Source organism: Castanea sativa, chromosome 3 (assembly GCF_040712315.1).
Source record: "Castanea sativa cultivar Marrone di Chiusa Pesio chromosome 3, ASM4071231v1".
Classification (NCBI taxonomy): Eukaryota; Viridiplantae; Streptophyta; class Magnoliopsida; order Fagales; family Fagaceae; genus Castanea; species Castanea sativa.
Window position 1 is genome coordinate 40404096 of NC_134015.1, and position 72089 is coordinate 40476184.

Below are 72089 nucleotides of genomic sequence, written 5' to 3' on the forward strand. Positions count from 1 at the left end.
TTTGTGGATCTGTTGTTTGGGTTTGTAGATCTGCTCTTTGGGTTGTAACTCTGTTGATTTTGTTCTTCAGGAATCAAACTTTAGTGTTTAATCTGTGTATTTCGGTCGAAATCAAAGCCGACCGCCGCCCGTCCGCCGCCCGATCCGACCCGACCGGTGGCTGTTCGCGGTCGGCGACGGGTCTGAAAATTCTCCACCCGATTTGATCGGGTCGGTTGCGGGTTGGGCACAAACCCGACCCGGACCGACCCGTGGACAGCCCTAGCTGTTGGCATGAAGCAAAAGACTTTGAGGAGCAGGGAATTTTCAAACAATGTTAAATGTTATTTATACTTAGGGTGCAAATTGGATATTTAATATTTTTGAAAAGTTTTAATAGCAGTAGGCACTAGACCAAACCTTAGAGGCAATTTTTCATTTTACCAATTTTTAAAAAATTAATACGGTTATGTCAGGCAAAAAAAAGAAAATGTTATTATTATTATTATTATTATTATTATTATTCAAAGGCTTTGTTGGCAATTGGCACTGCACCCGTTCATTGCTAATTCTTCTATTAGGCCACTTAAAAAATTATCTAAGAATCATAATTTTGGTTTTATCCTACAATACCATACTTACATAACAACTTAAAGGAAATTGCATCTCATACATGTATGACGTTTTTTAGAAAGTGGTCTATATCTTGATAAAAAATAATATGGTAGGCAAGTGTGAGCGAAGTCTAACATTAAATAATAATGACAAGATTAAGTAACTAATATAACATAATTTTCCTAAACTTATAGGATTAAGTGATGTCCCTATATATTATATTAAACTATTAACTACTCAATTAGAATTTAGAAACTATTATCTCTCTACAATAAGTGGTATAAAATTCAACACAAATGTGCATTACACAAGGCTAGCCCATAACGCCCACACAGAGATGATCTTGAAACAGTGACGGAGTTAGGAATTTATCTTTGGGGGGGCCATACATAAAATTAGACAACTAATTTTTCATGTGTGAATGAAACCTAGAATAGTAATGTATAATACAATTAAATAATCAATATACATTTCAAGAATGTGTCAATAGTCCTAAACTTACCTATGAACCTAGATTTATCAAAATAAATTATCACCCATTAAATAAAATGATTGAGATTTAAAAAAATACTAATAATTTAAAGATTGCTAAATAAAAGACAAACAATCATTCAAATTTCGCCCCAAAAAAAAATCTAATAAACAACAACTAAATATATGTTATATTATTTTATCAATAAATTAAATGTTATATAGTAGTATATTTTAATCAAGTACATTTATAATGTCATATGAATATACATAGGGCTAAGTTCAAGTTACGCCTGGTGTAACTTTAAGTAATATTACACCACTCAATATTTTTTAATTGGATGCGAATTTTGACAATTCCACCGTTAGATTATCTTATCTTCATATATTCTCCATACTTGCAAAATTTCAAGATAATAAAAAATCAATAGTCATGTCATCTGTCAATTGTTTAAATTCAAGTTTTTGTAGTTTAAAATAATGCATAAAAAATGAGTTTATGAATCGAATGGTAAATAACATCCAATTGACATGAAAATTGGCATGAATGTTTTGAACATATAGAACATGTAATTCAGCGGTGAGATTTTCAATAACAAGTTTGGGGAACTTTGTTTGTCTTGTCTAGTTTGCCATTATTATTCACACATGGAAGCTTTGTTAGTGTTTACATTGTAAATCACAGAACTGCAGTAGTTTAGCCTAAAGGAGAGAAGAATTGGAAAGAAAAAAGAAGAAGAAAGGCAAATGAAAATAGAGAGAGTGAGAGAGAGAGAGTCACCTGTGTGAGCACTGATCAAAATGTTCTGCAATTGTGTGGTGGACTTGTTGGTGCGGCGAATCAACAAAACTTTTGACCTTCCAATTTATAGATGCTAAATGTCTAATTATTGTAATTTTTTCACACACACACACACACACACACACACACACACACACACATATATATATATATATATATATATTTATCACTAATTGAATTGTATACACACACACACACACACACACACACACATATATATATATTTATCACTAATTGAATTGTATTCTATTTAAGTGAAAGTTATATTTATTTTTAGACTTTCTTAAATCTATATATGCATATTATCAGGTATGGGGGGCCAAAATGATAAGGGTTCTTTAAAAAGTTTTAAATTAGTTAGGATAATTCCAAATATATATATATATATATATATATATCCTTTTTTTTTTTCAAAAATTTTGTGGGGGCCAAGGCCCTCATCGGGCTCAATGTGGCTTTGCCACTATCTTGAAAAATGTTCAGCAAAAAGCTATTGTTAATGGTGCTATATTAGAAAGAATGTGTGTGCGAGGTTCACATGGACATAGATATGCGAGTTGGCTCCCATGAAATACAAGTGTAAATTTGAGATGTAGTTCCCATAGATGACATATGAGAGTCCCATAAATGACATGTTGGTCAAGGGAAAAGTCCATAAGCAAGGGAAAGAAAATAAGACTTGTTTGTAACCCACAGAGGTCTTAAAACTCACAAAGAGACAATGACTTACATTTAAGGGAAAATTGTTGGGTTGTATGCAACTATGTGTGAATTTCCATATTGAATAATAATGAGAAGAACTAAGTGATAATATAACATAGTTAGATCCAAATTCCTAGACTTGAACTTTTGAGTTAATTGTTGGTGTCCTTGTATGCTATATTAACCTCTCAATTAGAATCTCCTCAAGCTCTTATCTCTCCCTAACAATATTAAAATAAAGAACATCTTTAAAACCATTCACCATCAAACTAATAGTTCCTCTATTAACCCTATACTTTGTGTCCCCTATATACAACATAGCATCTCTCCTTTTCCAAGTATGTAAATAGTTATCATATAGTTGCTTTCACCAAAATAGTTAATAATCTTCATTCCTCGTACAGTCACGTCGCTCCACTCCATAATTTTGATTACCCCATGACGTCTACCCTCTAAACTATCATGATATCCTTCTTTAAAACCTCCATCAATGACGATCTAAAACATTTAGTCACTAAATCATATATATGTGTGTGTTGTTTGGCAATCGAGATGCAAGAAATAGTTTCTTTGTCATCTTTTAATTAAATTTTAATATGCGTTTTGATTTGAAGATAGGCAATGAGATTATTAATTTTTAAAATATTTACTTTCTAGGATAAATGAATTCCACAACAAGTGTAAATAGAATTGTTTAAGTAAGAAATTTCATAAATACAATTGTAAATTACAGTTTTGAGGTTCTATTTTCGTTTTATAATTAAACATATGAATAGAGATAATTATTCCATTATACGTACATCTTCTATTTTTGGTTATGCAGATTCCTATTTTTAATGTAATTTCCATTTAATGTACAATAATATTTTATTTATTTATTATACATTATACAAAATTAATGAGAAATTTATATTATTAATTTTAATTGCATTGAACTTTTTCGTTTGTTAAAGTTCAAGATATTAGGTGATTTTATAGTAAATATGTAATATAGCCCCCTCTTAGAAATGGCTAACATAGCATTAGCATCCGGTCTCTTTTAAAAAATGCTACTTTTAACACATAATACAACTTTTACTACTTTTAACACACCATTTCACAATTCATCCTACATTTTATCCTTTTTTTTTCATTTAATCCATTAAAAATAATATAAATCAGTCAAGAGAGAGGAGAGAGAAATGAGTAAAAAACTAGTAGTAGTTGCTACTCAAGCAAGTGCTAAAGCAATTTTTCTTTACAAGTAGCACACCGGATGGAGGCCACTTTTTTGGTATTTGGTGTGTTTTAGCACATTGGATGCTAGTGCTCGATCCAAACCTACTCTTCATCTTGATCTGTGTGAGGTCATTGCTAGTTACAGGATTCCTTTACAATAAAGCATTAGTCATTGTAGCTTCCATTCATCCATACACTTTAGTGGATCCAGAAATTATGGTAGTCGTTAAAACGCATGAATGGAGGTGTAACGTTTATTGAGAGTTATGGTAGTCAGTTGTTTTGTGAAACGTTTATTGACAGCTAATTTTGATGCACCATACTTGATCTTGTAGGACACTTGTTCATTAAGTTGTCGATAGGCTTTAACTCTCTTTAAATCTCAAAATTACTGTAATTGATACCCTCACTCTGTCTGCACTTAAACATTAAAGAAAAACCGCTACCTCATCCATCACATGGTAATCATGTTACGTTCTAGTTTTAGCCCTTCATGATCTATCACACGTGTCTCATTTCTCTGGTGCCAATTGCCATTTCATTATAATACTAACATACATCATATTAAGTTAAGTATTTAGATATCTGATACCATGTGTTAGTTTAGAAACATATAACTGTTATTGGAAGAAAATATGATTTAATGGGCCTGAAAAAATAAGGTCAAATTTTCCAAATCAATCACTCTATGGTTTGAATAGGTTAGTTTAGCACTTACATTTTTTTCCCCTTATGATAGGTGTAGGGGATGGGAGAGATGGGGAGTTAAAGCTAATTGCTAATTGCTTTAAACAAATATAAAAACATTGTATTTCATGTATTAACCTACCTTAATTGTAATTTTTAAACAAATGGTTGGAACTCAGTTTGCTTGGAATGTGAACCTCTCTTTATACTCATAATTTTGAAGATTATTAACAATTAATTACACTTGTTCGTGTCTTGTTACCTACCTTACATGATCAAATAGAACACTTGTTGGTTGTGTTATTATTAGGTGTTAATACTTTTTTTTGAATCTTGAAATTACATAACTAACACCTCCCACTCTTGATGATTTTAAACGTTAAAAAGAAACTGCTACACTATCCAGCACGTATCAGTCATGTAATTTTCTTGCAATTTTAGTCCATCATGATCAATCACAAGTGTCTCATCTCTCTAGTGCCAATTATTATTTCATCACAATACTAACATTTGTCATATTAAATTGAGCATTTGGATATTTGATTCCATGTAATAAGTCAAACTTTATGAAGATAAAATATCATTAGATGCATTTTGGATAAGAGCTTGTTCTAGAAAATAATGATTTTACTGTAGTCCTACTACCCCGCCCGTAGCACTTACATATCGGGTCGTTTTCTCTGAGACCGCTAGATAATAGGGGAAGGAGGTTAGAGGTTAGGATGGATCTACAAAGGATGTAATTGGCACATAACGGTCGCTTAAACCTTAACAGTTATACATTGGTTTGGGTAGATGATTTTTTCGCAACCATATCAGATATAAAAAAAAAAATAGATATTCCTTCAAAAAATGAAACCAACACACACGTGGTACACACCCTACTTTGAAGGATTATCAACGTAATTGTCCAATTTAGTAGTGAGTCACCTACAGTCTGTTAGGCAAAAATAAAAAGGTTATAAAAGGAAATAAAGCTAGCAACAAAAAATAAATTTGGTATATACGGAAAATTGCAAAATTATAAATAGGAAAGCAAAACAAAGTAGAGTAACAGAACATCTGTATTCTACCAAAAAAAAAAGAGTAACTGAACATCTGTGCTCATCCATACATTTGACCTTCAAATGCTTTGGTTGTCGACGACCGCCCAGAATGTGCTACCTGAGTTTGTTAACATGTGCTCCCTCCGTTTTTCCCCACTCTCACCATCAGCGCGTTAAACGCACGCTCACGTAACGCACGCCTTAATAGTTAAGAGCACTTAACACCAGTTTTTTGACGCGCCCGAAATTATCGAGCATGTAGTTTTACCCTCGTGGATGAAATTTGAATATTGAAAAACCAAAAAAATAACCGAAGTTAGTTTTCACTTTGGTTTTTTTTTTATTTGGCCGTTTTAAAAAAAAAACCGTAAAATAAAATTTTCAGAGAGAGACAGAGAGAAATTAGAGCCTGAAAGCATGAAACACGTACACACACCTGTACCGAACAAGCATAAATAAAGAGACGAGACTCACCACTCTTTTTTACATAAAGAGAGAGAAAGAAAGAGAGCGTTTGATTGTGCGTTCAAAAGCGTGCAGACAAGGGAGAAGGATTTTTTCTGTTCTTTATTTATTTTTATTTATTTTTTGGCTTTCTCAGTACAAAAAATACACAGAGGTAGATAGAAGAAAAACAATCCGACGTTCGACGGATCTGGTCAACGCCGTTTGACCGGAGAAACGACAAATAGAAGGGTAGAAGTGTAATTTGAAGTAGACCCACTTCTCTCCTTCTATTTAATTGTAATAAATATTTATTTTTGTTTTCCTTATAAGCATTCGGCTTTGTGTCGTTGTTTTTGTTGTGTTGTTTTTGGATTTGTAAAGCCTTTTTATAAGTTCTTAGGCTTTCCCTCATTTCTCATTTCCTATCTCCCATCTCCATAAAAGCCTGTGTCTCTCTTTTAGAGAGAGAGAGAGAGAGAGAGAGCGAGAGACGCAAACGAGTTATAAGAAGATAAGATTTTCATTTAGATAGAGAGAGAGAGAGAGAGAGAGAGAGTCAGAGAGATATGAGAACAAGGAGAGGGCTTTGTTACCCAAGAGTTGTTGAAGATAAGAACATGAGAGTTGTGAAGCGAAGGAGAGATTTCGCCGCCGAACAAGTTAGCTACCGGAAAAGAAGCCGGAATTCTTCTGATATCGCCGGAAAGCGTGACTTGTTCGATTCCTTGCCGGACGATCTCGTCATTTCCATTCTATGCAAACTTAGCTCCTCCGCCACTTGTCCCTCCGATTTAGCCAACGTTCTCCTCACGTACGTCCTTCTCTTCTTCCTTATGAAAAACAAATTCCGACCATTCCACCATAGTTTTTCATTTCCGAAATGTGAAAAACATTAAAGACTACTTTTTTTTTTTTTTTAACGTAGTAAAATACCTGATATTGATGGGTCGTTTTTTGAATTTTGAATCTGATGTAACTGATTGTTGTATGCAACAAACTTTTACAGGTGCAGGAGGTTAAACGGTTTAGGACTCAATTCCTTAGTGTTATCAAAAACTTCTCAGAAAACGTTCGCCATTAGAGCCAAGAACTGGTCCGAGTTCGCTCACCGCTTCTTGAAACTCTGCGCCGATGCCGGAAACGTCGAAGCCTGTTACACTCTCGGCATGGTTAGTCCTATTTTTCACTATACCACATCATATACATACTTCATTGTTTTTCAATTTTTCAAATGCTTTTTTTCCACACACAAGTTTTTAACATTTTTTTTTTTTTTTTTAATCTTTTGCAGATTCGATTTTACTGTTTACATAACCGAGGAAGCGGGGCTTCTCTAATGGCCAAAGCGGCGATTAGCTCTCACGCGCAGGCACTGTACTCGCTCGCCGTGATTCAGTTTAACGGCAGCGGAGGCTCCAAAAACGACAAGGACTTGAGGGCCGGCGTGGCTTTGTGTGCGCGTGCGGCTTTTCTCGGCCACATCGACGCGCTTCGCGAGCTTGGTCACTGTCTCCAAGACGGTTACGGCGTTCGCCAAAACATAACCGAAGGTCGCCGATTCCTCGTCCAAGCCAACGCAAGAGAACTCGCGGCGGTGTTTGCCACATCCACCAACCCCACGCGCCCTCTCTTCACGTGGAACCCACTTCCTCTCCCACACCCACATCCTCATCCACGAACCGTGAACAGTGGCGGAGGCGGTGGCGGCGGTTGCCCCTTGTTAAGCGATTTCGGCTGCAACGTTCCGGCCCCAGAGGCTCACCCGGCGAACCGGTTCATGTCAGAGTGGTTCGCGGCTCGGGCTGGGATTCCCGGACCGGGTTTGAGGCTGTGTTCGCACGTGGGATGTGGGAGACCGGAAACTAGGAGACACGAGTTTCGTCGGTGCTCAGTTTGTGGAACCGTGAACTACTGCTCACGCGCTTGCCAGGCGCTTGATTGGAAGATGAAGCACAAGGCGGAGTGTACACCAACGGAACGGTGGGTCGACGAGGACGGCGACGGCGACGGAAACGGTAACGGGAATGGAGATAACGGTGGTGGTGTAGGAGGAGGCGAAGACGGAGTTAATGGGTACGATGATGTCATGCCAGACAGTTGAAGTCAAGTGTTAACGGTGAAGATGACGGAACGGTTACGCCTGATAATGTGGGTTAATAGGACAAAGTAAAAAAGAGAAGGGTAAAAAGATTAAAAAAGAGAAGAAGGAAAATATGGCCATTTTTGGGGGAAAATTATAAACATAGTTTTTTTTTTTTTTGTATGGCCAATATTAGGCGGCAGCATCCGTTTTTTCTTTGTATAGAGATGTTTTTCGGAGAAAATCAGAGGGAGCCTTTCTTTTCTTTCCTTTTTCCTGTTTTTTACTTCACTTTTTTTTTTTTTTTAGTGGTACTTTTTTTGTACTGTAGAGAAGTTCAGGTTGTCATCAAACTTTATTTCGGTAAAGTAAAACTGCAAATTTTCGATAATGTTGTCTTTTTATTTATAGTTCACTTTCTTGAGCCATTTTTCTTTTTAATTTGGTGGATCTTGGTATTTTGGGTATGGTTGTCTTTCATATATTTTGTGTAAGGAGAACATTTTTGTCCGTTAGAATTCAATAGAAACAAATTTAGGTACAGGGATAGGATGTACAACCAAACTGGCAAATATAAATCAGCATTTATTGCTTGGAAATTTGTGGGTCTTTCCTTTGGGGTAAAGATATGGTTGTTTCTTATCTTAGGTGATAGAGAAAGTCAAATTTCTAACATTCAAAAAATAAAAAATAAAAACAGAATGACACTACCTACTAGATAGAAAATTTAGAAATGGTTGATTTCAGCGAGTAAAAACTAAAAACCATTAATTTTTTCAGTACAAAAGAAAGAGAGAGGCTGGAGTGAGAGACAGGTAATACATGGAGAGGAGACATGACGCATCATATCAGGTAATTATCGCATTATTATGTTTGTTTTCCTTTAAAGCTTTTTTCATGGGCCTTTTGGTAGTCAAAAAGGGTTGGACATAGCAGGTGATTGACTAAGAAGCATAGTCATAGATATAGAAAAAATAAAAGGAAACAGAATAGGAAAATGGTATAGTGGGAGAGGCATGCTTTGTGCAAGTGGATGATGTAGTTGCTGGGAAAAAAGCTTTATGCTTGCACACAGGACCAGCAGAACATTATTTTTCTCTTTTAGATTCTCTCTTTTTTTTTAAAGGAAAAAGAGAAACAAATAGAGATTTATGGCCCGCTTGGTTGGTACATGTGTTTAAACACATATTTTCAGTTTTTAAACAACATTACATGTATTTTTACGCACTTTTTCACTTGTGTATTTTAAAAAAATACAAACAACATTACTAGAATAGCGTTACGGAACGCCCCATTATAAATAAAAGGCAAATATCACAGTGGGAGTTCTGTTTTACCATCATTATTGTGGTTCAGTTGGCTTAAGAACTTTGATTCAGATAGTGGTCCAATCCCAGCCAAATATTTAAAATTTTGCTGAGTTGGGATTCATGCAGTGTTTTGAAAAACCATTGACTGCATGTAACCAATTTTCATTATGAGTCTGTTTTTGTTTTTGTTTTTGTTTTTTTTTTAAGATGTAAAAATAAAACTGATAGTGTAAATGTTTTGGAAGTTGCTCTTTCATTGTGATTGGCAATTTCATATGGCAGCTAATTCTGACATTTTAAGGGAAGCATTGGTGAGGCCTGAAGTGAATGGTATATCCTAACCAATTTGCTAAGTCGCTTTAAGCAAGTTTTTAAAAACCTTGCGTTTCTAAATATTTGACCTACCTTAATTATAAATTTATAAACAAAACGGTTGTAACTTCCTTGTGTGCCTACACGATGATGGTTTCATTTTTTATGACGCTTTATTTGGTTACTTAGAAAGAGAAATGGGAAAATAAATGAAAAATGGCGATCTTATCGTCAACTTGCATAAAAATGGATATACAAATGTTGTTAGTATTACCATTCTAGCTCCATATAATAAGTGAACAATAAGTTCACGTTTCTTTATCATTTTATGATTACTATTTATCACTAATTATATATATATACACACACACACTTTTAAGTGTGTTGAGAAGAGATTAATAAAAGAAGCTTTTAAGATAACTTAGCATAATTTAATTGAGCCTAATTTTTAGTTTCTTTTAAGTGGCGTTTGGTATGGGATAATATTTTAGGATTCTCAGGAATGTTTAAAGATTCTCATGTTTGGTTGCAAATTACGTTAGGGAATCAGATGCCAGGGGAATCCTTAAACCCCTCTCAGTAGGAATGTGGATTCCCTTTAAAACAGGTGGGAATTCAGATTCCCAAACTTAAAAGAAATTGTATTTTTTATAAATTGACAATTTTAACCATTTTTCCTTATCATTTAAGCAATTAAGATAAACTATAAAACAAATTATCAATATCTTCTCTCTTGTCTTTATCTTTTCCCGCCAAAACAACATAAACAGGATAAATAACTCTGCTAATAGTTATTTTTGTATTATTCTTGTCATTTTGAAATGTTAGATCACAATTTTAATGAATGTGTTGCTAATTGATAGTTTATATAATGTTTTTTATCTATCTATTTAGAGTAAGATATTTTTTTAAATGACTAATTAATAGTTTATATATATTTTTTCATTATTTATTTAAAGGAAGATTTTTTTTAATGGGCTTGGTACTTCACATTCAAATCTAAGGACAAAATGGGAAAAACAAATAATTCATTTAAGATTCCTGGGAATACACCAAACATTATCATCTCACATTTCTAGGAATCTCCCGATGAAACCAAACATAGGAATAGCTACATTCCTGGGAATCTAGATGCCAGGAGTAATGTGGATTCTCCGTACCAAACGCCACATTATTGTCAACGAAGTAGTCTGAGATCGAAATTCCATCTATCATTGGGGATGAAAGGATTTTGAACTGTAGATGCATATATGTGTTTAAAAAATTAAGAGGTGTCAATTGAGCTACTAGGCATATTGAAATCTCAATTAGTGTGAAAACCCTAATACTTGTTTGACCCCAATTTTAAATTACAGCTTAATTGTTTTTACTCTAACTTATCCAAATGTGGAACAAGAGTAAATGAATCGCAATAAACCAGAACTACTCTAGTGCATGAACATAAGCAATAAACAATAATTGTGAAGCACAAAAAGTAAGGGAAGAGAGATGCAAACACAAGATAATACTAAGACGTGTTGTCGAAGAGGTAGCCGAAGAACCTCTCCGCAACCCTCCAAGTTGAAATTGATCCACTAGCGAATAAGTTGAAATACACGAATATTAAAAAGACTCTCCAAGCCTAATATACCTAATGTACTTGAGCCCTCCAAGGTCCAGCTGTGGACACAATAAGGGGAGTCGCCACCTAGTTTTTGCGATGGTTTAGGAACCATATATATAGCGTCCTCTCGAGGAAGGACCTTTGATCTTATTACCAAAGTATGGGTTCGGAGTTTAGGTACACTATTGGGAAGGTATCATGGCAATCAAAAAATCATATAAAAAACCATAGCATTCATCTAGCATGTGAAAAACTATCATACATCTAAAACAAGACAGCAAACTTGATCATGGCAACAAGGTATCATGGCAATCAAAAAATCATATAAAACATGCAATTTGGACATAAAACCAATATTCAAATGACATACATCACCAAATGCATGTTCATACCAATGCATGACTTACCTTCACTTACCTTTCAGTAACACAGCACCTATGGCATTGTGAGTGAATGGCATAGCATTAAAACTAAGAAACCTTAATCTAAACATATGATAACAAGTAAACAAATAAGCACATGAAACAATGACTTTCGAAGCGCAAGAACACAAAAAAGAAACTAAACAAGACAACATGAGAAGGCAGAGGCAAAACAAACAAACAAAAATTAAGGTTTCTGGGCAGTTGTTCACGCACGCAAGAACAGGCATGCATACTCATAATCAAGCTTGCGTACACAAACAAGATTATGCGTATGCAAGTCCTTGCCTAGAAAACCTAACAACACAGAAATAGAGCAAAATTTTAAAACAGAGATTCTAACAACCTAACATGCATTTTAAGCATACGAAAACTTAAACATAACCTAGGAAGGCATATTAAAACATATTCTAACAAACAAAAAAAAGCAAGTAAGAAGATTAAAGGCAGAAAAGAAAAGAAGGGAAAAAGAAAAGTTTAGACTAGATAACTCACACAAAAGCTTTCCAAACTTGATTTTGATCATTCCCCTCAGTCTAGTCTATTCACAAACAAATAAGAAAGTGATTAGTAGCTTTAAACTAAAAGGATTGGGGCCAAAAAAGGTCTCAATCAAATAAAATTGACTTAAGGGGTTTTGGTGAAAAACTCCCTTTTGATTCACTATTTTCTAGTGAATCTTAGGTTTTTCCAGTGGGAATTCTGTGTGTTTTGAAATTGTATCATGTAATGCTTTATATAGTGAAAAAAATGGGGTTAGGAACGACTCCCAGATGATGTTGGATTCATTCTAAACCTCAGCCATTATTACAGAAAACTTGTTTTTTTTATACTTCTGAAACCCTAGCTACATATGCATGCTTTGGCCCATGTATGCAAGTCGCTACCCACGTACATGGGTTGGAGGCCACTTTGGTAATTTTATTTCCAAAAATAGATTTTTTTTTCTTATTTAAAAGGTTATATTTTCTATTTTAAAACTTCTCAAGTTAATTTGATATCCGATTGGGCTCTAAACTAGAATTGGGCCATAGAGTTTGAGCATCATTGGGGAACAGGAGCCCGAGTCGTAAGAGGTACAAAATGTGGTGTCTACATTAGCTATTAACGGACTTCTTGGAGTCTTGTCTTCACTTGTTATTCAGATCCTGCAATACCGTCCGATTGCATCTGCCAAGTCTCCCGGCTTCTTTTGGCAAATCCCAAATGCTTCCCAAGTTCCAAAATATTCTCTACACTCTGAATGAGTGTGAGTTGTGTTTGGTTACAAATCTCCTCTCAAGGAATAACAATGGGAGAGGGAAAGGAGAAGGGATTACTAAGGAATTCTCACTTAAGGATCAATGGCTCTCTCTAAGATGGTGGGTGTGTTGTAGAAACCTTTCTAGGGTTTTCTTTTGAATAGCCTCCTTACACTTTTGTGGGTAATAAGGGTATATATAGTATGGGTGAAGGGTAGAAATGTCACACTTAAAATCCTTCAGGGAGAGAGTTTCGTGGATCACTCACGACTTGGATTGAGTCGCGAAATGACTCGCAAAATATAGCCTGACACTTAACTCTTCAACTTCCAACATGTGATTCTCATGTAACCTTTCACAAGTTGCACCACACGAGACAAGTCACGAGATCAATTTCTTGAGCAATCTTCACCTACTTAATACTAAACCCATTACAAATAGATCCCACAAATTCAAGGAAATAATTAATGCAATTACAACACTTTTTTTTTCATGGAATAAAGCCAACACAAATGTTATATGAAAAACCATAACTTAACACATATTATCTATGAGCATGAGATTGAATAGATGAAGTGCTCAAGGTATATATATATATATGCTCAAGACATACATATTATTATTTTATTATTATTAAAAGATATGAATGTTGTCTAATTCTCAAGGTGCTAACTTAAGCCATATTATCATCCAATAATTTTTATATATTTTTAAACTAACACATGAACTCAAATATCCAATTGCTCAACTTAATATGATGTATATTATTGTTATAACAAAGCAAAAATTGGCACCCGAGAGATGAAAGACTTGTGATGGATCTTGAAGGGCTAAAAGAGCTAGAAAATCATGATTGACACATGATGGATGAAGTACCAGATCCTCTTTAATCTTTAAAATCAATAAATATGAGAGGTGCCAGTTACCATAAATTCGAGATTTAAAATAAGAGTCAACATCCAATGATAACATAATGTGCACAAGTGTCTATAAGATCAAGTATGGCGTGGCACATTACCTAATTGTTAATAAACATCTACTCAAAAAAGAGAAAAGAAAAGAATTATGTGTTTCCGGGGGGGGGGGGGGTGTCAATTACCATAATTTTGAGAAGTAGAAAGAGAGAGTTAACACCTAATGATAACATAATGGGTAAGTGACCTATAGGACCAAGTGTGGTGCATCACATGACATGAATAAGTACAATTGACTGTCAATAATTGTTTATCTCAACAGCAACAGAATTGAGAATGGGGTGTCAATTACCATAATATCAAGATTTAAAAAGAAAGTCCACACCTAATAATAACATGCAAGTATTTATAGGATCAAATATGGTGCGTTACATATCTTGAGTAATTACAATTATCTATTAATAATAGCCTATCTCAACAAAAAAAAAATGATAATAATGAAGAGTGGGAGTGTTAGTTATTGTATGTAGTTTTAAACTAATACATGGACTCAAATATCGAAATGCTCAATTTTTATCATTATTTTGCAAATTTTTGGAATCAATTTAATATAACATATGTTAGTATTACGATGTAATAACAATTGGCACTAGAGATATAAGACCTTTGTGATTGATCATGAAGAGCTAAAAAAGCTAGAGAATCACATGGTTGACATATGATGGATGATGAAGCCGTTTCTCTGTAATGTTTAACAGTATCAAAAGTGAGAGGTGTTAGTTACTGTATATACTTTTAAACTAATACATGAATGTAAATATTCAAATACTCAACATTTTCTTCTTAGAACAACTTAATTTCGCATATGTTAGTATTGAAATGAAATAACAACTAGCACCAAAGACACGAGACACTTATGATCAACCATGAAAGGCTAGAAAAGCTAAAGTATAACATGGTTGACACATGATAGATGAGGAAACAATTTCTCTTGAATGTTTAAAAATATCAAGATTGAGAGGTGTCAGCTATTGTATATACTTTTAAACTAATACAAGGACTCAAATATTCAAATGCTTAACTTAATATGACATATGCTATTATTATGATGAAACAACAATCAACACCAAAGTAATGAGACACTTGTGATCGATCATGAAGCGCTAAAAAAGTTAGAAAATAACATAGTTGACACATAATGGATGAGGTAACTTACTCTCTTTAATGCTTTAAAAGAATCAAGGGTGGGAGGAGTCAATTACCGTAATTTCGAGATTTCAAAAAGAGTTAACGCCTAATAGTAACGCCTAATGGTAACACAATTGACAAATATCCTGTACAATCAAGTATGGTACGTAATATAATACGAATAAGTGTAATTAATTATCAATAATCGTTAAATCCTCAAGTATAAATAGAATCTCATATTCTAAGCAAACTTAGTTACAACCATTTGTTTATAAATCATAATTAAGGTAGGTCAATACTAGAAACACAATGTTTTTAAATTTGCTTAAAGCAACTAACAATTGGAACTCCCCGACCCTCCCTCCCCTACTACATGCCTATCAACAAAATATATATATATATATATATATATATATATATATATATATATATATATATATTTATATATATATATATGCTAAACTTACCTATTCAAACCACCAAATTATTAGTTTGGTCAATTTAAACATATTTTGTCAAACCCATTAAACCATATTATTTTCCAATAATATTTAGATACTTCTAAACTAACACAAGGACTCACTTGATATGATGTATATTATAACAAAGTGACAATTGGCACCAAAGAGATGAGAGACGTGTGATAGATCTTGAAAGGCTAAGAGAACTAGAAAACAACATGATTGACATTTGATGGATGAAGTAGTAGTTTTTCTTTACTGTTTAAAATCAATAAAAGTGAGGGATGTTAATTACATTAATTTCAACATTTAAATAGGGAGTTAATATCTGATAACGTAATGGACAAGTGTCTATAAGATTGAGTATGGTATGGTGCATGACCTGAATAAGTACAATTAACTGTTAATAACCACCTATCTCAAAAACAAAGAAGAAGAAGGAAATAAGAGGGGGGTGGGGGTGTCAGTTACCATAATTTTGAGATTTAAAAGAGAGAGTTAATGCCTTATGAGAGAACATAATGGGTAAGAGACCTATTGAATCAAGTATGGTGCATCATGTGACATGAATAAGTACAATTAACTATCAATAACCGTCTATCTTAAAATAAAAAGAAAAAAACATTTAGAGTGGAGGTGTCAGGTACCATAATTTTAAGATTTAAGAAGAAAACTCACACCTAAGGGTAGCAGGAAAGTGTTTATAGGATCAAGTATGGTGCGTTACATGCCTTGAATAATTACAAGTATTTTTTAATAACTGTCTATCTCAAAATAAATAAATAAGAGTGAGGGTGTTAGCTATTGTATGTAGTTTTAAACTAATACATGACTCAAATATCCAAATGATTTTTTTTTTTAAGAATCAACTTAGTATGATGTATGTTAGTATTATGATGCAATAACAATTGGCACTAGAGAGGAAGTAGTATCAAAAGTGATAGATGAGGAAGCAGTTTCTCTTTAATGTTCAGCAATATCAAAAGTGATAGGTGTCAGTTGCTCTATACACTTTTAATCTAATACATGTACTTAAATATCCAAATACTCATATTTTTCATTTAAGAATCAACTCAATTTGGCAAATGTTAGTATCATAATGAAATAACAATTGGCACTAGAAACATGAGACACTTTGAAAAGCTAAAAAATAATATGTTTGAAACATGAGGGATGAGGAAACAATTTCTCTTTAATGTTTAAAAGTATCAAGAGTGAGAGGTATCAGTTACCATATATACTTTTTAACTAATACATGGACTCAAATATTTAAATTCTTAACTTAAATGACATATGTTATTAATATGATGAAACAATAATTGACACCAAAGTGATAAGACATTGTGATCAACAATGAAGCGAAAATAAAGTTAGAAAATAACATAGTTGACACATGATGGATGAGGTAGCTTACTCTCTTTAATGCTTTAAAAGAATTCAGAGTGAGAGGTGTCAGTTACCGTAATTTCAAAAAGAATTAACGCCTAATGATAACACGATAGACAAGTGTCCTACATGATCAAGTATGGTAGGTTATATGACATGAATAAGTGTAATTAACTATCAATATCCATTAAAAGCTTGAGTATATATAGAGGATCATATTCCCAGCAATTTGTTTTTGAGAAGATATTCCAAGCGAACTTAGTTTCCACCATTTGTTTATAAATTTTAATTAAGGTAGGTCAGTAATAGAAACATAATGTTTAAAATTTGCTTAAAACAACTAATAATTGGCGTTAACTTCCCACCCCTCCCTCCCATATTACATGCCTATCAACAATCGACAATATATATAGACACACACACACAAACTTATTCAAACCCACCAAATTATTGTTTTGGTCAATTTCAACTTATTTTGCCATGCCCATTAAGACATATTACTTTCAAATAATATTTAGATACTTCTAAACAAACAAATGGACTCAAACATCCAAATACTCAACTTAATATAACATATTTAATCTTATAATGAATTAACAATTGACATTTGAGAAATGAGACATGTGTGTTAGATCATGAAGGGCTAAAAAAGCTAGAAAATAACATGACTGCCATGTGATGGATGAGGCAATCATTTCTCTTTAATGTTTAAAATCATTAAAAGTGGGGGATATTAGTCACCATTTTTTTGAGGTTAAGAAAGAGAGTTAACACATAATGATAACATACTAGGCAAGTTTCCTATAGGATCAAGTATGGTGCATCCCATGACATGTTTAAGTACTTTTTTTTTTAAGTAAACAACTAGTAAAGTTTTGGATCAAGAAATACTGGCTAAATTAGCCTAAAATACAGAAAAAGAATGTGAAAGAACATACTTCATCCACACAACATAGTTTGAAACATGCATGACATGCCTAACTAAACTATGGGCAATCTTATTACCTTGTCTCCCCTTGGTTTATTGATAGAGAATGTTAAGTCTTTTACTAGACATGAATAAGTACTACAAATTTTCAATATGCGTATATCTAAAATAAATTTTAAAAAAAAAAAAAGTAAAAATGCGGTGTCAATTACCATAATTTTAAGATTTAAAAATAGAGTTAACGCCTAATGATAATATAATGGATAAGTGTTCTATAGTATCAAGTATGGTGCATCACATGACATGAAAAGTACAATTAACTATCAATAACCGTATTATCTCAACAAAAACAAAAAAAGTAAAAGATTGTCAAAGCCTCAAGTATGAAACATTCCAAGCAAACTTGGTTATTTCTAGTTTAGGATGCTTTGTAATAATGTTATTATTTTTAGTTTAGGTTGTATTGATGACACTTTTTAATATTTATGGGCCTGCGAAAATCCTTATTTCAAAACAGAGAGAAAGCCTGAACACAAGGACCAAGCCAATATTACACCTTGAGCATTTCATCTATAGAAATGACTTATTATTATTATTTTTTAAGAACAATGTCTTTGAGAAGCAAAACCATCAATATACCTACACCTTAAGCATTTCACTTATTCAATTTAATGCTCACAAATAATATGATTTGTAGCTGAAATAGTATATTTTGGTGTTTTTAATAGAAACAACTAGAATTCAAATACTTTACCCCTAACTATCGATATATAATACATATAAAAAAATGATTTTTTTAGTAGATAGAATTTGATTTAGATTACTTATTTGATGATAAGAGACATTAACAATTCGGCTCAATTAAGGGTGCGTTTGTTTCAACAGTAAAGCAATTCCGAAAAATGTTTTTAGGAAAGGAAAATATTTTCGGGAAAGGAAAATATTTTTAGATGTTTGGTGGCATTTTAAAAAATACTTTGGAAAATATTTTCAAGTGTTTGGTAACATTCTGAAAATGAAAATTTTTTACTAATTTCTCACATTTTCTCAGCTTCCAAACAAATTTTATATCAAAAAAATCTACAACACCCACACAGCAACCACAAAAAAATCCACCTCCACCCACACACCAGCACCACACAACACAAAAACCACCAAAACACCACCACCCACACCACCGCAACAACAACAACAAAATCAGAGATCAATGTTCGGATTGATTGAGAGATTGAGGGAGAGAGATCGGTAACGGCGGCCAGATTGGTAACGACGGAGGTGGGTTTGGGCTTGGGACGGTGGTCTCGCGGCTCGATCTCGCCGACGCGAGCTCGCCGGCGTGGTAGCGATCTCGCCGGCGCGAGCTCGTCTAGGCTTGGGGCTCGGTCTGGGCTTGGGGCTCGATCTCGCCGGCGCGAGCTCGTCTGGGCTTGGGGCTCGGTCTGGGCTTGAAGCTCGATCTCGCCGGCGCGAGCTCGTCTGGGCTTGGGGCTCGATCTCGCCGGCGCGATCTCGTCGACACTTCTCTCTCTTTCTCCTCTCTTCGTTCTCTGTCTCCCTCTCTTCATGCTCTTTCTCTGTTTTTCGTGGAAAATGTGATTTGAAGGTAAAATAGGAACGGTAAACCAATTCCATCGTATAAGGGGTGTTTTACGGTCAAACTGGAAAATAATTTCAGTTGACCAAATTTTTTGTGCTCACCAAACACACGCAAACGGGGAAAATAATTTCTGAAATTGGTTTACCGTTAAACCAAACGCAGCCTAAATGATGCATTAAGTTATCATAATAGCATCTTTTATTTCTTTTATTTAATTAAAGGAAAAAGAAAAGAGAACAAATTTTCGGATATTGTTTTAAAGGTAAATTGACTTAGACCTCTTTTGTTTTAGACATGGCAAAACGGTTCAGAATTTCCTGACCCGACCCAAACACAATTTTTTTGACCCGAAGCAAAAATGGGTTGACCCGTGACTTGACTTGTGTTTTTTGCAGGTCAACCCGACATGACCCGCGACCCGACCCGAACCCAAACCATTTTTTTAAAACTTTTTTTTTTGGTAAAGAAAATATTAAAATTAAGACAATATTGATTTAATTTTTTATTGTGAGTTTTAGGGAAACAATTGATACATTTACATAACTGCATGCAAATTAATTGAAAGATAAATGGTTGAGCATTTTCTGTAAGGAATAAATATTTTTAGATATCAAATAGCAAAGTACATGCCAAGATAATCTGGTTACAGTAAAATTAAAAATATAGATTTAAAATTGTAGACATGTGTGAGAAACTCACAAGTATGAAAATAGTGAAGCCAAAATATCAAATTAGCATAAATTATGAATGCTTAGACCTATTTTTTAACAATTTATGCCCAAAATAAACGGTTTTTCAAAATAAATTATAATATTTCCTAGAGTGTGTATTGCTTAACAATGATATGATATTCATAAAAGAGACCATATATAAATAAGTAAGCAATCAAATTTTAATGTATATCTCAAATTAAAATGTATATCTCAAATTAAAATGTATATCTCAAATTAAAATAGAGTGCCAACCACAATTAATAATATATTATAAAATTAATTTTCAAGATTGTAAATTTATTATATGTTTTTATTCTTTATCAAATGAGTTATCCAATAAGTCATTTGTAATTTTGTTTTATATTTTGGAATGTTGATATTGTGTAAAAATAAAACTTGTGTATTTTTTTTACTTATCTTTGTGTTATTTTGTTTTAGATAGCAATATTAGGATTTGTATAATTTTAAAATTATTGAATAAGTATTAATAAGTTTAACTAAGTTTATTCTTGATATAAGTGGTGAATTCAAAATAATGCATTTTACATCACGTAATTTGTTGCATAACTTTCCAAATGGCAAATACATGTTGTTTTCTTTATAAAAATAATAAAGAAAAAGAAAAAAATTCATGTGAAAAATACTGATCAACCCGACCCGACCTGCAACCTGATTGACCCGAACCAATTTTTAATCTGCTTAAAATTTCTCGTTTTTGACCCGCAACCCGATTGACCCCGACAAGCCGTTTTGCCATGTCTATCTTGTTTAAGGGCAAAGAGTTATGAACATAAGTCTCGAATCGAGTTCAATGAATTGTGCCCACTCTAACGAAGCATTGACCACCAAGTTAACATAGATGGGCTAGAATGTAATGCTAGGCAGCTAGGTCAGGATCTTTTCCAAACTAGACAGAGTTTGGGATGAACTTAAAGCTCAAGTCAATACAATGAGACAAATTTGTGGTCGGTAAAGGTTGAGAAGCTTAAGCCGTAAGGGCTTTTGGTTGGGTGGGAAAGGGGAAGTTGAAAATTTATGAAAGGAAAAATTGAAGGATCGTGAGAGTTTCCATGGTTTGTTGAGTGGAAATTTGGAAAGATAAGAGTGGATTTTGGATTCTTTTACCAAGGTCCACCAAAATTTATCCTCTAAATTGGTTTGAAAAGAAAGGAAAACATGTTTTATTTCAAACCACGACTAATTTAATTGTTATTGTTCTTCCATTTTTTTTTCTTTGTACCAAATTCTTTGGAAGAAAAACTAAAAATCTTTTTATATTTAAACATTTTTTTATTCTACTCACCAAACAGAAGCATTAAGTTGACAGACCCCAGCTGGATTCACAAGCTTGCTACGTGGTAACTAGTAATTGATTAGGGATATGATTGTTTGATGAAATAAATTAAAAAACTAGTGATGCCTTTTCTTAATTTCTCTGCAAGATACATGCACTTTTCTGAAAATGGACCAGGTTAAAAATATAAATAGCCTAAGGTCTAGACTAGTGGTATTGACCCTACTCAAAGGAGGGTATAGGTAATAGGACTTCCATTTTTCCAAGTATTTTGGTCGCCGAGTTTTAACTTTTATGGGCTGGAATTAAGTGAGCGCGTCGAGATTTATCTCAATATGAGTGTATATTAATATCATCAGTATATTGGTGGTCTCTCCCAAAAACTGTTCTTTCTCTTTGGCTTTTACTTCCTTTATTTCGATGAAAAATATAGTGTAAAAATAATTTTTTATATTTTTTAATATTTGGTAAGATAAAAATATGATTTATAATTAAAAATTATTTTTGCCAAATTTTTTTTAGAAAACAACTCTATCTCATAACAAACTAAATAAGTAAATAAATGAAGTTAAAAGATTATTTTTTAACTCGTTTAAAATTTCTACTAAGTATTGAAAAATGAGATAATTTTATAGAAAATAATGTTGAAAAATTGATTCATTTTTTAGAAAACAGCATCGCTGATACAAACAGAGTGTTAAGCATTTGTTAATGAATCATTTTAGAAGAGTTTTTACTAGCAATTTCTTATAAAAAATATATAGATTGTTTTATAAATTTTTTTTTAAAAAATAATGCTCTTAAAAGACTTAAAACATGATAACTTTTTTCCAATTTTTTTTTAAAGAGAGGGAAAAGGCCCAAGTTATTGGGCCTATGTTTTGTAAGATAAACAATAATAAACTTTGACTTGTGCAAACTTTGAAGCTAGTGGGCCTTGGCCCAAAGTTTCATTCCATAATTTGCACCGCAATTTTAGTGTAAGCCACTGCCTTGACTTTTCCCCAAACACGCTGTTCTGCTCAGGGAGTTCTCTATCTAAATCTTCAACCAGGTAATTTCACTCTCCCATTGATTTTTTTTTTTTTTCGGATTCGATTTTTCATATAACAGATTAGTGTTATATGGCTTCGATTTCGAATTCAGTTTTTTCTTTCACTAGATGAGTTTTATTTATTTATTTTAAATAATTATATTTAAGTTTAAGCTCTTTGTGCTTTGTACACACCGATCTGTTTGATTGCTGAGAAAATGTAGGAAAATAGAATAAAATCCTCAAATTTGAGAAATTTTATGTTATTAGCTCAAGGAAACGAAAATTTACTCTCGGCTGAATCTAGTAACTCAATTGACTTCGTTAATGAGAGATTTCCATATTTATGGTAAATCAGATAATAAAAAAAAATCAAGCTCTCTGTTATGATTACAATTTATTTAATAAAATTTTCCTTGGTTTTCTCAGCAACCAAACGGAGTCTTTGTTATTTATGTTTCCCTATAAAATAGGGAATTTATTAATTAAGAAAATGCTAGGTCAGATCCTTGATAAGAAAATAATATATGATTAAGCTAGGGTTTTGATTGAAGGTGTGTTTAGGAAGAGAGATCAAGATGGGATTTGTAATGGAGTTTGCGGAGAATTTGATTCTGAAGTTGATGGAGGACCCTAAGGAGAGGGATAAGAAGTTTAGGGAGCATGTGTATGCAGTGAAGGATCGCTGCGCCAAGACCAAGGAGATGTGGAGTTACCCTCTTCGTCCATACGGGTTCTGGACCTTTGAGCAACACAATGTTCAGCTGAGGAGGGATGCACAGATCAGCGAGGTGCTTGGTCGTAGGGACGTTTATGATGACGTCCTTCGCACAGCCTTAGGACACTCAATGAATGAATAAGGTCGTGTTTCTCAGCTTTTACTGAATTCAAAGAGATTAATGTTATTTATGTTGAGTTCATGATGTTGTGGTGTGGAATGTTCTATATATGCCATAAGCTTTTATTAGGCTTATGGTGGATTATCTGCACGTGTGATGCAATCAGAATATTAGACTTGGCTAAAAGATATTAAAGATTTCCAATGAACTCGTGGACATGAGATTGAGTAAATGAAATGAAATAAAATGTGTTTCGGTTATTTGTGTTCCATGTAACCAGTTGAGCTTGAAAATTTAGAGTTGCTGAAGGGCATGATGATTTCAAATATTGGGTTGTATTGTGTTGATGTGCTAGTTTGTAAAGTTTTTCCTGGTTTTTGTTAGTGTTTACTGATACACTATTATAGAAACCTTTGTAAGTGAATTGATTAAAATCAATTAAAGGATATCTTCTATGTCCATGGCATTAGAGTTGAAACCGGGGAATTGTTGCGGCAAAGCAGGCAAGCTGCCTTTAATGATACATTTTTTACATAAGAGATGTCTTTGTTGGTGATTTCATACAGTTTAAACTTCTTGCTCCGTTGTTTTTTGTCCAATAAAAAATAAGTTGAATGAATGGACAAAATAAATGAACTTTCCAATTGCCAATGAGCTATAGCTCAACTAGCACTTCCTTCTCTCATAATAATTAGTTGGAGAGTGAAGTAGTGGGTTCGAAACCCCACTAGGTATGTGTGTATACCAATAAATAAATAAATTAGAAATTTTCAATCTACTATTCTATTGGTTTTTGTTATCATCACATTGATGAAGATGTTTCTTAGCTTGCATTGTTTTGACTGGATAACTCCATGCTTAAAAAAAGCTTGCCCATGATACTATTCCAACTATTTTGGATCACATGCAAGGACGGAAGAGTGGGGGAGATCCATTTTGTATATATGTATCTTTTTTTTCTTTGATGAAGTAATTTTATGCATTTATTTATATCATTTACCTAGAATTTTTTTTTTCCTTTCAGAAGTGATATAAAAAAATGGTAATAGGATCTTAAATTCTTTATAAAATAAGTAATTCTTCTTCAAAACAGCTTGTGTGAAGAAATTAATTATGGGTATTATACTATTATTACATAACAAATTCCATCTTTCGATATTATTTTTAGATCACACTTTGAAATTTGAAGTGTCAAGATGTTTTTTATATAGTTTTAAAGTTATTACAATTGAAAATTTTATGAATATATTAACCAAATTAACATAAAGTTACGTAAGTTCTACTTGGGTTTCTATTTAGCTACCAAAAATCCTTGTGAATTGTAAATAGAATTTTGGTTTTAAAAAACTTGGAAAACGTAATATCATTTGTAAAAACCCTAATAGTTAAAGACAATATAACAAAGAGACTCTCTTCTTGTGGATTTTCTTGCATTAAATATCACTTAGTTCTTTCATAGCACTTCATTATACCATTATAACAATTGTGTGGGAATGTTGTTTTACAGATGCAGATATCTCGTGTGCCATCTGCAGAAAAAACTATAGCCTTTCTGGGGGACGATTACAAGGAGGTATTATTGTCTGTTATTCTGTTGAATTTTAGTTTTTATGGTACAGGAGTATCATTTGGTTTGTAATACTTTAAGGTGAATTTGAATAAATATCTATGTAACTCTGGTGTTATGAAACTTTCTTCTTTGGAATGCATATCATCTTTCTTCATTGTTCTGCATTGCACCTTTACCTTGAAGAAGCCCCTTTACCTTAAAGTTGAGCAGCTAGCAGACTACAGCATAAGCGTTTACCTTTCTTCAGGGATTTATTTTTTAGCCGCTGGAATTGGCATATGATTTGCCTACAGCTATTATTGGAACAACCTATTACAAGGCCTTGTTATTGGACAGAAACGAAGGGAAAACTTGGATTTAGACTTCTCTATGGTACTCAACATGTTACATGTTTAGATAAAATGGCAGTGTAAACTCATCAAGACAGAGGTCAGTACTCGGTAACAGAAATTAGGATCTAAGAGACGGGTGTGGGCTTGATCAAGGCAGCATTACAAAGGGGGCCTCACATCCTTATTAAAAGGCCAGAGGCCTAATATAGAAAGGCTCAAAATTTTATGATAATTAAATTTTTTTTCAAAAAGATAGTTGTCTACTATATTTCCCACCTCTAAGAAGGCATCCAAAATGTTAAACCAATATAAATAAAACCCAATTGAAATCTTGAATTGTTTGACAAAAAATGAAAACAATGATGATTTATTTTCCCTAACATCTTGATATTTTAATTATTTTATATGGTAGATTGTCAAGATTAATCACCTAATCTCCCACATGATAGAGACCATCTCACTCTTAATACTAAAATAAAAATTGAAAATTAGATTACAACTTTATTTATCCATACATCACCTTATCTAAAATAAAGTAAACATTTTATTCAAAATATATATACAACTTTATTTCTTTTTTGATAAATTTTATTCTTCAACATTATTTGATTATCTATATGAAATTAGTTTTGGATTGGTTAAGATTAATTCATCAAGTTGTGTTTGATTTCATCAACTGAACCTCAGTTTGGGTAGTATTAAATAAATTTTTTTTAATTGATATTTAAATTTAAAAGACCTAATTTAAATTTATCGTCTTAGACCTCAAATTATATCAACCTGACCTTGATCTTGATTATGGCTATTTAGAGCAATCTGGAACTGACCAACTTGACATCACTTGAATAGAGACTGACTTGATTTAAGCAACTTGCGGTCAACGGCAAACTCGATGGAAACCGAATCGATTGAGTGGTATCTCCTCGGGAACTACTATCCCTAACCCTCGTTCTCCCTCTCTCTCTCTCTCTCTCTCTCTCTTAGCCTCAAATCCGTTGAGATCTAACTAGATCTCGTTGAGATCCGTCAAGATCTAACTAGATCTCATTGAGATTCGTCGAGATCTGACTAGATTCGTTGAAATCTCGTTGTTATTCGACAAAATCTTGGCTAGATCTCGACGAATTCGGCCAGATCCGCCTAGATCTTGACGGATCTCAACGAGATCTAGTTAGATCTCAACGGATTTGATGAGACCCAATTCAGCCGATCCGATGTTTCTTCCAGGTCAATTGTAGGTTACGATTTTCCCCACCCGAAGTTGTAAGGTCGAGTTCGGGTTGGGCACAAACCTGACCCATGGACAGCCTTCTTGATTATGCCTTGTACAAAAATTTTCATAATGGTATTTGAACCTTCAATTGGAAGATAGTCAAGACAATTGATAGTTAGGAGTGAATTGATAGTTATAGATAATTGGGTTATAGATAGATTTTTTTTTTTTTTGGATGAATTGATAGTTAAGAGTGAAAGATTTGAATCCTAAATATTTACATTAAAAAAATAAAAAATGTGTCAATTGAGTTACAAGGATCTTGGCATATAGATAGTAGATCAAGTAGAGCTAAGCCTCCAAACGCATAATAGAAAGAGATTAGGATAGTAGATCAAGCATAGATGCACCTCCAAACTTTTGGCCAAGAGCTTAATTGTTTATATTGTGTAGGACGAGAAATTTTCTAAGAATATCGATTCCTAGTGGAGAGCCCAACATTGATAATTATATGTGACATGACCACAAAAATACATATACCTTTTATTTGGAAAACAAAAAACAAAAAACAAAAAGCAAAAATGAAGGGAGAGAGAGAGAGAGAGAGAGAGAGAGATTTGGGTAATAGTCTTAGGCAATCACAATGGAGCTGTTAAAATGGCCAAAAAGCTATTTTAGCTCTAACATAAAAGTTGCTAAAATTAAAATTTGTTATTTTTACTTGCTACTCACTTTTATTATTAGTTATTCCCCCCTCCTTCTCTCTTTTCTCATTTTATTATTTTTTATTCCCCATTTCTCTCACTCAGATCACATGCTCTCTTCACCCTCACTTTATTGTTTATGTTATTTTTTTCTACTATTATTCTCACTATTGGTTCTACATTCAAAGCTCTCAATGGTGTGAAAAGAGTAAAAAAAAACCCACTATACTAGCATGTTCTTTGTTATGATTTGGTATTAAAATTTTGAAAATTATAAGTTGCATTTAGTTTTATATTGTTTGTATTTATAAATTGATATCTATATGTTGTGATAAAATAACTATACTATTATCATATGATGTTATCAATTTTTTTATATTTATTAAGATTAATTAATAAAAATAATACTAATCAATTAATCATATATAGCCATATTGTAAAATATATATCTTTTTTAAAATGGTATTTTAGGAAATTTGACAAAAATATAATGACATTCCATTATCTTAATATAGATTCAGGCTTCTATTATAGTGTTAACACCAAACAAATAAATAGGAATAAATATGCCATTCCAACTCCTAGTTGCTCGATGCTCAAACCAGCCCCATTGAAGGTGTGTACTAATAGAACTAGCAATCGTACTCCATCGATCTCCATCAAAACATGAAAAAAAATTGGCATGTGGAACATGTAACTCTCTTCCAAATATTGAACCTATGGTAGTAGATAGACGTCTTGTACTTTGAGGTGGTTGATTTGAATGATGGGAAAAAACAGTGTGGCATTTTGTAGTTCTTTTGATAAAGAAAACATTAAGGTGGCGGCTGGTTCCTAGCACCACCGGTCCCAATGAGTTGTCTTAACTGGTACTATTGTGGGTTTGGGAACCCACAAACAGAAGATGAACTCATTGCGTTAGTATGTAACAAAAATCTTTTTTGACGGAAACGAAGGTTGAAAAATCTATCTAGAAAGAATTGGCAGAAAGATTCAATTTGCTAATTTGTTTGTGGTTCTATGTCATAATACAGGGGGTGGGTTAGCCTTGTTTTGGCCTACTGATATGAATGTGGATGTGCAATCCTTATCTGATCGGCATATTAATGCCATTATTGACCATGAAGTTGATGATGCCTGGTGACTCACGGGTTTTTATGGAGACCCCGAGACCACCAGCTAGGAAAACTCCTACTTGCTGCTTCAAACTTTAAGTAACCGGTTCAATCTTCCTTGGGTGTGTCTAGGTGATTTTAAGGAAATCTTATTTGCAGATGAGAAACAAGGGTGGCTTGATAGATCGGAGAAACAAATGCAAGGCTTTCAGGTGCACTTGATTTCTACAAGTCGAAGAATCTGGGTTTTAAAGGCTTTCCATTCACATGGTGTAATAGAAAACCTGGGGACCAAAATGTGTGGACTCGGTTAGAAAGAGGTATGGCTTCAATTGAGTGGATTTTGAGGTTCTCTTTTTCTCATATTCATCATTTGGATGCTTTTTACTTTAACCATAAACCATTACTTCTCTGTTCGGACTCAGAATTCAATTGTTTTTACAAAAAGGGTCGTCCATTCCAATTTGAAGCTATGTGGTTGAAAGACATCTCTTGTGAAGAGGTTATTCATGAAGCATGGGAGGAAGGGCAACCACAGGCCACGGCATGGGGTTTTAATAGAGAAAAACTTGCATGTTAGGAAAATCTCAGAATGTGGAATAGGAATACGTTTGGCCATGTGAGAAACTCTCTAACGAAAAAATTGGCAGAATTGAAGGCAGAGGTGGAAAGTGGGTGTTACATAAGCCATCCAACTCGGATTCATGCTTTACAGGAAGACATCCAACAACTACAATCAAAGGAGGAGTGTATGTGGAAGCAAAGATCTAGAAATAGGTGGCTTAAATAAGGAGACAAGAATACAAAGTATTTTCACTGCAAAGCTAATCAAAGGAACCACCGTAACTTGATTTTAAGTTTGGAGGATGATAATGGCAATTGGGTGGAGGATGAGGCGGGTTTGGGCAAGGTGGTGGAGAGGTACTTTGAGAATATTTTTTCCAACTAAATGGCATTCAACACATTGTAGTGGATGAACTTATTGGCTCTATAGACGGTGATTTTCAAGCAAGTGAGGTCAAGCAAGCTCTCAACAAAATGGCCCCGCTTACCGCACTGGGTCCTAATGGTATATCCCCTATCTTTTATAAGTCCTTTTGGCACATTGTGGGTGATGATGTCACTATAGTTGTGCTTCGGGCTCTGAACTCAGGTATTGTCCCAGGATCCATTAATACTACTTTCATTACTCTCATCCAAAATTTTTTTTTTTTTTTAAACCCAAAGAAAGTATCAAATTTTAGGCCTATTAGTTTATGCAATGTCATTTATAAACTAATTGCAAAGGTGGTGGCTATTTGCTTGAAGAAGTTTTTGTCTAGTTCTATTCCAGATTCCCAAAGTGCATTCCTGTCGAGTCAGATAATCACTGATAACATCCTTTTTGCATTTGAGACTCTCCATTATCGTAAGAGAAAGACTCAAGGCAAGTTGGGGTATGGCTCTTAAACTGGAAATGAGTAAAGCTTACGACCAGGTGGAATGGGGCTTCTTGGAGAAACTAATGCATCACCTGGGTCTTGAGGAGCGGATGGTCAGAATCATAATGTCATGCCAGAATTCGGTGTCTTATTCAGTTCTCATTAATGGGCAACTAGCTGGGAACATCAAACCGTCAAGGAGTCTTTCGCCAAGGTGACCTTCTATCACCCTATTTGTTTCTTTTGTGTGCCATGGGATTACAAAGCTTATTACAATAGGCTGAGGTTGATGGGAGTATTAGGGGTATGACTATTAGTAGAAATGGTCCTCAGGTTTCCCACTTATTCTTTGCAGATGATAGTGTGCTTTTCTGTCATGCTACAGAAGATGAATGTCAGATTATCATGGATATTTTGGCAATTTATTAGAGAGGGTCTGGTCAAAAAATTAACTAGGAGAAGACTAATATTTTCTTTAACTTAAATACCCCTCAACCAATCCAAGCTCGGATTCAACTTCTATTGGGAGTTCCAACAATTAAATAGTTTGAAAAATATTTGGGGTTGCCAACCTTAGTGGTAAGAGAGAAAAAAAAGAAGCTTCATCTATCTTAAGGAAAGGGTTTTGAAGAAATTACAAGGTTCAAAGGAAAAGTTGCTATCTATAGCAAGTAGGGAGGTCCTCATTAAATTTGTTATCCAAGCCATCCCGACTTATACAATGAGTTGCTTTAAGCTTCCTAAAGTTTTGATTAAAGATTTAGGAGTTCTTATCTGCAAATTTTGGTGGGGTTATAATGGAGACTCGAGGAAGGTGCATTGGGTTAGTTGGGAAAGGTTATGTAAAGAAAAATAGTTGGGTGGTTTGGGTTTCAAAGAAATTGAGAAGTTTAATGATGCTCTTTTAGCTAAACAAATTTGGCGGATGATACACATGTTGGAGTTTATGCCCTAAAATCCAATTTATTGGCATGTCATAAATAATTAAATTGTTTAATTATATTAGACTATTTATAAACGAACTAATGAGACATTATCTTAGTCCATGAGATGCATAGTATGTGATTTATGTGAAAAGTCACAGAAGATATAAATCACAAGTTCTTTGCAAATTCGAAATTTTAGTTTGTAGTCGGTGATGAAATTGACCATTTCATCTGCGAAGACTATAACACATCAACTAAGATGATTTTTCTTGATCATGGAAATGGAGACTTCTAGTTGATATGTTTTAAGAGTTAAGATATATTGAATTGGACCGCTATGAGATTTATTATTCTCCTAACGACTGTCAAATGAATAATAAATCTCACGACTTCTATTTACATCAACTCTAAATCCTGAGAGAATAATGGACTTGATCATGAGGTGTAGGTTGTTTTGATATATCAAGAGTGAGATCTATAAGTCACGATCAAAACTTTAGTTTGTTGGGCAGCCGCATTTAGTGTTGATGGAATATATATTCTTAATATGGAATTCATAATCTCTTAACAGAGATATAAAATATTCCATTGAGATAAATTTAATGGGTTTGGTTATTTAGAATGTTGGGCCCAACCACTTTAGTAAGAAGTTACTAAAGTATATATTTATGAAATTAGATTTCATAAATATATAATAAATAACATAAAGAATTAAACCGGGTACTCAAGGATTAAGATGTAGTAATCTTCAAAGCGGCAGTCTATATTCATGACTTTGTATTACTACGAATATTTTAATGAAGGGGTTGCATGTATAATAAAGTCTTAGGATATAATTTATTAATAAGACCTATAGTGCAATTATATTCATATAGTGGTATTGAATATAATTAATGGTAACTTTGGACTTGTCAAGAGTTGACAGAATAACCCAAGGCTCACTGAAGCTAGAGTCTTATTTGTTCCATTTTGGTCCCACTCCAAGCCACATACTAGAGCCCAATTGGAATGGCCCAAAAGGCTAACCCAATTAGATAATCAGTTATATATAAAGAGAGAAACATACAGAATTTTGATTAAGGGGTTTTAATAAGAAAATTCGTATAAGTGGTTTTTCATTAAGATCATATAAGAACATGAAATGGTTTGTATGTAAGTGTTGGGCACTCTCTAATTCTCTCTTGAACAAACACATAAAATTGATTGAGAGACCACACTTCTTAGGCGTTAGTGGAACTGGAGTGAAGATTAAAAGTGTTCCCAAGTACTTCTAATCTTTGTTTTGAAATTCACCACACCAAGGTACACTTTTTTGTTCTTGTATTCTAAAATTTACATAATACATGTTATCAATTGCGAATAAAGTAGATCCGTTAATTTTTCGCTGCGTATGTTTTGTATGCAATACAAACATATATTTTTCCATTAACACAACCCTAAGTCTCTTTGCTATAGAGTTCTCAAAGCTCGTTTCTTCCTAAATTGCTATATTCTTGAGTCTAAGGACTCTATCACCGAGTCCTATGCCTGGAAGAGTATCCTTAGTGCTCGAGATGTTATTCGAAAAGGTATGGTTTGGCGTATTGGGAATGGTCAATCAATCCGGATTAAGGAAGACAAGTGTTTACCCGTTAAGCCTAGTTGTATGATTATCTCACCTCTCGCTTCAGTTCTGCCCGAAACAATGGTGAGCTCAATTATTAATTTGGAATTGGGTTTGTGGAAATCTGGAGAGAAGTACAACGTTTGTTTTTGGCCCATGAAGCATCATTGGTGTTGGGAATCTCTCTAAGCCCCAAAAATCTCCCAGAACAAGAGGCATGGGCTTACACTCCACTTGGGAAGTTTACCCCTAGCAATGCATACAAGCTATTGGTTGCCTTGGCCTCAAAAAGTCTTGCAGGGAGCTTAGATCTGGACCCTCATAAGCATTTTTGGAGAGGAATTTGGCAACTGCGTGTGCCCAATAAGATTAAGCATTTCACATGGAGCGCCTGCAATAATGCATTGCCAACTAAATGCAACCTAGTTCGAAGACATATTGCAAAATTTGACCTATATAAGCTGTGCAATAAGGCTCCAGAAGATGCTATTCATGCTTTGTGCTTCCGCAAAGAAGCAGTATCTATGTGGAACTCTTCCCCTTGGTTTCAGACCTCAATAGTTCCCCCTCCCCTCAATTTTTGGGATTTGCTTAACAGATTTCTACAGGTGGTGCAAGAGGATTTCAAAAAAGGAGATGTTTGCAATGATAGTTTGGTGCTTATGGAACCGTCATAATGCAACCCACTTTGGTCGGTTTGCTCATCTCATCTCAATCATCAGCTCCTTAGCAGCTTCATTGCTTTAGGAATTCATTGTTGTCTAGTACAATGAGCCAGCTTTACCTCGATCTACCTTGCTAAAGCAATGGCGCCCCCCAGGATCAGACACATATAAAGCAAATATTGGTGCTGCTATATTCAAGGATTCAAACTCAGCTGAAATTGATGCCATAGTTCATGATTGGCATGGTGTAGCTCTTGGTGCGATGTAAATGCTAATTATGTTGTCTTCTTCAGTTGTAGATATGGAAGCTCTAGCATGTCGTCGAGCAGTCTGGTTTGGTGCCGAACTTGGTCTTCACAGTGTGATCTTCGAAGGAGATTTGGCTACAATCATTAATGCGGTATCTCAGGGAAAACGCAACGTTATCTTCGTTTGGAAACATCATAGACGATATTCGATGTTTAACTTCTAGTTTTTCATTTGTTAATTTCCTTCAAGCTCACCATTCTGTTAATTTTGTGGCTAATGCTCTAGCTAAAAAAGCTCAAATCATTGCAGGTTGTCAACTCTGGCTGGCTGCCATGCCCTCTAGACATTGCTACCAGCATGGACGCGATAAAACGACCGCGGCACCCGCATCCGACACGCAAGAGACTTCGTTGCCTGCACGTCGGTGCAGTGTCTAGTTTTTTTTTTTTTTTTTGAAGCGGCACCAACTAGGGCCAATTCACACCAAATCGGCCAAAATCAAAGTTTCGAGGTCTTCGTCGGAGAGCTGGTACTTGAACGACAAGTCGGAATCGCCGCCGCCTGCATAGAGAGCAGAGAGTTTGGAAATGAAGGAGTTAAGATTGACGGCGAGAATGAGTATCTTAGTCTTGCTACCACCGCCAATGATGTAAGACAGTTGACGAGGACAGATAAAATCTCTTTTGATGTAAAGGAGAGTGTGGAAGATTTTTTTTTTTTTTTTTTTTTTGTTTGTAAGGAGGAGAGGAGAGTGATGTCATTGATGTGTAGTAAAGGTATGCGTTTTGACTTTTGAGGAGAGTGGGTCTGGCATTCATTGATGTGTGTGAAGAAAAATTATAAAAGCACTATGGCATTATTTAGTTTAGTGCACCAAATGAAGTTGTGCCCTATAATATAGATTAATTATTGTTGTATATAATTAGTTAAACACAGTCTTGCATATATTTTGTAAAATTATATTTTAAAAATATAATTTCAATTATAATTGTAAAATTATAAAATTGTATTTTCAAAATATAATTTTATAATTTATGCTTGGTAATATATATAGAATCTAAATAAAAATATTTTTAATAATTTTTTAATCACCGCCTTCCCACGCTCTACTTTTTCAAAAATGGCTGAATTTTGCATCCGCACCCAAATCTAAAAACGCAGCCTTGCTTCATAGGTCTCAACCACAAGCCTAGGTACACAAACAGAATTCCAGAATAATTCACTTCACTCATACATCAAAAGGAGTTGAACGTCTAGAAGTTATTTACAGTCACAACCCACCCACACTTCCCACACCCATAACCTATTTAAGTTCCCATACTAGGCGAAGCAAATAGATTTTACACTTTCGACAATATAGAAACTCTCTTAATCTGAATCAGAAGAATCTGATTTATGTCCAGAAGATGCAGCTGTATCTCCTTTCTTTCCAGCCTCACCCTGCTTAACTGCCTTGGATATCTCCTCAACAGGAACTAAAGGCATATAGCCAAAGATAGGATAACCCTTCTGGGTCAAGCCCTTCACCAAATGGTTGTATTTCTCCAACCAGTGAGCAGCCGCAGGCACAGCCTTCACTGCCACCTTATGGAATGGTGAACACTGGTTCAGTCCAACCCATATCTTCACACTTTGAGATAGAAGGAACTGCTTATACTCTGAAACAGCATAATGCACAGCAGCACGAGGACCCCCAGTTTGAGCCTCATTTACAAGTTTATGAGCCTTTTGAGATGCCTTGTGAATCAAATTGTTAGTTTTACTTACAACCTGCTTTGCCAATGGCGGAGCATGCTCATCAAACTTGTGTGTAGCTTCATCTACCTGTGGTGGTAATCACACAACTAATAACTTCAGCCAAAACATAACAAAAAGAATACTTTGACACACTTTTTAGGTAAAATAACACAAATTAGCACCAATAAGTCGTAGAACTTATTAAGTTTAGACTGGGTAGATTTTAATCATTAGCACATCAGGTGCATGTTGATTTCAATTTTTTCTTCAGTTCCTTCCTACGCCTCTTGAGTGTTTCAGCCCACAAAAGGTTTTGGAGAAATCTATGAGCTTCTAAACAAATTTTGGTGATAATTTACAACACAGACCCAATCTAGCACAAAGTATAGTAAACAACCAACCCACACAACAGTAAAGCCATTTTTTTAATATATTTTTTTACTGTATACGAATTATTAGAGTATATAATACAAATCCTACATCCACAAAAATTATTGTTGTTGAAGCACAAGTTAATTAACTAGTAAATAATAGATATAAGAGCAAAATTTAGGTATACACTTCCATCGCCCGAGGAAAAAGCCACCTACACGTACCTGAATTTTAAGAGGGGAAGTTAAGCTACTAAACCTAAGTTTTATCCTAGAAATAAATAAAGGCCTTCTTAATTCTTACAAATACAGAGAGAAAAATGTATTAAGTTAAATTAAATAAACCAAATCAACAAAGCTCGTGAATATGCTTGATCTAATTCGGAAAACTAATAAACTAGGCCTGAACTTAAAATTTGAGCTTGGTCTTTGGCTCGAGCTTTTGTTACAGCTCAAAATTATTAACAACATCAACATCAGATAAAGCAAATCAAAATCAAACGTACTTCAAACACGATCAACAACAAAAATAAAAGGTTATGGATCCAAACAAGAACGAAGATGATCAAAATTCAAAATACAGTGAGTAGCGAAAACCTTGTCGTCAAGGAAAACAAGGAGATCATCAGGAACGCCTTGGATTTTTCTGTAGACAGGGCCCACGACGGTGGTGACGGCAGATTCGACGGTAGAGACGGTGGATCTGAGAGGCCCCGAGTTTTGCTTGGCGTAATCGTAGATATTGGAGACGCAGACGAGCGCGTGAATCGCCACCATCCTCACGAACCCTAAGTGCTTCAGTTCCCTCTTCATCCTTCTCTCAATCTCCATCTCTTGCTGTAGCAATAAACACAATAACAAACACCAACACCAACACCAACTATAAGCTAAGAATAAATAAATAAATACAGAAGAAGAAGAAGCTGGAAATTTCGCGTACCATGGTATTAGTGTCCATTTTCCGATTTTTTTTTTTTGGGTTCGATCAGAAAATGAGAAGAGAGGTAGGTTCTTCTAGCGTTGGAGTCGTAAGTCGTAACAAAAAAGATATGTGGGGAGAGATTTGGGGGTGGCAGGTCTTATTTATAGTAATATCGATGGAACTTAGCCTTCTTTTGCTACGAGGTTCTGTAACGTTCGCGATATCACTCCAACGGTTGATATGAGATCTGATCTGATGACTGATGGGTTTTAGTGGGGCCTAGTTGTATGTGTTTCAGTTTCTATGTTTGGGTTTTATTGCTTAAAAATTAAGTAGCGCAAGTAAAAAATTAAGAAAAAGTGATTCGTTCATTTTTACATTTTTTTTGTTTTTAGAATTTCAACTAATGAACTCTACTCTTAATCATAATTATTTATCACTAGACCAAAACACAAATTAATTTTTTGTGTAGGCAAAAATTTGATCTCTTTTACATGTGTTCTAATAACCTGTCATTTAAAATTTGTTATGAAAATTTTATAGATATAACTTTTCTCAAATGTTATAAATGAGGATAAATTATGGTTTTAGCCGTAGTTTTAGCATTATTAAAATACTTATCTTTAAAAATAAAAATACAAAAGAAAAAGTTTAAAAATACAACTTTTGTACTAATAACTCACAATTTTGACTAATCAGTTCTGAGTAATAAAAAAAAATTATGTATCAATAACAAAGTAGTTGACTACAAATAAAAAATTATGTATCAATAACAAATTATGCATTCTCTTATCTCATCCCCTTTTCCTATATATGTGTATCAAATAAAATAAAATAAAGTAGTTGTCTACAAAATAAATGACAAATTCATCTAAAAGCAAATATTTACTTCTTATACTTGCTTATTTAATAAATTGTGGTAAATGGCATGGTATATAGGACAGATGTATAATCATCAATTATTATTAAAAAAAAATTACATAGTATCAAAAGTTTAAAATGTCGTTTTTACTCCAAAGAAAAAAAAATGCCATACCTACTATATATAAAAATAAATAAAAAATAATTGTCTCAAAAAAAAATAGTTCTGTTTAGTTTATATTAGAGCATTCACATATGCTTTCTTGGAACTCTTCTATTTTACCATTTTAAAAGCTATTTTATCAATTATATCATACCATTTTATAACACACCCAACATCCAAACTTTTATTTATCTCATCTATTCATTAAAATATTAATTTCACTAACTCTTTTTCTCTCTTTCTCTTCATAAACAATAATTAAAAATACCCACCCACCACCATAAAATACAATATAAACCTTTTACAAGTTGTTACATTAGCACTGTAGCATAATTACAATTTTTTTTTTTTTTTAATAATTGCAAAACTTTGCAAGACAAGTAATGAAAGATTTTGGGACTCTTACCCTAAATATTCCCGACATATGAGATTTACAAGAATCGTCTTTAAGGCCCTAGCTAAAGAAGTCCAAACCCATAAGCTCCCAAAAACAAACAAAAACAATAGACTAGATTCTAGACTAGAGGAAAGTAGAGGCTTAAGAAAGACAAGTGGTGATTTGATCTTTTTTACATATATATTTGTTCCAATAACCCGTCATTTAAAATTTGTTATGAAAAATTTATAGATATAACTTTTCTCAAATGTTAAAAACAGGGATAAATTATGGTTTTAGTTGCAGATTTAGCATTATTAAATACATATCTTTAAAAATATATATATAAAAGAAAAAATTTAAAGACATGACTTTTGTACTAATAACTCACAATTTTGACTAATCAGCTGAGTAAAAAAAAAATTTATGTATCAATAACAAAGTAGTTGTCTACAAAATAAATGACAAATTCATCTAAAAGCGAATATTTACTTCTTATACTTGCTTATTTCAATAAATTGTGGTAAATGGCATGGTATATAGGACAAATGTATAATCATCAATTATTTTTAAAAAAAAATTACATAGTATCGAAAGTTTAAAATGTCATACCTTTTACTTAAAAAAAAAAAACCATACCTACTATATATAAAAATAAATAAAAAATAACTTTCCCAAAAAAATTAGTTCTGTTTAGCTTATATTATAGCATTCACATTCACTTTCTTGGAATTATTCTATTTTACCATCTTAAAAGCTATTTTATCAATTATATCACACCATTTTATAACACACCCAACATTCCAAATTTTATTTATCTCATCTATTCATTAAAATATTAATTTCACCAACTCTTTCTCTCTCTTCCTCTTCATAAAAAATAATTAAAAATACTCACCCACCATAAAAATAATTAAAATACAATATAAATATTTTACAAGTTGTTACAGTGCCATCATAAAAGTAGGATAACACTGCAGCATAATTGTAAATTATTTTACAATTGCAAAACTTTACAAAACCGGGTAATGAAGGGTTTTGATGCTCTGATACTAAATAGGATTTTACTAACATATACTATAAGGACATACAATAGTATACTATTTTTAAAAAAAAAAATTTATCAAAAATTGAAAAAGTTTTAACAAATTTTTCAATTCATAATAAAATATTTTCAAAAACAGAATTATTAGTACATACATTACCCACACTCTACTAAATATTACCGACATATATGACCTACATTAACCCTACTCTACTAAATTAACCCTACTCTACTAAATGTTACCGACATATAGCATTTAGAAGACGGAATCCTCTTTTAAGGCCCTAGCTAAAGAAGTCCAAATCCAGAAGCCCCCAAAAACAAACAAAAACAATGGACTAGATTCTAGACTAGAGGAAAGTAGAGGCTTAAGGAAAGACACGTGGTGATTGATGACACGTCGGTCGGACTTCACAAGGAAACTTCCTTCTTTTTATTTATTTATTTTTTTTTTATTGAGCTATTAATGGCTAATGGGTGAGGCCGGCGTGAGGGCCTTTCAACTAAGGGCAAGGTGCCGTGGTCCACAGTCCTTTGTTGAATCGTGTGGACTAGAATTAAAGAAGCCTCGAAAAACGGCAAGATTTCAAAACTTACTTTTTTCTACCTGAATAAATACAACTTTGAGATAAAAGTTTTTATATATATATATATATATATATATATATATATATATATATATTATTTTTACCAATTTCCCTTTCTTTTTAAATCTCACTTTCCTTTGTAGGTTTCAACTAACTCAACTAATAAAGTTTCTAATGGTTGAATAAGAAATTTGGGATTCAATCTCCGCCTACATCAAAAACTGATTAATGTCTTGGTCTGATGATAAAGAGCTATCATCAGCAGCGGACGCCATAGGTTAAAACTTCCTCTCTAAAAAAAAAATCTCACTTTCCTTTTAGATTTATTTAAATGAATAGGAATTTTCAAAAAAACAAATTGAAATGTTCTATTAGGAAAATCATCACATGAAATTTCATAAACTTATATGTCTCCTTTTTTATTAATTGAATTTTATGTCATATTGATAAAAATTTCGATGAGGGATTGTCATTCCATCCATAATTGAGCAAGATTAATTCAAACATCACATTATCATATTACTAGTTTTAGATTTGATCAATGTTTTGAATATACAAATTAAAGAATAATAAATTTTATTTAAATCTCATAGCCTTTTGATAATAAAACTTTAGTTAGAGTAATATTTCAAATTTCTTAAAACTTAAGTAATAAATTTTTCCCTTAAATAAATTTTTTAAAATTTTATAAATAGTAAAATACTAAATGATATTTTTATATTTTTTAAAAAATAAAATAAAGCAACTTGATATTTGCTAATTGAGTTTCAAATAAAAATACTATCTTAAGAGAGCCCCATGATAAAATTCCATTATGCAACTTGTAACACATGTGTTTAACCACTTAATGCAATCATAAATTTTAGGATTTAACTTTTATTATATACTATATAAGTATATTATATAATATATGATTTGTGCACAATTTGGCCCTTTTAAAAAAATATATATTTAAAAAATCTTGTTTTATATTTTATTAAATATAACTTGTGCCTTAAGAACATTTTTTAACAAAAGGATTTTCTAAAAGGTAATATTGATGATGTGCGGAGATTATTTTTTGTAGAGAATAAGAAGAAGAAAAAATATACAAGCGAATAGGATTGTAAAGTGTAAACAGGTTGTAAATAAGCCAAATTGGCTAGAGTATTACAATTTCAAGGTTATTCATTTAATTATATGTCAAACATGATTCAAGCTTGAGCCCATCAATAAAGTAGATTACAAAATAAAGTATGGTTCATCTTCTTCAAATAAGTTGAGCTTGTTCACTAGTTACCTTACCAACTTTTTTTTTCCCCCAATCATAGTATTAGTAAGGATTCAAATCCTCTAGAGTTCCTAGGTACTCTACCAAGTAGAGTTCATTAAATCCTAACCACTTTTTAATGATTTAATGGTTTAGATTCTGCCATGTCAGCATTTCATTAATAATATTCTTAAAATAATAAAATAATGTTGTAAACAAAACAATTAAGATGATTGTTAATGAAATGCTGACATGACAAAATCTAGACCATTAAATCATTAAAGAGTGGTTAGGATTTAATGAACTCTACTTGGTAGAGTACCCTAGGAACTCTAGAGGATCTGAATCCTATTAGTAAACACCATGAATAAAAATTTTACTACTTCACAGATATATACTAATAACTAATAATTAAATTATAGTTGATATTCTATTATTTAAGTTAATTATATAAAATGATTTTGTTTATGAACTAATAAAAATTAGATTCAATAACTTTTTATTATTAAAAATTATATTATAATTTTAATACAAAAAGAATTATTTATATTTCAATAAATTATAAACAATAATTTGATATATTATAAGCTTGTTTACAAACTTACACAATCAAATATCACATCTACATGAATGAGTGTATATCAAAGGCGGCTCTAGGAATTTTTTCTAGGGGGTCATTAAGAAACTTAAATTAAACAAAGATTTAATTAAAAAAAAGAACTTGAATATATTGAGTTATCGAAAAAAAAAAACACACACACACACACACAAACACATGAAATTTTACAATTTTCTTCTACGAGTTTTCATATTTTGAAATCGTCTCATGATAGTTTATTATCAGTTTTCATTATCTATTGTCAATGTAAGTATAACCATTTTATTTTGTTAAGTTTGTATAATATTGTTTTTTACGCAATTGTGGTTATGTATTTGTCATTTTTTTTTTATAAAAATATTTTAAACTAAATGAAAAAACTCAACTCCACTTGCACTATATATTTATTAACTCACACAATCACACTTATCCATACATAAATAATACACTAAGTTGTTGTTTGATTGTGGGATAAGCTGATATGTGATCAGGGTGTGCAAGATTTAAAATAAAGTATGCAAAAATATTTTTAAGAGTAAATTAAATTAGTAAAGCAATATTATATATATATGTATAAATAATTTTTTTTTTCAAGTCAAGGGATTCATCTGAACCCCCTGAAATGTATGTGCAGCCGCCCCTGGTGTGTGTATATATATATATATACACACACATGTATACTATAAACATATAGTATTATATATAATTGAATTGTAACTCATATCCACAAACTCATTAACAAACTTTTTTTTTTTTTATGTAACATTCACGAACACATTATTATATTTGAGTTTAACTTATATAATAATTGAGTCAAAATTTGAGTTTGAATTTAACTCTATTAATATATATATATATATATATATATATATATATATATATATATATTATTCAAGCTTGGACTATTCATATGTACTTTGGATTATTTATAACCCTACAAATGAATTGCGAGTTCAAATTTCAAGATCATGTCCTCCCATTTGGATTGTATAACTTTTTTTTTGGTTTTTTTTTTTTAATTTTTTTTTTGGTGATTTGATAGTTAAGAAAAGGAATATTAAATCTGAGTGTCTCGTTTAGAAAAATAATCTAATATCGTTGGGTTTAAATCATGTGATTGATTTTATTTAGATCTAGGATAATATATTAGTGGTCAATATGTTGCTACTCTTTTATTCAAAAAGTAGGTTTATGACAAGGCGTTTCCAAAACAAAAAGAAAAAGAAAGACTAGACATTAAAGAATAATACTGGGACTGCATTGGACATCATTGGCATATGGTCAATTAGATCTCCTGGATGTGATTTTGTTTGGCGGAAACACAATACAAAAACAAAAAAAAAGAAGATAATTTAGATAATTTATAACCTTATCCAGCGCGAATACTATAATTCTATTGTAAATGCTAATCAGGGGGCCGTAGCCTGTTTTTGAACATAAAATTATAATTTTAAAATGTTTTAGTTCTTCCGGAGGTAGTTTCATTTTAGTCCTTAATTTTTTTCATAAGTTAAATGACAACAAGGATTAAACTGAAATGTATTTTAAAAAGTTACAACTAAACTGACATATAAAATTAGCAAATTACCCAAACAGAACTGTAAAAAACATATTTAAATCTGAAATTGAAAGTATATATATCGGAATACAATATAACTAGTCATTAACCCATGCGATGCACAGAAAAACAATTGATTCTGAAAAAAATCCAACAATGAGTAAATAAACATTCTGAAAAAAAAAATAATTAATTGAAATTAATCTAAATAAATAATTAATCAACAAAAAATATAGTTTTTAATAAGAAAACAAAAATCACATGAACCTAAATAAAAAGCATTTAAGGTGAAGAATTAAGATCAACCTACCGCTATGCAAATACCGAAAATCCCCAAGACTTAAAACTTCAAAATTTATAGAATCCCCAAATTATACTTCAGAACCAAACCAAATTCAACAAATTTATATATAACATACCAAATAAAAATTTATCATTCTCTAAGCTGGAAGACATAGGTTATGTTGAAAAAATACATGTTTGTATTGCATACAAAACATACGCAGCAGAAAATTAATGGATCTACTTCATTTGCAATTGTTAACATGTACTACATAAATTTCAAAATTCAAGAACAAGAGAGCGTGCCTTGGTGCGGTAAAATTCAAAATCAAAGATAAGAAGTATTTGGGAACACTTTTAATCTTCACTCCAATTCCACTTTATGTCCAAGAAGTGTGGTCTCTCAATCAGTTTCCAAGGGGAGAATAATAGAGAGGCTTACACTCACATACACACCATTTCATTCCACTCAATAGTGCATCATCAAATTTTGTATGTTTTTCTCCTTATAACTAACTGATTATCTAATTGGACTGGCATTTTGGGCCATTCCAATTGGGTTTTAGTATGTGACTTGGAGTGGGACCAAAAGGGAACAAATAAGACTCTAACTCCAATAAGCCTTGGGCTTTTCTATCAACTCTTGACAAGTCCAAAGTTATCATTAATTATATTAAATACCACTATATAAATATAATTGCACTCTAGATCTTATTAATAAATTATATCCCAAGACTTTATTATACATGCAACCCCTTCATAAAATATTCGTAGTAATACAAAGTCATGAATGTAGATTGCCACTTTGAAGATTACTACATCTTAATCCTTGGGTACCCGGTTTAATCCTTTAAGCTATTCATTATATATTTATGAAATGCAATTTCATAAATATATACTTTAGTAACTCCTTACTAAAGTAGTTAGGCCTAACAATCTGAATAACCAAACCCATTAAACTTATCTCAAGGGAATATTTTATATTTTTGTTAAGAGATTATGAATACCATCTTGAGAATATATATTTCATCAACACTAAATGCGGCTGCCCAATATATTGAAGTTTTGATCGTTACTTTAGATCTCACTCCTGATATATCAAAGCAACCTACACTTCATGATCGGATCCATTATTATCTCAGGATTAAAAGTTGATGTAAATAGAAGTTGTGAGATTTATTATTCATTTGACAATCGTTAGGAGAATAATAAATCTTACAGCGGTCCAATTTAATATGTATTAACTTTTAAAACATATCAACATATCAACTAGAAGTCTCTACTTCCATGATCAAGACAAATCATCTTAGTTGATATGTTCAAGTTTTCGCAGATAAAATGCCCAATTTCATCACCAACTACAAACCAAAATTATGAGTTTACAAAGAACTTGTGATTTATATCTTCTGTGACTAAATCACATACTATGCATCTCATGGACTATATAATAATGTCCAAATATTCATGTTGCCATTATTTTAGATAATAATAAAACAACTTTATTAATCGCAATATTAAATCATACATAGCATCATACAATAGGATTTAAGGGCACTAATCCTAATAATCTCCCACTTGCCCTAAAGACTATTGTGCACTAATCTAACTCTCATTCCTTCCAAATGTGACTCAAAAGTCCATTGGGGCAAGGCTTTGCTAAAGGGATCTACTAGATTACTTGCACTAGCAATCTTTGCCACTACTACATCCCCTCAAGCAATAATATCTCGAATGATGTGATACTTTCTTTCTATGTGCTTTCCTTTCTTGTGATTCCTTGGATCCTTATATTGTGCAACCACTCCACTATTGTCACAGAACAATGTGATAGGAACTTGCTTCATTCTCATAACACCAAGATCAAAAAGAAATTTCTTGAGCTAAACAGCTTCCTTTGCCGCTTCACAAGCAGCAACACATTCAGTTTCCATGGCGGAGTCAGCAATGCAAGATTGCTTAACACTCTTCCAACTTATGGCTCCACCTCCCAACGTGAACACACAACCTAAAGTAATCTTCCTGGAATCAAGATCTGACTGAAAATCTGAATTTGTATAACCAATAAGTATCAAATCCTCACAGCGGTAAACAAGCATATAATCTTTCATTCTCCTTAGATACTTGAGAATATGTTTTATAGCTTGCCAATGTTTAAGTCCTGGATTTGATTAATATCAACTGACCATGCCAACTGAATAACAGATATTTGGCCTAGTACATAGCATGGCATACATGAGACTTCCCACTGCAGAAGCATAGAGAACTTGTCTCATCATATTTTCTTCCTCAAGAGTCTTAGGTCTTTGGTCATTAGACAGAGGAACTCCATGTCTGAAAGGAAGTAATCATTTCTTAGAGTTTTGCATGTTAAATCGTTCTAGAACCTTATCTATATATCCAGCCTGTAACAAGCCTAATATCCTATTCTTGCGATCTCGCCAAAGCTTGATCCCTAGAATAAAGTTAACTTCGCCCAAGTCCTTTATATCAAATTGGCTTGACAACCAAACATTTACTGATGACATAACCCCTACATCATTTCCAATGAGTAGAATATCATCAAAATAAAGCACTAGGAACATTACTACTCTATCTCGATGTCTTTTGTACACACATGGTTCATCAAGATTTTGTTCAAAACTAAAAGACTTGATTACTTAATTAAATCTGATGTTCCATGATCTAGATGCTTACTTAAGTCCATAAATGGACAATTTCAACTTGCATACCATATGCACTTGGTTCTTTGCTATGAAACCTTCTAGTTACATCATATAGATTTCTTCTTCAAGATTTTCATTAAGAAATGCAGTCTTGACATCCATTTGCCAAATCTGATAATCATAATGAGCAGTAATGGATAAAAGAATTTTTATAGATTTAATCATCGCTATTGGCGAAAAAGTTTCCTCATGATCAATACATTCTTTTTGTGTATATCTTTTCGCCACTAGTCTCGCTTTAAAGGTTTCAACATTTCCATCTATCCCTCACTTCCTCTTGTAAACTCATTTGCAACCAACAAATTTATTACCATTAGGCGCCTTTACAAGATCCTATACTTGATTATAATACATAGAATCCAATTCAGATTTTATAGCTTAGACCCAATGATGTGCATCTATATCATTCATTGCCTCTTCATAAGTGTAAAGACTATATTCAGCCTCTTCTGGGATAGTTTCATAAGTTTCATAAGTTTCTCCCAAACTTATAAATCTTATAGGTGGCCGAACCATTCTCCCACTATGACAAGGCTCCTATGTACTATCATCTCATGAGTAATATCTTGTGGTATATCTAACACGGCCACATCATCCCTAGTTTCATCCATTGATTGTTCAATTACAAGTTCATCTATTTCAGTCAAAACAACTTTACTCCTAGGATTAAAATTATTCACATAATCATTCTCCAAAAATTTGGCATTGGTGCTAACAAACACTTTGTTATCTTTATGATTATAGAATAAATAACCCTTAGCTTCTTTTGAATACCCTAAAAACATGCATAGTTCTGTTTTTGCTTCCAACTTACCAGACTTCCCTTTCAACACATGTGCCGGACATCCCTAAATGTGAAGGTATCTCATACTAAGCTTACGCCCACTCCATAATTCCTTAGATGTGTTAGGAACTGATTTTGAAGGAACTGATTTTGAAGGAACTAAATTTAAAATATGCATTGCATTTTTTAGTGCATATCACCAAAAGAAAATTGATAAAGTTGAGTCACTCATCATGGATCTAACCATTTCTAAAAGAGTCATATTCCTTCTCTCTGCTACACCATTTTATTAGGGAGTTCTAGGTGCAGTCAATTGAGATACAATCCCATTTTGAGTTAAGTAGTCCTTGAAATCTCCAAGAAGGTATTCGCCACTCCGATCAGATCGAATGACCTTTATGCGTTTACCTAATTGATTCTCTACTTCAGCCCTAAACTCTTTGAACTTTTCAAAGGTTTCAGACTTCCGTCTCATTAGGTACACATAACCATATCTTGAGTAGTCATCCGTAAAAGTGATGAAATACTCATAACCTCCTTTTACTTGGGTTGACATAGGACCACATACATCCGTATAAACTAATCCAAGCATCTTTTAGGCTCTTCTACCTTTTGCATTAAAAGCTCGTTTGGTCATTTTACCTTCCAAACAAGATTCATAGACTAGAAATCCATCAAAGTCCAATGGCTCTAAGAGTCCATCTTTGATTAGTCTTTAAATTCTGTTTGAATTAATATGACTTAAACGCAAGTGCCAAAGATATGCATCATTAGTAGAAGGAAACTTTCTCTTTAATGATTTTACATGAGAGTTATTATCTAATTCAGAATTGTATAATTCATACTTATCAAGAGTTAAAAATATAAAGATCATCTACAATATTGCCAGAACAGATAAACATTTTATCCTTCTTTATTACAACATTGTCTTTCAAGATAACACAATATCTATGTTTACCTAAATAAGTTGCAGAAAATAAGTTGCAGAAATTAAATTCCTACGAACATTAAGTACATAAAAACAGTCTTCCAATATTAAAACTTTAGATTCAAAATATAAATTAAACACTCCAATAGCTATAACTGAAATTCTACTCCCATCAACCAAGGTAAGAAACATTTCCCCTTCATTCAGCTTTCTGGTCTCCTGGAACCCCTGCAAAGAATTGCATATATAATTAGTACAACCTAAATCCACACACCAAAAATTCGTGGGATTCTGTACTAAACATGTTTTAAGAAGAAATGTACTTTTCATACTCTTATTCTTGGCTGCTCTAAATATTGAACAATTCCTCTTCCAATGACCTTTCTCACCACAATGGAAACACTTTCCTTTGGCATAGTCATTTTTCTTTCTATTGTTGGCAACTCCTAAGACAATTTGTTTATCATCTTGTTTGGTGAAATCCTTCTTCTTCTTCTTCTTTTTACCCTTGTCTTTCGACTTAGGTTGAGAAGTAAAAACTTTAACCTTATTAGCATCAACACTAGATGTACCAAGAATGTTGTCCGCCGCCTTATTAGCCTCAATTCAAACAATGAATAAACATTTTTGTTCATATTATAATTAAGTTTGAATTCCTTGAATGATTCTGGTAGTGACAGGAGTATCATATCCACTTGAAATTCTCCATCAATATCGGCACCCAAAACTTCCAGTATATTCAGATTAGAGATCATCCTAAGACAATGCCTGAAGTACCTTCAGCCATTTTGGTATTATAAATTTGCCTCATAGTTTCTTATCTAGCAGAATGGCCTTGCTCACCAAACATCTCCTTCAGACTTAGCATTATATCCGAAGCTAATTCTACATCCTGCATTTGATATTGTAGAACATTTAAAATAGATGCTAGGATATAGCACTTGGCCATCTTATTAGATTTTTGCTAACGATTATATCGTTGTTTTTCCTCAAGAAGAGCATCTAATGATGGAAAGTTAGGAGGAGGTTGACTAAGCACATACTTGTCTCTTCAGTAGTTAGAACAATGTCCAAATTTCTTTTCCAGTCAACATAGTTGGATCCAATCAGTTTGTTTTGATTAAGAATAGCAACAAGTGGACTAAAAGATGTCATCATTTAAATTTGAAAATAACAAACATGAATATAATAAGTAAACTAGACATTATCGATTTAGCATATAAATATATAGTATGAAACCTTAATAAAACCATAATAGAAAATATGCAACGACAACACAATCTCATTTCTATAATTCCTTGGTAGCAAGTATATTATAAACACCATGATTGATTGTGAACCATTCTCATTATTAGTATTATCATGATAACTCTTATTAAACACTAATAATATGTCGTATTAACTTTGGCCTTTAAATAAATAATGACATAGCTCCTTTGGGAGGTTAACATTACACTTAGTCTAGTGTACACCATTATCTAAAATCATGTGTAGCTACATTTCATCTCCCTTATAGTGTTTAAACTTGTAGTACCATGAAATAAAACACCCTCCTTTGGGATCGCGAGGTATATACGCGAAGATGAGGTGCTTTTTCACACTACTTTAAACGGGTAAGTTCAATCTTGTAGTACTATGAAGTAAACACCGTCCTTTAGGATCGCAAGACATATACGCCAAGACGAGGTGCATATCCACACTACTATGAACCGATAATGGAGGCCGTGAGATCCAACCCTTGTATCTCTCTCCTACTAGATCTTTGAAAATAAAGGTTTTTAATTAGAAATCATGTGTAATCTCATTACACATAGCCTTGCACTTTTAAAAGTGTGAAAACACTTTGAAAAAATCAAAAATTACAACTTTCGATTGGTCGAATGTATCCCTCGATCGATCGAAAAAATTAAAAAATTTGTACCAACCTTTCTACCTAGTTCATTTGGTACTCGATCGCTGCTCGATCAATCGAAAAATAATATTTGATCGATCAATTAGCAATCAAGAGTCAATCGAATTGGACAGAAGGTTCCCTGTTTCACTCGATTGATCGAAACATGTAAAACACGAATTTTCCAGAATTTTTCTAAAGCAATTTTCAACAGTGTTCATTAACAAACTACCATCATATGAACATAATAAATTGAGTTTGAGACCAAAAACTGAATTTCATTGATGTTATAGCCTTAAAGTTCAATCTAACATACTTAATATCAAACTTAAACAACATCATAATATCAATATCAGTTTTCATCAAACAATAGTTTCAATAACTATGCAGAAAATTGATTGTATAATCTTCTAACATCATGAAATTACCATCTTTGATTCCAAAATTCACCAAACATGTTATACTAATTCGAAATTGAAGATCGCTCTGATAACAATTGTTGGAAAAATACATGTTTGTATCGCATACAAAACATACGCAGCGAAAAATTAATGGATCTACTTCATTCGCAATTGTTAACATGTATTATGTAAATTTCAGAATTCAAGAATAAAAGAGCGTACCTTGCTACGGTGAAATTCAAAACCAAAGATTAAAAGTACTTGGGAACACTTTTAATCTTCACTCCAATTCCACTTTATGCCCAAGAGGCGTGGTCTCTTAATTAGTTTCTAAGGGGAGAATAATAGAGAGGCTTACACTCACATACACACCATTTCATTCCACACAATAGTTCATCATCAAATTCTGTATGTTTCTCTCCTTATAACTAACTGATTATCTAATTGGACTAGCCTTTTGGACCATTCCAAGTGGGCTTTAATATGTGGCTTGGAGTGTGACAAAAAAGGAACAAATAAGACTTTAGCTCTAATGAGCCTTGGGCTTTTTCGTCAACTTTTGACAAGTTCAAATTTACCATTAATTATATTTAATACCACTATATAAATATAATTGCACTCTAGGCCTTATTAATATATTATATCCCAAGATTTTATTATACATGCAACTCCTTCATAAAATATTCGTAGTAATACAAAATCATGAATGTAGATTACCACTTTGAAGATTACTACATCTTAATCCTTGGGTACCCGGTTTAATCTTTTAGGTTATTCATTAGATATTTATAAAATCTAATTTCATAAATATATACTTTAGTAATTCCTTACTAAAGTGATTAGGCCTAATACTCTGAATAACCAAACCCACTAAACTTATCTCAAGGAAATATTTTATATCTCCAGGAAATATTTTATATCTCCGTTAAGAGATTATGAATTTCATTTTGAGAATATATGTTCCATCAACATTAAATGCGGCTACCCAACATACTGAGTTTTGATCATTACTTTACATCCCACTCCTGATATATCAAAACAACCTACACTTCTTGATCAAGTCCATTATTCTCTCAGGATTAAGAGTTGATGTAGAAATCATGAGATTTATTATTCATTTGACAGTCGTTAGGAGAATAATAAATCTCACAGCGGTCTAGTTCAATATGTCTTAACTCTTAAAACATATCAACATATCAACTAGAAGTCTTCACTTTCATGATCAAGACAAATCATTTTAGTTGATATGTTATAGTCTTCGCAAATGAAATGCCCAATTTCATCACCGACTACAAACGAAAATTCTGAGTTTACAAAGAACTTGTAATTTATATTTTCTGTGACTAAATCACATAAATCATATACTATCATCTCATGGACTATATGATAATTTCCAAATATTCATGTTACCATTATTTTAAATAATAATAAAACAACATTATTAATCACAACATTAAGTCATACATAATTCTAACAACTTTATTAATCACAACATAGCATCATACAATAAAATTTAAATGCACTAATCCTAACAAGTTACATCTTTGATTTTTTTCCAAAAAAATAGAGATGTTTTTTCTGCCATGTAGAATATAAAAAAATAATTAGTAGAAATTTCAACCCAAAAACTAAACCCACGATTATCAATGTAAGTTTCTTTTTTTTCAACGTTAGTCTTTTTTTTTCTTTTTTCTTTTTGTGTCCTATCGTAATTTTTTATTTTATATAGATTATCAGCGACTGGGTTTGAGTTTAAGTTGTACTTATTAGAAAGATAGAGTTTTACTCATTGTTAAGTTTTGATTAAACAAAAATATTTTATTTAAAAAAAATGATAATGATGAGTTTAATTTTAAATTGGACTTATTAGAGAGATTGAGTTTTAATCCTGGTTAAATTTAAACTAAAAATAATAATTTTATTTAAATAAAATGATAATTTAAATATTGTTCTGAAATGAGAAATTGTGAAAGATTCAGAAGTTTCGGTTTTAGACTATGCTTTTCTAAATAACTTTTTTTAATTATTTTTTTTGTTGATTAGCTTTTCTAAAGGATTGTTGTTTAATCAATTGACATATGTCACATATCACATATCAATCAGTATTTGGTTTACATGAGCCACTTCTTTTGACTGACAAGAAAATGATAATTTTACGATGTTCCTATTGTTTCTTCTTTTTGGACAACATGAAAAATCTCTAAAGCTTAAGACAAGAAAAATCTCTAAAGCTTTATGCTTTAGAGATTTTTCATGCTAAAGTTACTATGATATGTTTTTTAGTACAAAAACTTGTAGATAAGGTATAACTTTTATCCCAAAAAAAAAAAAGATAAGGTGTAACATAATACCAACAAGCTTTTTTTAAAAAAAATACTAAGTATTTTAACACACACACACACACACAAGGGGAGAGGGGAGAAGGTTTTAAAGAAACTAACATTGGTGTATATCCAAAATGGCCTAAACTCTTGAATACACAGCACAGGCTTTAAACCTCTATAACTCACACTCATTTTCCAATGTGGAATTAACCCACTGTTTTTTATTTTACGAATACTAAGTATTTTAATACCAATAAGTGAATGTTATGTGATTTAATTTATATTTAGTACACAAGCTAATAGATAAGGGGTAACATAACACCAAGTCACTCATGTAATAACTCAATAAGTGAATGCTATGTGATTTAATTTATATCAAGTCATTCAGGTAACAATCTAATAACCTTCTCAACAACAACAAAACAAAAAAGTAACAATCTAATTTTTTTTTAAACCAAACAAAAAAAAAATCTGATAACTTTGTCCTTCCTAATTCCAGTTTATTAAAAAATTGAATTGGATAACCATATGGCCTTGTCCCAACTGCACACGAGGATAAAAACATTTGTAACTGTTAAAATTAAATCCCCTCAATTAACTTATTAGTAATTAAGTACATGTTTCATGTTTGTAATACCATATTTTTAGTTTATTTGAATTATCAAGTATCAACAACTCTTTAAAGTTATACTTTTTCTAGGCACAAAAATACTTTTGTTAGGGACATATTTTATGTAATTGGCAAATCTTTTGACAAAATGCACTTTACTTATAATTGAGTAGATCAAAAATTAGTTTAGTACTTCTAGAAACAAGTAATCAAGTCAAGTATTAAAGCCATGAAGATTGGACCAAGAAACACGTAAAGAAAAACTGTTCATTAATGCTCGACAACAATCTTGACAAAAAGGACTTCTATTGAGATTTAAAGTCAAAGCTCAACAGAAGCTCAACACAAGTTGTTTCGGTCGAGACTTATGAAATTAGAATTTCCAAATCTGATTTTCGGTCCATGCTTGTATATTTGTACATGGTTTCTTTTCTCATAACCCTAGACATATATAAGGCTTATTTTAAAGGTTGTCACGTATGTAGAAAGTGCCCTAGTTCATTATTCTCTTTGAAGAAGCTACTGCGTCTTTACGCCAAGGGTTTTGTGACTAAGGAGCTTCCTGATCTTCATCATTGATGAACTAAAAAACTTTGCAGCCAACAACCTCTTCAAGTTGTTGGAGTTAATCACGTACTAGGATCCGTGCATAATGGTTAGTCATGTACTGGGATTCGTGCATCAAGGTAAAGATTGCCACTACAATAGAAGTCCAATTGGGTATTGAGGTAAGAGTTCAATTGTAGGTTGGTATTTTGGGATAAGCCAAAGGGTTTGGTAAGAGTCCTTCTACTTGTAACCACTTATGATTGATAATAGTGGATTCTTGGGAATAGTGACCTTAAAATCACCTGGTGGGATTTTGCCTTTGTGGTTTTCCTCATTCGTAAACAAAATACCTGTGTAAAATTTATTTTCCGCTGCATTTAGATAATTTTGTGATTTGTTTGTGCTGCCATATTATTGCATGAAATTTGATATAATTAATTAACTTAAGTAATTAATTAATTAATTGCAAGGCGTTAATTCATTTTTGCCCTAACAAGTGGTATTAGAGCAAGCACACTCTAATTAGGTTTTAATCTTTGTTGTGTGATCCATTGAACCCTATTTGTCATGGATAGAGGATAATCTCTTATTATACCTCATTTATTTGATGGCACTAACTATGTATACAGGAAAGTACGAATGAGAGCTTTCTTGCAGTCTTTATTTGAGAAAGTCTGGCAAGCAGTGGAAATTGGCTGGGTGAAGCCAAAGGAGCGCCGGCTGAATGGGATGAGGCCAAGATCAAAGTGGCAAACTTCAATAGTAGAGCATTAAAGGCCCTATTCAGTGCAAAGACCAATGAGGAGTTCAAGAAAATATCATCAACCGAAACTGCAAAGGAAGCACGGACCATCCTCCAGACAACTTATGAAGGAACTAAGGCTGTCAAGGATTCAAAGCTCCAAAGACTCATGACTAGCTTTGAGGAGATAAAGATGGAGAAGGATAAGACGTTCGATGTGTAGGATTAAACATGGTTTATATCTCATACAAAACATACACAGTGGAAATTTAACGGATCTACTTCATTCACAATCAATAACATGCACTGTGTAAGTTTCAGAATTCAAGAATAAGATAGCGTACCTTGGAGCGATGAAATTAAAATCAAAGATTAGAAGTTCTCGGAAACACTTTCAATCTTCACTCCAATTCCACTAACGCTCAAGATGTGTGGTCTATCAATCAGTTCTCAAGGGAGAATGTTAGAGTGTCTCACTCTCACACACACACACCATTTCACAATCGTGTTCTCTTACAAAAAATTTCTACAGAAAATTTTGTATGTTTCTTCCTTTGTATCTAACTGATTATCTAATTGGACTGACCTTTTGGGCCTTTCCAATTGTGCTTAAATGTATGGCTTGCAGTGGGACCAAAAGGGACCAATAAGACACTAACTCCAATGGGTCTTGGATTTTTCTGTCAACTCTTGACAAGTCCAAAATTAGCATTAATTATATTTAATACCACTATATAAATAAATTGCACTATAGGCCTTATTTACAAATTATATCCCAAGACTTTATTGTACATGCAACCCCTTCATAAAATATTCGTAGAAATACAAAGTCATGAATGTAGACTACCACTTTGTAGATTACTACATCTTAATTCGTTGAGTACCCGATTTAATCCTTTAAAGTTATTCATTATATATTTATGAAATCCAATTCCATAAATATATACTTTAGTAACTCCTTACTAAATTGGTTAGACCTAACTCTCTGAATAACCGAACCCATTAAACTTATCTCAAGGGAATATTTTATATCTCTGTTAAGAGACTATGAATTCCATCTTGAGAATATATGTTCCATCAACACTAAATGTGACTGCCCAACATACTGAGGTTTTGACCGTTAGGATAAATCTCAATCCTGATATATCAAAGCAACCTACACTTCATTATCAGGTCCATTATCCTCTTAGGATTAAGAGTTCATGTAAATAGAAGTCGTGAGATTTATTATTTATTTGACAGTCATTAGGAGAATAATAAATCTCATAGCAGTCCAGTTCAATATGTCTTAACTCTTAAAACATATCAACACATCAACTAGAAGTCTCCACTTCCATGATCAAGACAAATCATCTTAGTTGATATGTTATAGTCTTTGCAGATGAAACGCCCAATTTCATCACCGACTACGAACAAAAATTCTGAGTTTACAAAGAACTTGTGACTTATATTTTCTGTGACTAAATCACATAAATCACATACTATGCATCTCATGGACTATATGATAATATATGAATATTCATGTTACCATTATTTTAGATTATAATAAAACAACTTCATTAATCACAACATTAAGTCATACATAATAACATATATAGCATCATACAATAGGATTTAAGGGCACTAATCCTAACACGATGAGTTCTATGCCAAGCTGAAGGACATAGTAAACTCAGCATTCAATCTTGGTGATCATATTCCTGAGCCCAAGATTATGAGAAAGGTGCTCAGATTTGTCCCTGATAGATTCATGCCAAGATAACAGCGATTGAAGAATTATAGGACATTGACACCATTCCTTTGACGGAGCTGATTGGCAACTTGAAAACCTATGAATTGGATTTGACTAGACTTGGGAAAGGAACCAAAAGTAAGAATATAGCACTGGAGGCCAAAAGTAATGAGACTAATGAGTCTTCAGATGATGAAGATCCCAAGATGAAGTCCTACATCATTAGGCAATTCAAGAAGTTCATGAAGAATGCCAATGTGAAAGGTTTTGACAAGGACCGTAACCAATCCAATTCTTCTCAATTCAAAAGTCAAGACAGAAGGAAGAAGGATTCTAAGGCTGGCAGTCAGTATACTATTCCCTCCATACCAAAGTGTTTCGAATATCAAGGTTTTGGACACATGAAACAAGAATGTCCAACATAACTCAAGTTGATTGGGAAAAACAAGACTCTTGCTGCTATCTTGAGTGATACCGAGCATAAAACTGAGTCAGATGATAGTGATGACGAGGGAATCTTAAGTACTTTCACTGCCACAGTGGACCCTACTGAGGGGACTGTAGAAGCAGTGGATGAAGAAGAGGACTTGGTGGAATCTAAATTCAAGAAGATGGATGAACAAGATGGCATCCATATAGCCTAAGCAAAGTTATACAAGGTATCTGAAAAGTATGAGAAGTTGTATAAGTTGTCTACTAAGAAGCTTAGTAAAGTGGAGTTGGAATGAGAGGAGCTATCCACAAAGGTTGATAAAGCCAATTAAACTATTGGAGCACTGAGATTTGAGAACAACTTCTTGGCTGAAAGAACCAAGAAGCTTGAAACAGAAATGTTCCAAGTTCGAGCTCAGTTGGAGAGGACTTCCAGTGCAAAACTGGATGAAATGCTGAACCTCCAGAAATCAACTTCTGACAAAACCGGCTTGGGGTATGAACTCTCTAACTCTTCTCATATTGCCTCCTCTAGTAAGACTGTTTTTGTCTCGCTTGCTAATAATGAAAATCTTGAGAAAAATGAAACTAAAACTGAGATAGCTAGTGAGAACAATCTAAACAAAGACAAATCTATTTTAAGAGCAACCTCTAAGATAGAGAAAAGAGAGGCTAGAAACCCTATGAGCAATAAGGCTAAAAATAAGAAGTCTCAATCAAAGAAGCCGCATTTTTGTTATCACTGTGGAGCTTCAGGACACACTCGTCCAAATTGCTATAGTGGTTAGCCACTCAACAGAGCAATAGTGTGTTATCATCTGGTGGTTAAGGTTAGATTCCACCATCTTTGGGTCCTCTTGGAGATCTTCTTAAAGCCCTCATGTTCCTTTTGAACTTGAACGGTTTCAGTTCTTCCCCCTTCACCTCCGGAACAAGGGTTCAACTCTAGGAAAGGATCTTCCTCCAAAACCAAAGTTTGGAAAGAAAAAGGCTCAAAATAATTCAATCACTTTTTCTCTCTCTCCGTTTATGTTTTTTTGCATTACTTGTTTGTTTTGCTTTCTTGTTTTTAAATAAGTCTAGTTTTATGCTTTGTATGTTGACGTGTTTTTGTTTGTTTGTTTTTAGTTTTGTTTTATTCTTATTTTACATAAAAATAAAATAAAAAATTGAAAAATCAGAAAAATATAAAAACAGTGTGTGTTTGTGTATATTGGTACTTATGTACACTAAATGGTCATTGAAACAAAATTTTCTAAACTTTGTATTTCTTGTAGCTTAGATAAGTATTTCAATGCACAACTAATCAAGTGAGCTTTGTGACTCATGTTTGTGATAAGTACGATTAAGATTGTCTCTTATATCTCACACCCATATCACTCTTTTTGACAAGAAGGACTAGAAAATCTTAAGAGAAAGGCATAGCAAAATTGAGATGTTAAACATACATAATTGGATGTTTTCCTTTCTCTCTCTTATATGCCCACGCATGCTATGCTCAAAAATAAAAATACGCAAAGAATAAAAGCAAAAAGATCAAAATGCTTTTAATATGATTGCAAGCATGTATTGATATCGTATTCTGCCCGCTCTCGATTTACGTGTTAGACCCTGAAAAATTCAAAAATATAATTTTCTCTCCATGGGGCCGCGAGAACATCCAAAATGACGTGGCGCAACCCGTTCGGACACTAGAGCACCCAAAGTGCTTTTTTCAACTAAAATGACCAAAATGCCCCTGGTCAACCCTGTGTTGACCTAAAGTCAAACAAAGTGAAAATCCCCTCAAAATAGTATCTTTCATAGTTTTACATCAAACCCGAGCTTTTCTTAGATTTTTGGCAATTTTGACAAAGTTTGATCCGGAATTGACTCCTAATGGGCCCCAGAAACCCTAATTTTGACATGGCCGTTAGAATGAGTTGAAACAAACACCATTGCGAATATTATCAAATTATCAGTCCAACGACCATTCTTGGGTTGAAATCAGAGTTAGAATGGCCAAGATATCATGAAAACCAGGTTAACACACCGATCGATGCACTGCTAATTCCAAGAGCCATAACTTTAGATCTAACTGTTGGATTTTTTTAGTTCCATACCTTTTTAGAAACTGGAAGTCAAGATTTTTTCAGGGGTGTCAAGATCAACCCCATTCAAGACCATTTGAAGGTGGCGGCCCTTGAAGGGTCGTCGCCTTGTAATTTGTGCCGGGCCTATAAGGCACCTCTAGATATGAAAAAAAAAAAAAGAGACTTCATGGCTGGTTGCTCTCTGCCTAGACGAATTCTGAGCTTTTCTCCTCTCTTCCAAATACAAAAAACACACAAAAAAACACATCAAAACTTCTTGATTCTTCTCTTCACCAGGAATACAAGGTAGTGTTCATACCCTTCATCTTCCTCTCCTTGGTTCTATATCTTGGATTTGAGGTTTAAGGGGTATGGATGTAGCTTTTTAGCTACTATCCATACCCCTTTTTCTTTAAAGTTTCATCTAGCTTTTATCTTGCTTTCTCTTGCCTTAATAACATGATTTATTGCTTTATATAGCATGCTCTTTGCTTTATTTTGCTTCTAGCAGATTTTTGGTTTATTTCTGTATGCTTCCATGTTTGTTCATGTGCTAATTGCCTTTTCTTCATACTTTATGCTTTATGCTTTATGCCATGTTTAGATCCTTCTTTCTTATTTGTTGATGTTTGAGTCTACATGTCCACATGCTGACATCACGTTTTCGGCTATGTCTTGCTTAAATTTACATTTTTATATGCATGTTCTATACTCCTATGCTTATGTCAATGTCTATGCCTCCACATGCTTGTATGCTTGGGTTTGCGCTCTCCCATGCCTTTATGTTTATATCTACATGCTTAGATGTATATCCACATGCTTACATGCGCGTTTCCATACTTATATGTGTAGATCGGTGTGTTTACATGCTTAGATTAATGTTCTCTACATGCTTTATGCCATCATCCATGTGCTTGCGTGCTTCACATCATGTTTATGTGCTTAGGCCTAGACCTTGTTTGTCATGCCATGTTCTATTGTAGCCATTTTGTTCCTTTTATGGCATTTTCTTGTGTTTTGGGCTAATGTTTAGGACCCGATCTAGACCCTATGGTCTTCGTCATCATCCATACACCAAGGTCCACATCAAAGGGTTTAGATCATCCTATTTGCATGTCTATGCTGGCTTGCTTCTATGCTTTATGCTTGTGCTAGACTCTTTTATTCTAGGCTTTGCCATGCTTTACACCCTCCGCGGGTTGATCTTGTTTGGTTACATCCAACGCCCATGAAGCCTTGTTTGGATGTGACCATTGAGGAAGCATCTCCAGATGCGGGGTTGCTTCGTACATACTCTTCCCTTTCCGCTCCGTGCGATGCTATGCTTACCATGTTTGTTCGCGCCACCCGTTGGCTTTCTATGCATCTTTACACGCTTGCTCACATGTCAAAGCATGAGTCTTGCTTGCTAGTGTGCCGTTCATACTTCAACACAAAGAAGTTATGGACATTCGATCCAAACCTATGTTTGTTCCTCACGGACACCACCTTTTGTTTGCCTTCTTGCTTGTTTGCTTGCTTTCTTGTTTCTTTGCTTGCCATGGCTATCATGCTTATCTGCTTTATGCCTCTTTCATATGCTCTTCGCATCTTTTCTTTCCATTGCTTGTCTACTGGTTTCTTATCTTTGCCTTTGCATCTACACACATGAAGCAAGGACACATGGAGCTAGGGCACGGTCTCCCAGACGCAAGTAAAAATGGCGAGGATGCAATCATGTAGAAATAAGCCAAGCGGCTATGTTCATTAGAGTTAAGGGTCTAGCATCTCCTATTTGGTTATGTACTCTTTTAAACCCCCTTCCTTCCTCCGTCCTTTCTCTCTTAGATGGGTTGTATTAGGTATCTCATGTCATGTACCATTCGTCCTCATTTCTAGAGTATGGCGACCCCTGTTTACTTTCCTGCACCTATATTTTAGGCCATGCTCTAGGAATGTAGGCATTTACTTTCTTGCTCTGAGTGCTTGCATTGTGCATGATGTATGTATATATATACCTACTTGCCCCTTCCGGTGTGATTGTCACAGTACATGTCACCTAAGGCAAAGCGATGCCTAATTTTTGCCGCGAAAGTAAGGTGATATGTCACCGAATGTTCACCATGGAAATCTAGTACTTTACCCAAATGCCTTAGGAAAGCATAGATTGGGACCACACCTATTCAAAAGCCAAACCTCAAAACCCCCCATGCATCCAAAGCCACGAAAGTCAATGCCAAAATCATGTTTTTTTACTGTCAATCTTCGAAAATTAAGGTTTTATCAAAACAAAGGACTGTCCTTGGACAGGCGTTGTGGGGTGCCTAACACCTTCCCCACACATAACCAAACTTCTAAACTCAAGAATCAAGATTTTTTGCCATCCACATTAGATTAGGAAAAATGCCATTATTCTTAACCTAGGATTGGTAATAAAATTAACTAGAAACAGGTGACCAATCACACTTTAAAAAAACCCAATGATTGGTGGCGACTTCACTTACCTTTGGTAATCACCTTAAATTTGGTCAAGATTCCCGCCACACCTCCAAAGGTAGACCAACCTTCCTCCACCGAGAAAGAAAGCACCCGAAGCTTCGCGCGAACCACAAAATTATCGAGAGGGGCCTCCAACAGGCCCCGCACGCGTGGAAGCGTCACCACGGCGGGTGGTCGAACGAAGGCCTAGCGGTTTTCTAGCCATTTAAGGCCCGGGCATCGACAACATGTTTCTAGGAGATGTGGGAGTTATAGGATGTACCTCAAAGGTGATAGTCCTCATCAAGCAGTTATGACTATGTGTAAGTGTAATTGATTTTCTCTAGTCTCAAATCTTCATAGTATGGGACACTTATGCACTCTTGCTATGTTTCACACACAACATGCAAACTCTTTGTTACTTTTGATACATTTGTAGGTACAATGTAATTTGGCCATCATAGGAGATATATGTGTTAATATATGCTCACTAAACTGTCTTAACTTGTTTTTGAAATATAACATTGGTTAGACTTATTGTGTGTGTGTGTGTGTGTGTGTGTGTGTGTGTGTGTGTGTGTGTGTGTGTGTTTGGATCTATATGTCTTGCATCTTGTTTGAGTTGAGTTTTGAGAGCTTAATATGGTGCTTAGATGTTTGGTTGAATAGCTTGATCGTTGTATTCATCTCTATGTGTTTTTTCCTTCTTGAAAAACCTCATTTCTTTAAGCTCGACACATCCTTGAAAGATATCATTTCTATCGAGCCTTCATCTTGTGATCTTGATAGATTCTCAATCCATCGAGATTTCTGGGTTATCTCTCGATAGCTTCTTGACAGTTTCCTAGATCCATCGAGCAAAATTCTCATGCTCTCTATCTGCTCGATAGATTCTCGACAGATCCTCGATCCACAAGACCAACCTTTAGCCATCGACAGATCCTCGATAGATTCTCTTCTATCGAGATTTAGTGCTTGACAGATTCTCGATAGATTTCTCTCCTCTCTCGATCCAAACACCTCTCCCTCACTAAAATCCTTCAACCCATCAAGTTTTTGGCCAAATCCAAGTTCATATCCCTTGGTAAACTCCTCAAACCCTTCTTCTCACTATCTTTTCATGCATTCATGCATTTAGACCTAGGTATTGGTTTTTTTTAAAGTTTTTTTGGGGTTTTGAGTTTGTTGTGTATATTCTGGGTTGGTTTTTGTGTTATTGATGTTATATGATCATGCATTGCACTCTAAATGCGTTATAACCATGTTTCATGCATTATAGACTTATGTGCTTGATTATCTCCGTTATGAGTGATGATAGGATTGGATTGGGTATCACCCATGAGGTCTTTATTTTTACAAGTCACATGTCCATGCACTCTTCATGCATACGTTCTTTTCCATCTTTCCTATTCTGAACTTGTGTTGTGTTGTGTTCTTTCTTCTTTATCTCTCTCTCTTTCTCGAATAAAACCTATCTATGGCACCCAAACAGAGAAAATCCACCCAAGCTTGGAACCCTCATCAAGGTTCCAAGTCATCTTCTTCTGCTATTCCTATTGTTTCCTCTCACATCCAGTTCCATGATGAGAAGGCCAAGACGGACTTCTTTGAGACCTTCCAAGACCGTGGCGTTCATCTAGAACGCCAGGTAATTCTGTCGAATTTTGTCGACACTCCTCTCCCCGAAGTCATTCAGACTTGGGATTGGGAATCTCTACTTGAGAAACCCATGAGGTGTCTAGTCGTGTTTATTCAAGAGTTTTACTCCAACATACACGGCATTGATACCGCTATGCCTTAGTTTGTTACTACATTCAAAGGTACGTGTATTGTAGTTACTCCAGATCTTATATCCAAGGTACTACGTGTCCCTAGGGTAGCGCATCCTGACTACCCTGGCTATAAGCGTCTTTGGACCATGTCTAGAGACGACCTTCTTTCTCACTTTTGTGAGAAACCCTCTCTTTGGGGTGGTGCTCTAAACACCCCTAGACCAGGCTTTGCTAAAGGCCCTCGCTTTCTAAACATGGTGATGACATTTGATCTTACTCCTCTGTCACACTATAACTCCATCACCAAGCCTCGTGCTCGATTTCTTTTGTCTCTTACGAAGGATCTTTCTATAAACTTTCCATTTCACTTTATTACATCTATTATAGATGTCTATAGAGACACTGTTACCCATGATAAGCTTATCTTTTATTCGTCTATCACGCAAATCCTAATGCACTTCTCCATTCTCATTCATCTCTCTCCTCTCTTCACCATCATGGGTGCCATCAGCGCTGGCTCTATCCGGTAGAGTGAGGCTCAGCTTCAGTCGAAACAGCCACGTGTGGAGACGACCGATCCTGCAGTCCTGTTGTTCCAACTTTTTCTGCTCCTTCCTTTACCACGGCTGGTGGTGTGACCCTCGAAGCCATCATGAAGTAGCTTCAGCGGATGCATGTTGACTTTAGTGGTCGTTTAGACTTTCTCACTGATGAGATGTATCAAATGAACACTAGAGTAGGACGCATTGCACACCAGAAGGCTCACATGGCTAGTCTTGCTCCTTCTCCCTCTCCTTCTCTAAAGGCCTTTCCTGATGATGAGGATGATGAGGATAGTGCCGACTTTTCCGATGATGACAAGATGACAACCTCTTAGTGACTTGTCCTTTGTCATTCATGACAAAAAGGGGGAGTAGTTTTGGGTTTGAGGGTAGTCTTATATTTAGGGGGAGAGTTAGTATAGAACTTTTTGTTAAGGGGAGTGTATACTGTATTGAGAGATGTAGTAAGGCTCTATGTATTTTCTTTTCTTCCTTATTTACTTTAGCCTCTTGTACACTGATCTTGTGACCATTATATTACATACATAGTACTTTATTTTCATATATATGATGATGATATATGTTTTTCTTCACCTACCTCTACATGTGTTGTTTCTTTTCTCTCTTTCTACACATGTTTCTTTATATATGCAATCTTTATTTCTGTTTCACACATGATGCATTGATGAGTCTTGTTTAAGTGTGTACACACAATTTTCGTAAAAGAAGAATCACATGATCACGAAGTAGTGTAACAAATTATCAATTTACATTGAAACTTGATCATATAAAAGGCTTATTTTAAAGGCCGTCACGCATGTAGAAAGTGCCCTAATTCAATATTCTCTCTGAAGAAGCTACTGCGTCTTTATGCCAAGGGTTTTGTGACCAAGAAATTTCCTGATCTTCATCGTTGATGAACTGCAGAACTTTGCAACCAACAAGCTTTTCAAGTTGCTGGAGTCAGTCATATACTAGGATCTATGCACATTGGTTAGTCACGTACTGGGATTCGTGCATCAAGGGAAAGATTGCTACTACAATACAAGTCCAATTAGGTATTGAGGTAAGGGTTCCACTATAGATTGGTATTTCGAGATAGGCCAAAAGGCTTGGTAAGATTCCTTATACTTGTAACCGCTTGTGATTGATAATAGTAGATTCTTGAGAGTGGTGACCTTAAAATCACCCAGTAGAGTTTTGCCTCGGTAGTTTTCTCTATTCGTAAACAAATCACCTGTGTAACATTTCTTTTCCGCTGCATTTAGATAATTTGGTAAGTTGTTTGTACTGCCACGCCATTGCATGAAATTTGATCTAATTAATTAACTTGGGTAATTAATTAATTAATTGCAAGGGGTCAATTCATTTTAACCCAACAACTTAACACAACTTATTATTTAAACCAAGGAAGTTGATACCGTACCGTACCATACCAGCCAGTACGGCCGGTATATTCCTTATCGGAGATTAAAAAGGTACAGAAACACATGTGTTTCATTCCGGTTCAAATACTAGTCATTCCGGGTTGTTCTGGCTATACCGGACGAAATATCATGCTTCGGCCGAAAAAATTTTACCGGACCAGAACATGACTTTCAGATCAAAAAGAAAGAAAAAATTTCAGATCCAGTATCTCTCTCCTCTTTTAGTAACTTACAGTCTCTCACTATGTTGCTGCCGCCGCCAGAAAGTCACCGACACGTTGCCAGAATCCCATTTTGCCAATCTTCTTCTCCTCCCACTTCTTCTTCGTTAAATAATCAAGACCCTCTTTCTTCAGTTCTTGGCTTTTGTTTTGTTTTAGTTTGTCTTTTCAGTTTCTTTTGTTTTGTGCTTTTTCGTTTATGTGCTTGACAACTTTACCCAACATTACTTCTAACTTCAGTAGTTCAGCCCCTTTATTATTATTAATTTATACGTGAAGATGAATTCAATCTTAACTTCCTTTTATTAAGTTTTTTATTTATTTTTTATTTATGTATTTTATTTTTAACTTCAACTACGGTACACCAATTAACAAATATATCAATTTCTAATGGATTTATAATAATAATAATAATAATAATAATAATAATAATAATAATACTTAACAAAACCTATTACCGTATGTCATCTAAAAAAACTTTGTATTATTAACAATAATAATTAAAAATAATATCAATGTATAATGGATTTTAAAAGATAGTATTTTAACTAAAACTTAAGGATCAAAGATATTTAAATGAGTTGTTTTAAAAATATATATTTAAATGAGACGTTTTATAGTTTATAAATACTTTTAATAAATTGTATGCACTTTGACTTTTACTAACATGATTTTTACACTTAATCATTACTAAGTTTGAACTCATTATAAAATACCGGTAATCCCGAAATATTTTGTTCTACTGGTCAAATCGGTACAACCTCCGGTACAAAATTAACTCCCTTGATTTAAACCTCATAAATCAATGAAAACAAGCTCACCACATATTTATAATGGTTGGACAAAAATTTTAAAAGTACTAATAATTGTCATAATTATTAAAAATAGATCAAATATATAATTTTTATTAAACTTTTCCCGTATTGCATGGGTTTCCTTTTATTTCTATAAACTCCACTTATACAAATGCCTCGCGGCTCAACAAATTTTTAAATCAAACATGTCTCCCAAGATCACCATCTGGCATTAGTTACCAAAGATTCTCAAAAGAAATTCTTGCCCTTCTCAAACGTCAGTCATATGACCTAAAACTTCAAATAAAAATCTTGCCCTTCTCAAACGTTAGTTATTCACATTTTGGGTCAACAACACACCATCTTTCGCCCGTTTAACCTATGGTTCGGCATAGCTTACGCCTTACAGCATTAGCATTAGCATTAGACTCTAACCATTTTCATAGCTAATTTCTACCAATACCAACATCATTAATGACATTTCCCATTAATTTTCAAGTAGCATATGCATAGTTCGGTTGATGTTTCTTATACTTTATGCAATATGTTATCTTCTTGACTTGAAGTATACCTTGTCTGCAAGACTGCAAGAATTATGGGCTCATGGATATTCCTACCTAGAGTTAATCAAAGCACAAATTGTCTGAAATACCACTGCCCTGTCAGCTTGTTTCCATGTGATTAAAAGGATCCAATATACCAAAAAGCACAGACCAATTCATATAACTCATCCATCATCACGCTAAGGCAAAAGAAAGAAATAAGACCATTTTGTTTTTACCTGGACCACCCTACAAAGGTAGCCTAGCTAATAAATTGCAAGTATATACGCAAAAGCATTCTCAGTACCACAAAGGACTTTCAAGGAGAAATGTAAATTGTCATGATTGTGACATTCTAGCTAAGGTCACAAAAAGTTACTTCATTAAATTCCACACATACAAGCGGAAAACAAAGTCATGAAACTGTGGAGAAAATGCAATGTAGTAGCATCACAGCTCCAAAGCATTTCAAGCAGCCTGAGATCTCTGGCGTTTCACATACTGAAGGATAGGCTCCCTAACCTACAAAAGAGAAAAGGTCACAATTCAATATATTAGACTAGTCCCGCATGAAAATAGTAAAAAACACCAAGTGATTCCTTGGAAGGAATTAAAAGCATACAGTGCTTGTTTTTCTTGATCGCCTTTCTTGACTGGACCTACTGCAGATAACTCCATCTACCTCATCATTGTAATTTGTGTTTCCATTTGCTCTGCCATTCTCGTACCCTGGCACAAAACTTTCTCTTGAAGCTACTGGCTGCTCAATTTACATAGTGAATCACTTATCAAGTGGCAGTGAACCAATCCAATTGCAAGACATGTTAATGTTAATTGAAAGGAGTAGATGTTTCGTTTCTACATTACCTCCACCCTGCTTGTGGGAGTGTTTCCATGCTCCTTTGTCTTTGAAATTGTCTGCTCACTCCTAATCGAGCCATTTTGATTTATTTCAGATCTCACTTTCATGCGTGTGAGATCTGATCCAATCGAGTGTAGGGCACCACAAGTGGACATGTCGTTGTAGTTGCTCCCTGAAATAAACAAAGCATGTTGTAGTGAAAAGTGCTATTATAAATATATATGGTCAAATCTGTGAAGCTGAACTTTAAGTAGAAAAAGAAACTTTGATCAGGTACCCATTTTCTGGAGCTCGACATAACTGGATTTGTTATTTGGTTCATTAGTATCGATATCCTGTTCAATTTGAGGGATCAAAGAAGAATTAGTACTATTACATTCGAAGAAGATGCAGCTTTGAACAGAAAATTAAGTTTTATGGATATTACCATGGCATCAGTGTTCAAAGCTTTCTTGACTTCTAGTAGCTTTTTCTTAGTCATTTCAGAATGGATCACACGCTTGCCTATGTTATAAAATAGATGAAAGAAAAGTAAATTGTCTGCAATTTAATCCTGCAAATTTAAGCCAAGCACAAACTTTTCAATTGGGCTGCACAAACCTAGCCTTCTGCTGCCTTTCGCTTCAAGAAAACCATCTAGAGTCATTTTGTTGATTATTTTGCGCACAGTTGTTTGGTTAGCTTCTCCTTCAAGCTTGCTTTGAAGCTTTGCCACAGTTACATAATTCATTGGAAGAGCATGATACAAAGCCTGAAAAATTAGACAAAGAAGTTGAGGAATGGCATAAAGAACAAAATTACTGGACACCTCTTATCTTAAAGAATAAGGAAAAGATTATCCTTATTTGATAATCAGAATTGACAATTTTGTTCTCTAAACCAATCAGAGAACTCGCAATGACCAAAAACTGAATGTATTTGGTGTCCATTTGGCATAAAAAGTCAATAGGCCTTGTTCTAACTGCTGATATTAGCTCTATGCAGGCACTTGTGGACCATAGTTGTGGATACTGTTGGGAATGTTGCGGATCCTAAGGAAATCACTCTAAATATAAATACAGCAACAGTTCATGTAGAGTGTAGATGCAGGAAACACATACTAGTTCGCATTGTAGATGAGAAATCAGCTCCATAGACCACAAACCAAGGAAAACAGAATAAATTAAATCTTACCTTCATGTACATGCTATCTTCAACCTGGGGAACTTTGCCACCAAAAGGTGTTGTTTGACCATCCATTTCTTCTTTCACCGTTGTGAATTCATAGTCAGAATTCTAGTTTGTCAGAAAGAAAATAAGCATGAGCTGGCCAGATACAGATACAATCTTCAATATAATAAACGGGGAAAAATGATAAAACAACCTTTTGCTTGTTAATGGTGTAACTGTCCCTCCCAGTTTTCGAAAGAACACCTTCCTTAACAAGCTTTTCCATGATTTCTGAAATTCAGTTTAGATGGAATCAGAAGTGATTCAGAACAGTAACAAAAATTGCTAAGTAAAGAAAATATGCAACACTAAATGCACTTATTCTTGTTTAAAAGCTTAACATGGATTAAAGCGTCCAGTTACCCTCAGTCAAAACCTGTTACAATAACACAAAACACTATCATGACTATTACATAGATTGGGTACTATTATAAACTAGGGAAACATTAAGAATTGAAATTTAATCTAAGTAGCTAATTGCACTGACATTCCTTCTTTCAACTGTTTGTCCAAAAGAGTACAAAAATCATAAGCACTTACCATTGAGATGTCCGGGAAATTAGAGAGAACATCAGTAAAGTCAACAGTATCAATGTGACGATCGTTGATCCATTCCTTTACACGGGCCAATTGTTGTTCATCTTCCTCTGGGTCTTGAGTATCATCTGCACATATAACAGGAATAGCCACACCCCAGTGATACGTCCGAGAAACCACAATTATTAGCCAGAAGATAAGAAAGAAAAGTGCAAAGAAACAATGTTAATGAATCTTTTGCTATTCTTCAGGTTTCTCTTTGAATTTATCACACTCATTTCATATAAAAGTAGTTCTACCAACATAGAAATGTGTCCTTGTAATGTTACCTTCATCGACCATGCCATTGTTATCTTCCTCTTGCTGATGTTTATCTGTCAAGAATACTATTGTTATTTCCAGTATCAACTTAAACGCAAACTATTTGCAAGTTGGAACATAGGGACAAAGTAATTACCAACTGGTGCAACTATATATTGATTTTCTTCTGAATGGTTGACCTGAAAGAAATAAACAATATATTAGAGATTTTTTCAACTTAATTGCTGTACCTGTACATGAAAATCAAGTCAGCTCCATTCAAGCCTAAGCTCACTGTTGTCGGTTCACCTCACTGTCAGAGTCAGAAGAGTCATCTTTTTGCACAGAATCAGCCCCTAAGCTCATTTCATCATCTTGAATATCTTCATTTTCATCCTCACAAGGATCGAGCACACTCTTTACCTGTACACAAAACCATTTAAGACAAAATTTAGCTCTGATATATGAACCATCGATCCCAAATATCAAGTCAATCCTGCAAACGTACTCCCTTTACCTTGAGAGCTAATACAAGATGCTTGCTGTTCACGTTCCCAACCTCCATTCTCAAAGGATTTTTGGTCCACGGATTACGAGCTTCTTCTTCTGTGCAGCCTTTGAAGAACGGAGGCTCATAATCCACAGGCTGCGAGGGCAAAAGACCAAAATGTACATGCATCTTCCATTCATTACAAAAATATACAAAATTCTCGAATGCCACAATTATGTTTAACCAGTCCAAACACATTCGAAAACCACAAGAGTTACAAGTGTATGGAATTTCCATATTCATAAAATGTCACTCATAACTGCATAACTAGCTTCCTAATTGAAAACTGAATTATAAGAAAACATTGAAAAGAACGTACCGTCACATCATCATAGTAAAGCAGCTTCATCAGAATAGTACGCTGAAACGAAAATTAACACCAAACACCATACAATCACTTCACCAATATAGTCAAAATCTCATAGAATCTCACATAATCAATATGCACAAAACTTAGTAAAATGTCATATGTCATACAATAATTAGTCCCGTAACTAATTTCATTTACCTCTTCGGGCATCCTATCCAGAGTTCTCATCAACTGAACCAGTGTCCGAACCATCTTACAAGCCGAACTCCTAAAAATGCGTAAATTCAAAAACCAAAGCCAAACAACACGAGAATGCAAATTGTTTTTTCTAGTCCAATATAGTAATTACCTCATCTGGTTCGGAGTAATTTCATTCATGGAGTTATGCTTGAATGTTCCACCCTTTTTCTTGTTACCAGTACGACTGATATCCATTGAAACCTCCTGGCTATCGGAATTTGAGTAACTGAAAGAAACTGCAGCAGCATATACATTCATAATAATATATTAATCTTCTGAATTTTATCCTATATAACTTGTTTTGAGCACAATACAGTTATTTTCAGTAACAAAATCAGTGAGATCTCTCACTAAATGCAATATTGTGTTATGATCTTGTGTTAAAGGCAAGAGTGCTAGAGCTCTCATCTGCCAACGAGAATTTGACGCGCGTCAAGTATGACGAATCAGATGAAGATGATCGAAAGCTTACATGCATATTCCTCAAGCATTGGTCCGTCTATTGCCTCACAAATGCAGAACAAAAGCGTTTTCAGATACTTCTTCTGCAATGCATCGTATACACCTGCAAAAGCCGCATATATAAATAATCCAATATATAATCCAATCTCACACGCGCGCGCGCGCATAGATTCTCTTTCAGATCAAGACGATCTGTGTAGACGTGCCTTTTTCCATCCAATCAATGAGTCTGCGAGACTCTGCATCCATCGGCATGAGCTTTTTGATCTTCATCTCTGAAAATGAGATCATTATTCCAAAGAAAATCATTAATAGATATTTGAATTTTGAATTTTAGAGAGAGAGAGAGAGAGAATCTGATTAAGCCGAGTTTACCTAAAGCAGGAACAGACTTGTCGTTGAAGTACTTCTCTGGAAATAGGCCTCTGATGTAACTAATATTGAATATAGCAATTCGGAGCAGATTCCTTGTCTGTTTCAAATTTCAATTAGCATAACACAGCGATTAAATTTCTCAAGATCTAGCAGAAACTGAAGTGAGAAATAATTTCCATTTGTCTGAACCAATTTTTACATGGAGTACTAGGAACAGAGTATGATTATCTCGAAGTTACGAAAAAGTAATTCTATGGATTTTCTAAAAACAAATTGAATCTGACCATATAAACAAGTACAATATGCTCAGGTGTAAATTTGAGCAAAAAAAAATTCAAATGCAATTCAATGCAATAGTCCGGAATTAAAGTCTAAAAGCAAATTCTGATGATGACCAGAAGAAGCGAGTCCTGCTCAGTGATTTCAGCTTCCTTCACTTTCTGTGCTACAACCTGAGGAAAATTATTACGTTACAGTGAGATTCTGAAGCGAATGATCGATTGGAACGATTAGAGAGAAGAAGAAGAAAGCAATAGTTTAGAGAGTTTTCTCGGCTCACCATGGCTTCAGCGCTTTTTTTCAGAGAGAATTGAGATCGGAGCGAGAGAGACTGAGAGAGAAAAAGCTGAGAGCGTTTTCTTTGAAAATTTGAATCTGAGTAACCAAATGAAAATGTGGCGGGAGGTGAACGAGGAATTGGGGGAATTTATAGACCGTTGTAAGTTCCACAAGGAGGTTGAGTCGTGGTGGGCCCTACTCCGTGCTGGCACGCACGTGTACGTAGAGTTTGTTAGGCCTCTTCACACGCTTCCCATCTCTCTCTCTCTCTCTCTCTCTCTCTCTCTCTCTCTCTCTCTCTCTCTCTCAACCATTTTTCCTTTAAAATGAAATAGTAATTTCTAGGCAGGTACATTTTGCACTTTTTCCATTTTGATCCTTACATTTTGTTTTTACCACTTTTAGTCCCAAACCAATTAAGGTCTAACATTTAGGTCTTTTCCGTCACCCAACTAACTGCAAAAGCTGACATGGTTGACGGTGAAATAAAAAAATAATATAATCATACACATTAATTAATTAACTTAAAAACAAATATTAAAATAAATCATTTTAAAAAATTTAAAAATAAATAAATAAATAAAAACTCATTAGTTTCTGGAAAGAACATAACTGTTAATAATCTTCATGTTCTTCACCAAATCAAGACAAACCCAAACCCAACCGGCCAACATTCATAATCAATCTCAACACAGAAAATTCTAACACATTCAACATTGAAACCTCTAATAAATCAAACCTATAAATCCAAGAAATAGAGCCATAAACCCATAACCAAATACTCTTTCACGTTTATCTATACAAGGTTCATAAATCCAAGACCCATAACTTATAAATACGAACGAAACCAAACTCACCATCCTTGACCCAAATCCGCCATCAATAACACCACCTCGCCGATCAAACCC

The 72089-nt window shown here is 33.8% G+C and overlaps 4 protein-coding genes across 5 annotated transcripts; 2 read left to right on the forward strand and 2 right to left on the reverse strand.

The window, feature by feature from the left end:
- The first annotated feature begins 6322 nt into the window (after window positions 1-6322).
- On the forward strand, window positions 6323-8438 carry LOC142628202 (F-box protein At1g67340). The gene is made up of 3 exons (XM_075802251.1): window positions 6323-6778; window positions 6974-7136; window positions 7259-8438. The coding sequence occupies exons 1-3, from the start codon at window positions 6534-6536 to the stop codon at window positions 8066-8068; spliced, it is 1218 nt and encodes a 405-aa protein (XP_075658366.1). The 5' UTR covers window positions 6323-6533; the 3' UTR covers window positions 8069-8438.
- A 13911-nt stretch (window positions 8439-22349) lies between these two features.
- LOC142627765 (uncharacterized) lies at window positions 22350-25012 on the forward strand. 2 transcript variants are annotated; one of them, XM_075801641.1, is made up of 3 exons: window positions 22350-22470; window positions 23014-23310; window positions 24796-25012. In XM_075801641.1, exon 2 carries the CDS (start codon window positions 23028-23030, stop codon window positions 23307-23309), a length of 282 nt encoding a protein of 93 aa, XP_075657756.1. In that variant the 5' UTR covers window positions 22350-22470; window positions 23014-23027; the 3' UTR covers window position 23310; window positions 24796-25012. The 2 variants fall into 2 exon arrangements, with proteins under 2 accessions (XP_075657756.1, XP_075657754.1); XM_075801639.1 differs by having other exon boundaries at window positions 22374-22470; window positions 23004-23310.
- Window positions 25013-34293: 9281 nt separating this feature from the next.
- On the reverse strand, window positions 34294-36405 carry LOC142628204 (REF/SRPP-like protein At1g67360). The gene is made up of 3 exons (XM_075802253.1): window positions 36135-36405; window positions 35792-36031; window positions 34294-34910 (listed from the first exon to the last, which is right to left on the reverse strand). Exons 1-3 carry the CDS (start codon window positions 36150-36152, stop codon window positions 34455-34457), a joined length of 714 nt encoding a protein of 237 aa, XP_075658368.1. The 5' UTR covers window positions 36153-36405; the 3' UTR covers window positions 34294-34454.
- Window positions 36406-65816: 29411 nt separating this feature from the next.
- LOC142629677 (meiosis-specific protein ASY1) lies at window positions 65817-71290 on the reverse strand. The gene is made up of 22 exons (XM_075803714.1): window positions 71183-71290; window positions 71019-71075; window positions 70624-70720; window positions 70455-70523; window positions 70259-70351; window positions 69896-70022; window positions 69745-69814; window positions 69556-69597; window positions 69204-69332; window positions 68996-69109; window positions 68844-68886; window positions 68716-68760; window positions 68390-68514; window positions 68213-68225; window positions 68004-68080; window positions 67814-67915; window positions 67241-67391; window positions 67068-67144; window positions 66918-66975; window positions 66646-66812; window positions 66401-66538; window positions 65817-66300 (listed from the first exon to the last, which is right to left on the reverse strand). Exons 1-22 carry the CDS (start codon window positions 71183-71185, stop codon window positions 66247-66249), a joined length of 1851 nt encoding a protein of 616 aa, XP_075659829.1. The 5' UTR covers window positions 71186-71290; the 3' UTR covers window positions 65817-66246.
- Between the last annotated feature and the right edge of the window lie 799 nt (window positions 71291-72089).

What these genes read in the sequence shown, in the direction of transcription:
- LOC142628204 (XM_075802253.1), bottom strand. An exon ending in TTGTTTTCCTTGACGACAAG is followed by an intron (nt 34,911 to 35,791) that starts GTTTTCGCTACT and finishes TTACCACCACAG; the next exon opens with GTAGATGAAGCTACACACAA.
- LOC142627765 (XM_075801641.1), top strand. Translation starts at nt 23,028, where the DNA reads ATGGGATTTGTAATGGAGTTTGCGGAGAATTTGATTCTGAAGTTGATG.
- LOC142629677 (XM_075803714.1), bottom strand. An exon ending in AGCAGGACTCGCTTCTTCTG is followed by an intron (nt 70,721 to 71,018) that starts GTCATCATCAGA and finishes AATTTGAAACAG; the next exon opens with ACAAGGAATCTGCTCCGAAT. An exon ending in ATATATAGTTGCACCAGTTG is followed by an intron (nt 68,761 to 68,843) that starts GTAATTACTTTG and finishes TATTCTTGACAG; the next exon opens with ATAAACATCAGCAAGAGGAA.
- LOC142628202 (XM_075802251.1), top strand. Translation starts at nt 6,534, where the DNA reads ATGAGAACAAGGAGAGGGCTTTGTTACCCAAGAGTTGTTGAAGATAAG. An exon ending in TTAGCCAACGTTCTCCTCAC is followed by an intron (nt 6,779 to 6,973) that starts GTACGTCCTTCT and finishes AAACTTTTACAG; the next exon opens with GTGCAGGAGGTTAAACGGTT. An exon ending in CCTGTTACACTCTCGGCATG is followed by an intron (nt 7,137 to 7,258) that starts GTTAGTCCTATT and finishes AATCTTTTGCAG; the next exon opens with ATTCGATTTTACTGTTTACA.